The following is a 72,089-nucleotide window of genomic DNA, read 5'->3' as shown; positions in this document are numbered from 1 at the left end:
AAAAAAAATTAGTACTTTTTCCACCACTGATGTGTATATTCTTCACAGAATAGAATAGAATAGAATAGAATAGAACATGGCTAGGATCCTACCGGTCTAGTGGTTCGAGGTGGTTGGTCATATCACATTCTGTCTCTGATGTTTTGATACAGTGTGTATCCATCCAATCATCATCCGGCCTACAATATCACATAGTACAGTTAGTAATACAGTAACATTATTACATAATCGCCTACTCGCAATTATGTTTGCATAATCGTCAGAATGGTTTCCATTCATTATGTACAAATTAATCAGTTGAAAAATAGCAAAAATAGCAGATCTACAAGCTCACAACGTGTCGCTTGCAGATTGGCTATTTCTGATATTGTTCAAAGCTTTTGAAGGTACAAAATGATTTAATGCATGGCCTGTTCTGGCCTATTTTGATTATGGGACGGGTCATTGTCAGTCATTTCTGTGTATATGCAAGTTATTTGTCATATCTGCAAATTGTGTTTAGAAAGCCTAAAAGGCAAAATAAATAATTAGTAATAAACGTTACAATGTTCAAAGCCAAATAAGCAATTAAATCGTTAATCACAATTATTTACATGACAATGAATCGCCAACTAATGTTTCATGCTCATGACTGCACTAGTGTGTACGTGTGCTTGTTCATGTGTGTGTGTGTGTGTGTGTGTGTGTGTGTGTGTGTGTGTGTGTGTGTGTGTGTGTGTGTATGTGTGTATGTGTGTATGTGTGTATGTGTGTGTGTGTGTGTGTGTGTGTGTGTGTGTGTGTGTGCACGTGTCCATAATTGCTGTGTACTCACTCGACAGTAAACCGAACAGTGTATGTGACTTCGCTTGATGTCGGAGTCCAGGTGAGGAGGGTTTTAAAGTTGGAAGAGACCCAGCGCACATTGTCTGCTCTGCCATCAGAGTCCTCACCTTGGATAAAACAATTTAAAATACATTTTATCTAACATAACATACTGGATGTAGGCATACTGTATCTAGTATAGATTACAAATTATATTTGTCTTACAACTTCATGTGATTCATATCCAGTCATCCTGCTAAATGAAAATATGCCAGTAATTTAAAACACAGCTCAGGAGAATAACGCATGACTCAGTTGTGTAACTCTACTTCATGTACTGTTCTGTTCAACCTGACTCATCATTAAATGAGACCTTTATCTACTACAAAAAAAAGTTTTCTCTTCAGCAACATTCTCAGCATTCCAAACTAACAGTTCAGCACTTTGTCAGGGCATGTACAGTTTTTTAGACATAAGACCACATTGAGGTAACGGCCTTTCCTAAACAAAAGGTGTTTTCTTATGTATTATCTGTCCCCCATCATGGCGATGACCCATGCATGGATGGCACTGGCCTGATTAGATCCAGCTGTTTGCTGCCTGACTCTTTGTGTGTTGAGGTGTGTACTGTATATCTGAGAAATATCAAGTAGAGCTGCTCTCCAAATCACACAGCAATTTCTTTTGTAATATGTTATTTTCAATTTTAAAACAGACACCACTTAAAACAAAGTCCCATGAAGAAGAAAAAAAGGACAACAGGGTGGTCTGATACTTGTTAATATTCCATAAAGCATCAATAAGTATTCTGTGTTGGAGGCTATATGTTTTCATATGTTCAAAGGCTGCCATATCTGTCAAAGAATATGTTATTTTCTCTACAGGCACAGGCTACATTTCTTCATTCGGATATCTTTTTTGTAATTGAGAAGGGGGAAATCTGATTTCCATGTCAGTGAAATACATTTTCTCTCTACAGCAAGGGCAACCTCTGTCAAATTAATTAAATGTTATTTTATAACTATTTATTATGGCTAATTTAGGTAAAAAATGCCTAAAAGTCTAACTTTAGGGGATTGAAGTTCCTATCATCTTTGTCAATGTGTTACAAAAAGTCCCAACACACTCTCAGATGCAATGTAGGAAATAACAGTTATACCACATATATAAGAGAGTTGTAGTGAGTCAGGCTAAATCTGGAATTGATAGTAGATGGTTTCAGACTGTACACCATGAATAACATACTGTATAGTAATTGCCCCAAATCTGGCAAATTAAGTAAAGTAATTTGATCCCCCTGAGACTAGCTGAGACAGGCGTAAACTGTAAGTAACAGAAATAAAGTATATGTATACGGTAGGTATACTGTATATCCTTGCTTGTTCACAGGTGGTTCTATTTCATCGATAGCATAGCCTCCCTCACTCCCTTTTTAGCATGTTCTTTTTTGTTTTCTTTTGTTTACTGTATTGACTGTGTTGTTGTGTAGGTACCTGTTTTTATGTGGTTATTTTTGTTGTTTTGTTCTAGCCTCAACAACCTTGCAGTCTTATGCAAAGCCTAAAATGTCATTTAGATAGCATGTTATGTAGACAGATGCCAGGTCATTGTTGACCCGGCATCCTATCGTGTGTATAGTTTCAATGCGCAGATTATAGTTTTTTTTTATATTCTAATGTTAGACTGATAATAGGTTTTCTTGGTTTACAGTATGATCCTAGATTACTATTTCTATGCATTTGATGTATTACCTTGTGTTGTCCTTGCTTACTGTAAATCACTCTGGATTAAGAGCGTCTGCTAAATGCCTAATTGTATGTATATATATATATATATATATATATATATATATATATATATATATATATATATATATATATATATATATTATAGTCAAATATCATTGGGAGGAGTCTATTTCACACAAAAAGTAGCCTATTTATAAAATTAATAGTGAGAGGGGTTTTACTTTGTGATTACCCTGGGATTCCATTTTGTGAATTAAGTCACTGCCCACATCTTCACTGAGAGCATGCATTTCTATTTGTGTCCAAGAGGGGGCTGAATCATCTTCATGCAAGTACAACAAATCTCATCTGAACTTTCCAAAGTACATTTTAAAGCTGGGAAGGCTAAGGCCACAAATCTATAATAATTCCATATTTATTTGACTGTTTTCACCCTCAAGGTTTTCAGATTCCAGAACAAATGCTCTAACATTTCTCGCTAAAGTGTTTTAAAAAGCTCTAGTCTGGACTGGAAGAGCAATGTTTATTTGAATACATCAGTCTTTGTGTCCATACTTATGTTTAAGTCATCATCCATCTTGTGGATCAACCTAATTGACATCAGTGAACTATGTTTTTTAAAGATGTAAGAGTAGTGAGTTTGAAGAAATGTACAACATACAGCAAATATATGTATCAAGAAAGTGGCCATGTAGGCCTGCCTCTCAGTAAAGGTATAGTACATGGAAAGTAAGCTGAAAGTAGGGCACTTGACTAGTTAGCAAAATTCCAAGCAGTGAAAGCTTCATTAATTTGGTGGGTAGGGGTTTCAGTTCACTAAGCAGTGAATGGTTCACATTGTGCATTTAGTGTTCAGAAGTGGTGTTTTGGGGGCAAAGCACATTCCTTACATGAACCTCACACTGGGCATGGGCAACATGCAGTCTAGCCAGACTGATAACACTAGTATAGTAGGCTATTTGGCTATTATCAAAACGTTTTGGCCCTCATGTGTACAGTCACTGCAAGTTAATGAAAACCACTTTCAAAACAAAACCTTCAAACTGTTCAAATCCAATCTCCACACTAATATATAATCCTCCTATAGGGCCTAGTTATATTTTCTCTTCTGTGTTGTAATTACATATAAAGTAACCTTCTTCACATATTTTTCAAAAGGCCTGTACAATCTATAGCAAAAAAGAAAAAAGAGAGAGATTAATGGATGTCTTTCTATTTTCTTTATCTTTTTTCCTTGTTAAACTTGATGGTGCTGTTACTAAACTGCTTCTGCTGCTATATACTAGCCTGGTAAACCCCCCTCCCTCCGGAAATCTCATTTACTATCTATACTGCTTGATTGATTGATTGAATACTTTATTAACAGTTTACAAAGACAAGCACAGGGAAATACAGTTCAATAGTAGGCTTTGACTTTGACTTTTTACAGGGTCCAGTTCCGAATTGCAGCCACTGTAAGTGTGGTGCGGTTTGCTCTGCCGTGGACAAGATAATCCAATGAAAGTATATTGTATTAATACTAAATGCAAGTTATGATCTATCTATCTATCTATCTATCTATCTATCTATCTATCTATCTATCTATCTATCTATCTATCTATCTATCTATCTATCTATCTATCTATCTATCTGCAGTGCAGATTATGCACATTCAATTCTATTCAAAGGAGCCTTGTGGGCATGAGAAAACATACGTTTACATTGCCAAAGGCAAAGCAAGTGTCAAAATATAATAAAAACAGTTTAAGAAAATAGCACATAGCATTGTTAATGTAGGCTGATGTAGAATATGTATCCGATTCCTACCTGCAGTTGTCATCATTAAGGTTCCAAGATAAATCACAGTCTTGAGGAAATCCATATCAACAACGCTCTAAAACAGCTACTTAGTAAAAGAAAAAGAAAAACTGATCGAGACGTTGTAGTCTACTTTGCAGGTGAAATAACTTGTATTCTGTTTCCTACAAAAGTATTCCTTCCACGATGATCTTGTAGTTTAGTGTGGATTCTCTGGAAAGATCGGAGATATTTTACAGCAGATGAAAGTAGTGGAACGTCCTACAACCTGAGGAGACGGCTGGAATGTGGGGTGATGGGAGCATGGGAGCATGGGACCATGGAGTGTTCTCCTCATGTGGTCCCCCGCCCCGCCTACCGAGTTCATCATGGACACAGGACAACTGTACAACGATTTGTTCATTTTGAACCATTCAATCGTTTTACTCGGACTGACCTACTGGTCCAGTCAGATCATACAAAACGAGGACAAATCAGCCCTATAACGATATCTTTCTTGCATCCCGACATGGTTGAGTAGTGACGGTGCAGCATGATACCCCAGCGTTGGTGGTATAGTGGTGAGCATAGCTGCCTTCCAAGCAGTTGACCCGGGTTCGATTCCCGGCCAACGCAATTCATTTTCACTACATTGAAAAGTGTTCTTTTTTTGCGATCGCTTGCCATTTGTCCAACCTTATTATTTGTACCATGACGTGATTCGTATGTTTTTTTTCCGGAATCGCAGCTCCAATTTCCAGTTTTATTATTTAAAATGTCGGCTTGCGTTTTCTGCCATTTGCAGCAGCAGACGTCTATGAACAACACATTTCATTCGCACTAGAGAGCGCACACACCGCGGTGAAGTTGGTTTCGATATTTTTCTACGTATTCTATGCTATTGTATTTAATACTTGGTGAATGTGGAAACCTAATAATAGTAGTCTGTTATACCGTAGTTTGAAACCAACGAGGGAGTGAAAGAGAAAATAAGTTTTGCTTTTTTTTGCAGCGAGAACAAGGAGAGCATGTATCTCACAAACAGTTAAACCTCCCATCAAGTGAATCAGGTTTCATTATGCTGAAATAGTGTTATCCATATATGGTCATCCGGATGGATGCGCTGGCAACACCTGAAATGAGTAAAACATGAGCAATAGCTCATGAGAAGTGGGCTGTACCCTGTACCACACGTTTTTGAGATTATGAAAGTCTGTCTCATTGCTTAAAGTCACGTACTGTTACTAAAATATGTCTGATACAGTCTGATGACACATATTAGCAAAATGGTAAAGCCCAAAACTAGGCTTATATAGACTAATATAAATAAATCCTTAGGAAATGTGTTTAACACAGCAGTAATACAGACAACACAGATACAGGCAGTACAAGGACATATATATAGGCTAGGCTAGGCTACTAACTAGCCAAGTAGCCAGACATATTATTTGTTAGATTCTTATTTTGTGTTAGAAGTAACAAAACATAAGTAAGTAAATGATTACTTAATTTAATTACGTAAGTAAATCAAAATCAAAATAGAATAAAACATAAATGGATGATTTGTTCAAACTACTGGAAGGATGAGAGGGGACATACTATTTGAGCAATATTCTTTAACTAGAGATATTAAAGGGATATTTCACTTTCAAAAAAACTTTTGGTGATTGTATCGTCTACTCAGGCTTTTGTGAGCCCAGCAGACAGTTTTTAAGTTGCTTGATTCAATATTTACATATTAGATATTCATTTTATCAGACACGCCCCCTTCCTATACAAACCCATTGTAACTTCAAACTCCATTTTTAACATGTTAGATTCATCAAAAACACCCGTCCTTGGTTCACCCGTCTCCTACCGCCCCCCCTAATACGCGAGGGGGCCGTGTTTTTTCGATTACTTTTTTCATTTATTTTTTATATTTTTTTGGGAAAATGAAAAAAATTAAATACAATAAAAAAATAAATAATAATAAATGAAAAAAGATCTCGGAAAAACACGGCCCCCTCACGCATTAGGAGGGCAGGGTGAGTCACTAGAACCAAGGACGGGTATTTTTGATGAATCTAACCTGGTTAAAATGGAGTTTGAAGTTATAATGGGTTTGTATAGGAAGGGGGCGTGTCTGATAAAATGAAAATCAAATATCTAAATACTGAATCGAGCAACTTAAAAACGGTCTGGGGGGCTCACAAAGGCTTGAGTAGATGATAAAATCACCAAAAGTTTTTCTGAAAGTGAAATATCCCTTTAAGCTTGAACAAACTGACTGGAACCTACAGTAGGTGTTCTTAATTGTGGCTTGGGAACCTATAGTTTGTGTTGGCAATTTATGTATTAAGTCTGATTATGGCTAAATACAATAAATAACAGTCACTGTGTCAATGTCATGCAGTCAATAGAACCCCATATTCAATATAATATAATGTAAACATTATGAAAAGATTGTACTCAAAAGGTTTTTCGTTATTAGATTATTTATTGTTTTAAATCCACAGGTTTACTAGATTGAATCTGTTGACTTTAAGTGGGATAGTATAGGAAATAGTTGCATATACTGTACATAGGCCTTTTAGAAAATAAGATCTTAATAACATAATGGGAAAGGTTTTAGTCAGAAGATAAGCTGTTGTGCACATTGATGACAAATGGAGCTATATTCTATATTCTATTCTATTCTAATCATTAGGGCAGTGTTTCCCAACCGAGGGTGTGCCAAAGATCATGGGAGGGGGGTTGGGGGGTTAATCACTGTAACTTGCTAACTCCCACATGCATATCATTGTGAAGTACAGTAATATCATTGTTTAAATATGTACTTTTATGTCATTACATTGTCAAACATAGTCAACATTGTTTTCAAGCGTTCTCAAAAAGGTGAAAAAGATAGGGGTTAAGTGGTTAACATGTCTAAAAATGTGAGTGTATCCGTCCGTCCGTCCGTCCGTCCGTCCGTCCGTCCGTCCGTCCATCCATCCTTGTGTGTGTGTGTGTGTGTGTGTGTGTGTGTGTACGTGTGCTTTTGTCTGAAGTAAGAGGGGAGGGGTCTCCAAGGAAAAGGTTTGGGAACCACTGGAGGATCTGTGTATTTGTGTGTGTTTTTTTTTTTATATCATTGCTCTTTTATAAAATGCAAGTCATTTTCAATTATCATTACATTTAGTTGTAACATTTAGTTGGACATTATGATCTTTTTTCAGGACTAGAGTGTTGCAACATGATGACATTACCAGCGTTGCTCTCTGTCTGTCCCTAGAGACATGGGGAGAAGGGAGAGGGGCCAAAAATGGGTTAGAAGGAATCTCCCTGGTAGAGCTTCACAACTTATCGGAATCCCAGAAAAGGCATTCAGAACTCTCACAGGAACATACCAGCCATAGATGTCAATCTGTTTTTTTTTCTTTCTGACATTAAATTCTTGGAAAACGGTTCAATCATAGCTGAGCTGTGGGAACATCTCAGAAAACATTCTGGCAGAAATTATAAACCATCTGAGAAGTGTATTTAGTTTGACCTTGACTCATTAAATCGATATACTGTACAAACATTGTATTTGCACACACACACACACACACACGCGCACACACACACACACACACACACACACACACACACACACACACACACACACACACACACACACACACACACACACACACACACACACACACACACACACACACACTTTACTGTTACTGTTACTATTTCTCTAAGGACCAAAGAACAGACAGTCCTGGTTGGGAAACACTTTTTCTGATTTTCCACAAGATTCTGTGAATATAAAACACACACATATATACACTACATTTATTAGTTCTGTACTCTTATCGGAAGTAGCATCTTTAATTTAAGGGTACTTTGATTTAGGGGTCCATTCAGTCATTTGATTTAATTAAATAAATAAACCACATCTTGCTGTGGTCATCCAACTTTCGAGTCGCTTTGGTGCCATTAACTAATCCCTTTGGGTGTCAAACATCAATAAGGATAAAGCTTGACTGTCATAACAAAGTGATTTTAAGAATATTGGATGGAAAAAGCCAAAAGGTCATACTGGCATGGGAACGCAACAAAGCAACATTCATTCCCTTGGTTAGATCACTGCTGAAATGATACATTTAGGAAGGAACAGCTATTCCCTCATTGGAGAACTATGCCAGCAGAAAGTTATTCTCACTGCCATCAGGGGAAAAACTCAATATAATAACCACAAAGTTCTTTTTTAATAATTCAGAAAACTAGCCCTGGGTTTGTATTGGCCATTTGGGTCATGGCTACATAGAAGATACATAAGGACAATTTAAACGTTCAACAAAAATAAATAACTTAAAATGCCACTGATGAGTTTATCATGTCTATGTCTCTGGTCTCTGTAGATTGATCGAATATTTTATTAGACAGAGATATAAAACAGCACGAGTACAGTCAAACACTTGTCTTTCCATTGGGGTCCTAGGTATTCAATTCATCAACATATAAAAAAAACAAATGGAACTACGCATTTTTACCAAACATGAAGCGCCTTCACAGCATCAATCACAGTCTGCTGGCGACACAGTTAAACATCCTCAAAGACTGTTACAATAATCTAAGATGTTAGCTAGTGTGTGCTGTTGTCTAATCATTAATACATAGTTTAATGAAGTGACTTAAGAGTCAACACAGAAAACATTATATTTTTAGGAAAGGATGCGGGAGCTGTACTCTACCTACACGTTCCATGCCATTAGGACCCCGGCTATTTCTCCTGGGACATCTCAGGATAATTTAAGAAAGATAATAAGATGACCTTGGGCTTTCAGCCCTTATATAACATAATATCTGAGAGCAACCATGCAGTTCAGAGATTTTAAATCTATAGAGCTGAGTTAGGCAGAATTAATTACAGACAGATCTTACAACAAGTATGGTTAGCAACAGTGAAAGTTACAAAAGGCTACAGTAGAACTTAAGCAGGATTGTAACTAGCTAACTATAATTACAAGGGATATCACACACTAGTTCTGTGCCAACGGCTCGACTGGCTTTTCATGACCTTAAAGGGAAAATCACTCAGTCAAAAATAAATCACATAGAATCACGTAGATATAGGCCCACATGTTCACGAAGTGAAAAAGTCATGATCATTTGAGTAATGCAAGGGAATTTTACATTGTCATTGTGTCCCCACACAAAGCATAACGAAACCTCACTGGCAGCTGCTTCACATCAGTGAGGAATCCAACCCAGACTTTACTGCACGCTTATAAACAACATTTGGAGTAAAGTTTGCCAGTGACGCTGCCTACATGAGAGAGAGACACTGATGACAGTGTAAAAATCAGCAGCATGATTGATAATTCAGTGCCTTGTTTAGTTGTTCTCTGATATACTGAAATGTAAGCCAAAATTTGAGATAAATTCCCCCTTTTTACAATTTGTACTTTGACCTGAAAGTCATTGTGTGGTTTTACATTCTAAATATTAGGACTCTCAAGCTGAAACAAAATACTGTAGGGTGTTGTTGAGTGCTGAGCTCACTGTATACATTAACATTCCTGTTGGTATTTACAACTGGAAAATGTACCATCTTCTACACTGTATCCAAAAGCTGCTCGTTTTGTGACTTACAGTACATTAAATGCTAACAGCTGTTTGGGACCAGCAAGGAATCTCACAGCTGTTATAAAACTGTTCTCCATTGTGTTTCTATCAAAACTCTGCACACTGTTACATAAAGTACTATATTATCAAAAGGCATCAAGGGAGAAGGAACACTTTGCCCTCAGCACCAAATCTATCTTTCTTTTTTTTTCTTAAATCACGATTACGCAGTACTATCTTCAGACTATTGTACAGTGCAATTATTCTTGAGGTCGTATGGCAAATTCCCTTCAGTGTTGCCTACTGTTCTCACTCACTCTTCTCTCAATCTTTTCAAAGTTTCAACAACAATATGTTTTCATGCAAACCAGCTGATATTAATTAGAATTTCTTTATTGGAACAGGGACAATGTGCAAAGATAGTATAAAAACAAGGAGAGATGTTAAGTACCAGGTTTTAGCAAATTGCTATGTTCCACCTGTGCCTGGGCAGGAAAATACAAGCCACTTAAGGCCCTGCCAGTTCAGAGAGCATCAAAAAGAGCATAAAACACAATCATCCCCATTCCCAGATGCCAACACCACCAACAACAAGGAAGACAACACTCATTTACAAATGAGTGCAAGTTCACTGCGTGAGTATCCATTGTTTTGTAAGATGAGAAAATGTTTGAAAATGCGTTGTTATTACTTCTAAGCTTGCTAAGCATACTCAAGCACTTATGCACTGTGCCTATAAATGCCTTAACCCCCCCCCCCCTTTAGTAATTGTTCCCGATACTGTGTGCACGTATACATAGCTAATGCAGGCCAGGCAGGGTGGGGATAAATGCTCAAAGGATAGGAGCGTTAGAGGGGAAGCCCATTAAGACAACAACATGTTTTTAATTAACCTCACAGTAAGAAACAGTGGATGTCATGTTTGTAACCCAGTTGTTTGGGCTGAACACCCACCAGGGATCAGTAAATGCTGTTGGGTTGAGTTGAGTTGAAAGAGAAGACCTACAGTATAGGTTAAAAGTCAAATGCAGACCAAACTGTGATGCATGATAGTATGTGACCCCTGGAATTCTAGTCACGCCTCTGGTTCCATAGACAGAGAGTTCTTTAATGTAGTCTAGTTTTAGTTTTTGCTTGTTAAAGCCATAATAATCATATTAGATTATAGCATTAGGAGGTATTGAGGACTTGGAAGTTCCAATTGGATAACTGTGTTATTGTCCATATGTATTGGGAAAACCTTCCAAACTATGTAGTAGTACTAACATGTAGAACTGGCAATGGTAAAAGTCAGGTCAGCAACGGCATAATTGTAGCCTATCCGCTGCTGTAGTACTAATAATAGCATGCTAGTTATATTGTTAACAACCGCAATATAGCATTTGGTAATATTATAAATACTTGTGAGTCTGTAGGCTACTGTGGTACCTACAGGGAACCCTAATTTAATTGCAGCCAGGCATAATATGCCATATATACTCACAACAGACAAACTATTCAAACTATACAGAAAGAATATAGTAAAATGGCATATGGAGCAATAGGTATGGTAGTGGTCGTATAGTTAACTCTTTGTTTGGAAACATCTTGTAGAAATGTAAACCGTGATGAAACGGTAAAGAAAAACAGACTAAACAGTTTAGGATACCTAAAGTTGCGCCACTTACTGATGCTGTGCTAAGTGGAAGCATCACTACTCTACTAGTGGGATTGGAACAAAGAGTGTGTGACCACAGGGCCCCATGTTGCCTCAGCTGGGACTGTTATGTAATGGATGGTTAAATTCCAGGAAGCGTGAGAGAGAGAGCCTGGAGAAACTCAGACCTGACTTGAATAATTATTAACATATTTCACCCGAAAAGCTCCCTTTATCTTGAGGTGCCGAAAAGTATATCGCTATTTATGTTAGGAATGTTAGATTCCTTCCTGGGAGTGTGGTATACTGGGCAGAGAAAAATAAATAAACGCTCGCACACTGAGAGCTCCAATGCGACAGATGCTTTTTAGCACCACAAAAACAAGCTGTGACATTTCGTAGTAGTACAAGTAGTACAAGTACATGTACTCAAGTACTGTACTTAAGTACAATTTTGAGGTACTTTTACTTTACTGGAGTATTTCCAATTTTCTATACTTTTACTTAGAATCACTACTCCACTACATCTCACAGACAAATATTGTACTTTAGTTACTAGTTACTTTGTCGATTTTGATTATTATTAGAAAACATACATTAACTACTTCAGCCCTATTTAAATGTTGGCTATTTGAAAAAGCTCTAGAAATAATGATAACTTGTGAAACGGTTATCATTTAATGAGTACTTTTACTTTTGGTACTTTAAGTATATTTTGATGCCAATACTTTTGTTACTTTTACTCAAGTACATTTTTAACACTGGACTTTTACTTGTAACAGAGTGTTTCTACATTGCAGTATTAATACTTTTACTTAAGAGTACTTTTTCCACCACTGACGTTTCAAGCTCAAAGCTCTTCCTCAGACCCCTTTTTTCAGTGTGGTATACTAGGACAGACTCATTTCTTGTCCAAAAGGATGTGGCTTATTAAATGACCCAACTGTTAGCTGAAAGTCAAGTAACCACCCCACCCAAACGCTTGATGCCTTTTGCCCTTCACACATATTTCATAAAGGAGTCAGACGTTTTTTAATTATGTTTCAGTACTTGTTTACTCAAGGGATTTTCTGTAACGCTTTATTTGTTAATGGAACAGAATTACAGTTGCTGCAGTCTCATCATGTGTAATTTATTTCTCCTCCACCCTCCAATGTCTCTGTGACTTCATATACTCCACACACCCAGACTCTAATAGACTGAGTAAATTAGTAAATCAGCAGACTGACCTGATTTGTAAATTTTCCTGTAGTGTTGAAAGCTCCCGTCAGGCATGTTGTTAGCCAGCCGGGGTCCCGTCTAGACCTCCAAGGACAGTACACTAATAGGAAGTGACAGGCCTGTGACATCCATGACAGCCACTATCACGGAAACAGACTTTCAATCTGACACTCAGGGTCCTGACTTTTCCCTCAATGACACACACACTACATTGAAAATTCGGGCTTGCCCCTCAACTGTACTCCGAGTTGAAATAAAGGTTATGATGACACACAGATGGACTGAGTACATCCAACGCTAATCAATAATGGCAAGGATAGGAAGAATAAACCACCTACATCAGTATCATCAACTCTCCTATCGCTTCCTCCATCTTCTCCACTCGTTCTCCACTCCATTCCCCCTCTTTCTTCACCTGTTTGTTCCTCATACGTTCTCTAACTCTAACACACACACACACACACACACACACACACACACACACACACACACACACACACACACACACACACACACACACACACACACACACACACACACACACACACACACACACACACACACACACACACACACACACACACACACACACACACACACACACACACACACACACACACAAACTGTGAGATGTTGCCTCCCACCCCAACAAAGCTTCTGAAGCTGCTGCAACTAAAGCAATAGATGTTCAATTTGGAAATGAGCATCTGCCATAGATTACATCATGCGTGACCAGTCTCTCTGAACATGATGTCTAGTTAGACATAAACACGTCTAAAATGTTTGTTTTATCATATTCATTCGATTTTGTTAATCTATTGATCGATTCTGGTGCATTCCGTTGTTTTCTACTTTGTTCCATTCAGTTGTGTTCTGAGTGAATAAGAAGGAAATAGTGTGAGAGGAAAGAGCGAGAGAGAGAGAAATTAGAAACCATCTCATGACACTATCAAGCTGATATGACCTCACTCATGCATGCCTGTACTCTCCCTCACCGGCTCCAGCGTTCTGTCTCTATCTCTCCTCAGTGTGTTGTCAGAGAATTTGACACTGTGCGACTGGGCTGCTTAGATAGAATAGAGCTGTTGTATTTGGAACGAAGCAGACACACTCCCTACAAACTGCTCATTGTGGCCCATACAGTTCACTTAACATTCTTCACATTATCCTGGGCAGTCAGTCACTAACCTGTATGTAACCCAGACAAAAACTACAAGCAGGCTCATCTTTCTAGCTGGCTCTGATCCAGTAGGCCCACAGTACATCTTAGCCGACACAAAGGGGAAGCTGTAGCTTTCGGCTTCCGGTTCCCATGAGCAAGACACTGAAACCCTAACGGTTCCCGATGAGGGTGGTTCCTTTTTGATTGATTATTATTAGTCAGAAATGTAAACAGCACGTGGTGCAGTAAGACATTAAAGCTAAAAGGATAACACAACAAGGTCCTGGGGACTTGTTTCCATGGTGGTCCTATGTATTCAATTCATCAACTTTGCATGGTTGCCTGCTTGTGTATGTGAATGTGTGAATGTAACACACATTGTAAAGCACAACGTGTAAAGTGCAATAGAAATGCAGAGCATTTAGTTTCTTCGACCTTTCTTTATCCAGGTCTGAATCCTAATTTATACTTTGTCGTACGAAAATGACACCACCCAAACCGTCTGAATCATACAGCCCTGATATTGACCCCAGACAGACAGACTCCCAATATTCTCATCATTATTCTCCCTCTGGACCATTAGGCTGAATTTCCTTCCTGATAAAACAGTGCTACATAGGCCTATCCCAACCCCAAAATAAACATGTGTTCAGCATGTGTTTTCCATACCCCTAACTTTATTTGCCCCTAGGGTTCATTGCAGGAGAAACATGTCCCATTGCACTAATCCTCCATATATTAACTGGTTGTAATAACCTTATCTCCCAATGCAATTTATACACTGGGTAGGTATTTTAAAATGAGCAATCTGATGAGGCAATTATTAATTCAAAGGCTGTACATTTCCACAAGCAAAGTTGTGGTGTTTTATTCATATGTACTGTATGTGCACTACTTTCAAACATTTTCATACAGGAAAATATAGGTCATATTGATAAATCCTGCAAGCCATACAGTATGTGAGAATGTAATCTGTGTTTATGGGAATGTCATCGAACTATGTTGTAGACCAGGTGTTTTCAACTGGTGGTGCCTGGACCACTGGTGGTCTGTTAAGATAAGTTGCACTGCTGGCGTAGCGGTCCGGGCACCTAGGCTCCAAAGTAGCCTGACAGCGGGTTCGAGTCCCTATGGCCTTTGTTGCATCTCACTCCCCATTTCCTGTCAACCTACAATCCTATCAATAAAGGCATAAAGGCATAACATAGAAATACAAATAAATTTCATGTGGGCCCTGACACCATGCATTCAGGTCATTTACCCTTTTTTTCTTTTGGAGAAACTTAGACCACCAACTGTTGATATGTGTGTGATATGAGGACAGTGGCATTAAATACATTATAATTGTCAATGGTTATTTGAAGAGACTTCAATTGCTAAAGTACTTCAAACTCAAAGGAGTAGTTCACCCAAAATAAATCGTACTTTCTATCACACACCCCACGAAGCCTTGAATTCATGGAGATTTTGTTTTTGTCGCATTCCTAAGCCAATAATTTGATGACCGGGTCATCGGTCAGTAGGAGACTCTTTGAGTCTTGAGACTCTTTGAGCCTACCGGAGACTCCGCTGATCATCAAATTATTGGCTTAGGAAAAAATGAAAAAATCTCCATGAATTCAAGGCTTCATGGGGTGTGTAATTGATAAAAAATAAGTCCTTTTTTGGGTGACCTACTCCTTTAACTATGACAGAAGAGGATCAGCTCATTAAAGTGTCCACTTGTCAAGAGGCACATGAATGAAACACAGTCCCTGAATGAATGGTCAGGTAGAATTCCCAGAGCTAACAGTAAAAGCAAAGTGTTAACTACCTTTTGTAACTATGTACTGTATCTCTGTGAGAGGGTTTTTTCCCTGACATACCTGAAGAACAAGTACAGGGCTAGGTTGGAACCCGAAAATGACACAAGACTTTGTCCTTGTCCAAGTAGACAGACTATGGAACTGAAGATTTTATTTTATCTTAGCCCATATCACAACAGTGGTCCCCAGGTTGATTAGTCAGGGTGGTGATCCCTGGTTCACAATCAGTTGAAAGCCCCTGTTGTAGGCCTAAACTTAGCTGCATTGTTTGTTATTATACCCATCACTCTGCATTCAAGAATTAACTAAAAACACAAGTCACCAAAATTCTGTTGCAATCTAACCACAACGGCTCCAGAATCAACAACCTTCTTCTGGCTGAGAGTCCCTTTTCCCGTTAGGCCAACATGAATTGATTACATTCCGTTCCAATGCGTCTTAACAACAATTTACACAGACTGGAGAGTTAGCTGGTGCTGTTGTCCAGAGGGATTGTCAGTAACCGCTTATACTGTACGTAGGTTGCCGCCTACACATAAACAAACATACAGTATTGTGTGTTCATTCTAATATGGCATTCAAATGCATCCTACCTCAGTGTCTCCTCTGCTCTGCTGACGCTACACACAGACAGATGGTCGAAATTTAAGGACCTGTTCAAAAAAGAAAGATGATGAAAAAGGATCATTCTGTTTGACCTGTGTACAAACAAAATTAGTATTAGCCTATTATGGAACATTTGCAATTAAAGCCAAGTTAAAAGTCTCAGTCTACTACATTAAATGTTGTGTGTAGTTTGCATGTTCTCCCCGTGTCCCCTAGGGTAGGTAGTTAGGTACCCCCACAAAAAAACACGCAGTAATCCTTGTCTCTATACTGCCTCCCCCTGGTCAGCCGGAGCGCCTGATGGAGGGGAAAGGAACTGGTTGGAATAACGTGTTCCTTCCACGCGGTACGTCCTACCGGGGAAACTTCCCCCTGTCAGGTGATAAGCAGGCTTGCTAGCTCCTCATGCATTGAAGGAGGCATGAGCTCAGTTCTGGGCTCTCCCCAGGCTGGCAGAGGGAGAGTAGTGCCCGGGATTACATACTGTAGGCAATTGGCACTGGGTGAAAAAAATGGGTTACAAAATCATGGGATTTTTTTATTATTTTATTTTATACATTTACATATGTTTCACACTTCCATGTTGTTTCTAGGTCATCATCAAAGTTTGGTCTGGACTTGATCTTGCCCTGTTCTAAGTAATGAGTATTTCTATACTGTACTGTTTCAGCAATGGGTCTTGAACAAATGAGTGATTTTTATTGGCTTTTGAGGCAAAAATGTACTTTAAACATAAGTGTCAGAAATGTATTATGTTTATACATCCACATTAATTAATATAAACATTACTTAAGAAAAAGGTTTATGGGAGAGTAGGCCTATAGTGCTTATGGGAGAAAGGGGGCATGTAATAACAAACGACTGCCACAAGAGGGAGCCTTGGGACTTGTTTATAAAGCATGGTGCACCCAGACACCCAGAGAATATTCCAGTGCTGCTTACTTAAATGAGTTGCGTTAAATAACGTTTTATATATATATATATATATATATATATATATATATATATATATATATATATATATATATATATATATATATATATATATATATATATATATATATATGCATACATACATACATACATACATACATACATACATACATACATACATACATACATACATACATACATATATATGTGTGTGTTCGCAAAACTTTTCATTCTGTCATCTTTCAACTGGAGATATACTTCCCATAAATCTGTTTAGACACAACAAAACATTGTCTCAGGCTGTTAGGCACCATGGTGGGAGGTGGGTAGCCTACAGGTCAAGATTGTAATCCATCCAGATTAAAATCTTTTTTCAGGACCTGTTTCAGTTCCATCTTTCAATACAGTGGAAGTGACTAAAAAGGAAAACCTTAAAAAAACACAGATGGAAACGATTTTTCTAATTTTCAAGATTCATGGAATTTAAGTTAGGCTACAGACTGAAGAGATGGACCTGTAGCCTGTACATATTATTTTGCTGTGTTGCTGTGTTTTGCGGTGAAGCTGCTTGTTTTGCAGTGAACTTGTAAGGCTTAGGAGGAGTTCACTGCAGAATAACTAGCTCCACAGGCATTCAGGATGTTTACGACAGCTTCATGCTCCAGTAAACCTTTCTCAGTTCCAAGCCAAACACCCCATATGCTCCAAGTACGTAACATAATGTGGTCCAATGTTTACCTTCCCCTCCTCAGCCTGTTAGCAGGATAGGAAATATGTCACCCGATCCATCTGCTACGCATGCAATAAACCAAAATGTTGTTGCATTACTTAAAAGAGGGGTTAGACACTGGGACCAGAATTCTCCATTGGCCATAAAGTCAGCAACCATTCTACTAAATCACTCACTGGTTCTCAAACGTTTTAATCTCAAGGACCCCCAGTTTGCCCCAGCATTAGGCCACTGACTCCCATAACTCAGAAAGTGTACAAATGGACCCATAAAAGTTACAGACCTGTAAGGGTCCACTTGGTTCCTAACTATCAATCATTTAGCTGGAGACCCCCTGGATCCCCCTGAAGGAGCTCTAGGGGGTCTCCAGACCCCACTTTGAGAAACACTGTACTAAATCACTGAATATTCGTTATAGAACCCTAAAATGTCATTTTTTTTAATTTTCTGTAGATTCTACAGTGTAGAATATCTCACAAGCAACCTTTGTACACTTATCTCAACTATTACGTTCCATCCACAGTACCACGCTGTTTAAACAGTTGCATTCTGTGGTGGCTTGGTAACAACTTTAGGGACGGATGTTGAAGAAATTCTTATGAGACTTTGGGCCAAAACTAGGCAGATTCAAACTGGTAGGTAAAATGCCCTTTGGGGACTTGTATGTTATGTATGTAGGAAATAAAAATGACAGACACTCAGTAGTGTGTAGAGACTGTAGTATTAGGGAGGGTCACTTATTTCATCCATAGATGAGTCAATTCTAGGCCTTCCTTCACTTCAGTTAATGCTATACTGCCACCTACAGGAATCTGCAAGTAAGCAGTGTGAATTTACATCATATACGTACCACATTATGCCATTTTGACAACATATATTATCACTTTGGTCCCCCTAACTCCACATTGTCACTCCAGTCAGAGCTTGGTAGCTTATCATCTAATGTCAAGCATACAGCCCGCAACCTGGGTGTGATTTTTGACTCAGACCTTTCTTTTAACCCACAAGTCACACGCGTTGTTCAGACATGTTATTTCCAGCTACGAAACATTGCCAGAATTAAACCCTTTTTATCACCGGCAGACCTTGAAAAGGTAATTCACGCATTCATTTCATCACGTTTGGACTTCTGCAACTCTTTATACTCTGGCCTCTGCAAAAAAAACATTTCCCGCCTCCAACTGGTACAGAATTCAGCTGCAAGACTACTAACAAACACTAAGAAACGTGATCACATTACACCCATCCTAGCTGCACTTCACTGGTTACCTGTTAGATTCAGAATAGATTTTAAGATTTTACTGATAACTTTTAAAGCCCGGCAGGGATTGGCCCCCAGCTACATCAAAGACTTGCTGGCCCCCTATGTACCTGGGCGCCGCCTTAGATCCACAGGTAAGGCTCTCCTTACAGTCCCTAATTCTAATCTCGTCACCCGGGGCGATCGGGCTTTCGCATTCCGGGCGCCCACGCTTTGGAATGCCCTGCCCATAGAGCTGAGGCTAGCAAGATCCGTGTCTTCTTTTAAATCACTTCTAAAAACCTACCTTTATGTTAAGGCCTTTTCCTAGCTGTTTTGCCTTGTGCTTTGGGTTTCATATTATCAGCTTTTAAGTCATATTAATTGTTGTAATCATGTGACCTATTGATTATGTGTTGCTTCTATGTATGTTGTTTTAACCTGTGTGGTTATTATGCTGCCCTTTTATATGTAAAGCACTTTGTAACCTTGTTTGGAAAAGCACTATATAAATAAATTCATTATCATTATCACTTGTTATATTCACTTAATATGCAATCTGGAATATTCTCCTCCAATACAGTTTGTGCACAAATATATGTTAATTACTATCTATGAAGAGTTGAGTTAATCATAATCAATAATCACCCTAGGCCTAGAATAAAAATGTCTCCACTGCTGCTAGTTAAGTACATTTTTTGGGTGGTGGGGTCAAAAGGAAAATAAATATGTAACAAAAGCTCCTGGAATGCAGCAAAACATTTATTAAAGTTTTAAGCAGTGCAAAGTTCATCCGGCACATTAAAAGCAAGGAATACAAAAATGGCGTGTCAATATATAACACACAGGCACTTTATCAAATTAAAATATGTGTCACTGATTAGGCCTTTAAGAAAGTACACTCGAGAATTAATAGAAAATACAGCAAAAGTATAGGCAAGGTCAAAAGTTTTTGGTCAAACATAAATTTGACAGCAACACAAGTTGTGCATACTCACCCAATACTATACTGTATGTTTTCTAGCACTTCCAAATAGGGCTGCACAATTAATCAAAAGTAACAGAATATTGTGGTTTTAGGTTTCACAATGATATCATCTTGAAACATGGCAATTAAATCAAAACATCTTATTTTGTCAGCGGTTGCACCTTGCCCTCACCATTACACAAGGACTAATTAACCAGAACCATGTTCAACCCATCTCTCCATCCAGTCTCCCAAAGAAACAATAAAACCACAAAGACTTTGACACTCTTTGACCAAAGACATGACAATAATAAGCAAGCACAATGAGCAACAAAGGCATTACAAATATTATAAAATAAATGTATTTTCACCAAAAATCATCATCAGCAATAATTGTGAGTACAATAGTCAGTCAAATAATGAGGATTACCATTTTAGACTTAATCATACGTTCATACATCCAAACAGCACTCTTTGAACATTGCATCGACCCATCTAACTTTTACTGGTCCATAAACTCTATCCTCTGTCCCTCAGGTTAGGCAAGTCTCATAGTTACAGTTCACAGAGAAGCCGATTTATGTGCGCGGCCATGGGGGCTCAACTCGACCCCCACTGGCCCCGCCCGAATAATTTCGGGTGAGGGCTTATGCCCCGAGGCCCCCACGGTATCGGCGTCTATGCACAGAGGAGATTGTGTGCACATCTTGTACCTGCATTTAGGCCAGGTGCTGGACATCAAGGCAAGAGTGAAATAAAACAAGTTCCGGGAGCTTTAAACCAGTGTGCCGATGTTTTACCTTCTTCTCCAAGTCTCATAGTTACACCACCAACCAGTGGCGTACCCACTGTAGAGGCAGGGCAGGCGGTCGCCTGCCCAACTAAGATCTCGCCTCCCCTAAAAAAAACAAATAACCCCAAAAGTGTCATTGTGTGCTGAATGTCCTCTAAGTCACGCATCCAACAAGCTTTGAACTGAGCAGATTGGGCCTTCTGTTCCAGAGATAATGGCCAAAACATCTTGAAAACGGCCACTTTCGACGGTTAGCCGATTTTCGATTGAGTTGAGTTGGGGGGGTTGGTTGCCACCAACCAAGAGTTCTCCGAGTCTTTGGTCCTGACAATTACCCTGGTATGTCATGGGTCAGGGCTGCAGGGGAACCAGTTTTTTTCTAAAGATCTGTGGGAATCACATGATGAGAACAACCAGGTTCAAATGCTAGGTCAGTTAACAATGACTATAAAAAAAACTAGGTGTTGGACAAAAGGAAACAAAAAAACAAACTACATGTCAGAAGAAAAAAAAAAACTTATGGAAACAATATAGTATAAGTATAGCCTACTTAACCCACACCAGGAAAGCATCTTTGTCATTTTAGATTTTAGCGTTGGCTATTCAGAAATAGTAGTTATACAAGCTCGAGCTTGTACATCAGCTATTTTTGAAAAATCTGGAAAGTGTTTGAAAAATCTTGAATAATTTTAAATTACAAAAAAGTTTAAGAACTACTGATTTAGACTGCATTCATTTGCAGAATCGGCCTCAGGTCTTCTTAATGGGTTAAAATAAAAATACTGAAAATGTATTTTAGTTTTAGTCTGCATTTGGTCAAATGTGTCAACACAACTTGCACGAGGAGGCGTTGGCATTATTCTGACATTCTTAAATCTTACTCCTGTCAAATATCTTGCTCCTCCATATACAGTAGTACTAATAAGAATGAAAGTAATACAAAATAAACTAAACTGAAATGAGACAAGCCACTCTGGAAAAGAATGCTTAACTGAACAAAAGTCAGACACTAAACAAAAACTAATGAAAAATACAAAACTGGCCAGTTCAGGCTGTGTGTGTGGGGAAAGGGGGAACAGGGCCAGTCTTTCTTCTGAAGGTTCATTAACTTGTTACAACACAGGATGTGTAAGTCTGATCAGCCATAACAGTGGTGAGATCAAGTGACAATGATGCTCTCCTCTCCTCATCTCTCATGTCCTGGTGAGAGAGCCAGTGAAGGGTAAGGGTACGCGTGCGAGACATTCTGCTATCACACTGGAAGGGCCTGGTTTGTACTCCATAGTATAGTGATGGCACATGAGACATGTAGACCACATTGCAATGATGCCTCCTCTGGCAAGACCTTCGGTAGTGGAAAGCATTGTTGTGAGTGGCTTGTGGTTTGTGCGCAGGGTGAAGTGTATACTCCACAGGTTATCGTACCATCTCTCAGTCGCCAACACACAGGCAAAGACATGGCTTTCTGTCTTGGTGAACTTTTTCTCATTTGGATTCAAGGTGCAGGACGCAAATGCGACAGGCTTCTCTGTGTCTCCATGCAGCTGTGTCAGTACTGCGCCTATGCCATACTCACAAGTGTCTGTAGTGACAAAGGTCGGGAGAGTAGGGTCAAAAATGGAAAGATCTGGGCATGCAGCGATCAGTTCTTTAACCCAACTAAAGGCCTCTTGTGCAGCATCATTCCACTGAAAATTGTTGTTTTTCTTCAGCAGCGCAGAGAGCGGTTCAATGGTAGAAGTGTAGTTGGGGATGTATTTTGAGTACATCCCTGCGAGATCCAAGAATGATTGCAGAGCCGCAGCATTGCGGGGGGGAGCAGCCTCTGAGATGGCAGCGGTGTCTTCGGGGTCCGGGCGGACACCTGCCGCCGAAAACACATGGCCCAGGAAGGTGATCTGCTTCCTCACTAACTGGCACGTTCCTGTGCTCAACTTCAGACCACAGTCACCCAGGCGGCGCAGCACGGAATCAAGGCGTGTCAGATGGAGATCAAAGTTGTCTGAATGCACAACAATGTAATTCAGGTAACACAGCACCCCGTCCAGACTGGCCATCGCCTGTGCCACTATTGTCTGGAATGCAGCTGGTGCTGAGGCGAGACCATAGGGGACCTTGGTGTACCGGAAGAGGCCATCGTGAGTGATGAAAGCAGTGAGGTTTCTGCTCTCTGGGTGCAGTGGTACCTGGAGGTAGAGGTTCTGGAGGTCTATAGTAGAGAACCACCCTGCTCCTCTGAGCTCCTGGAAAACTTCCTCAACACTTGGCAGTGGGGCAGGGTTTACTATCACAGACTTGTTGGGTTCTCTCAGGTCTGCACGCAGCCTAACCCGGCCCGTCTTGTGTCGCACAGCAAACATGGGTGAAACCCACGTCGACGAAGCAACGCGTTCAATGATGCCGTCACTCTCTAGTTTCCGTAGTTCCCGGGAGACCGCAGAACGAAGACTTGCGTGAAAGCGGCACATGCCTTGCCGCACGGGAATCACCTCTGGTCTCAGTTCGGCCCTGTGGACAAAACAACCGGCCGTGCCCTTCTTCGTCATCGGTTTCTCCACAATGAGCTGCTTTAACAGAGTCGCCACCCTGGAGGGTTTAGGGGCAACGAGTTCACCATCACTGACCTCCAGACGCAGGGCTTTGAGGAGATCGAAACCCAGGATGGCTGGTCCCACTGGCACGATGTGAACGAGCTTGGTGGCAAAGTTTGAGTTAAAGATCACCTTCAGTTCCAAGCAGCCCAGCACGTCTATGGGGATCCTGGTGTAGGTGTACAGGTTCACGTTGGGTGTATCGAGCGTCACGTGACTGAAGTGTCTCTTGTACATGCCCATGGGGAGAATGGAGGCCCCCGAACCAGAGTCCACTGTGAGGCTGACGGTGATGGTGCAGCCGCACTTGGCCTCCAGAGTCACTTTGATCTTGGCTTTCTTCTTCAGCCGCGACACGGGGTCCTCGTCGCCACACGCGACGTCGTCCTGGTTCTCTTTGTTGGTCTCCTCCTCCTCGGTCGGACGCGTTATGCCCAGCATCTCCGCCGTGAGAGCCATCTTGAAACGCACGATAAGTTGCGTGTAATACAACAATAATGTTATGTTTAGTCGATAAAGACGGCAGGTGTGCAACGTTGGACGCTAGGCTAGCTGTATCTTCCTGACAGGCTGTCGCTCAACAAGCCTAGTTTAGTTTCTCTTGCCTTGTTTTACAACTCCGACTCGAGTCCGTGTGATCACTGATCAGTGTTGCCAGATTCTGCGAGAGAAATAAGCAACGTGGTGTATGAAAACAAGCCGAAAAGAAGGCCACATGAGCACTTTAATCATATGCATCGGCCACTTGAAAATAGCCAGTCTACAAGAGATCTGCTCTTTTCAAAAACTTGCAATAAAATGTGGATGAATATTTTTTTTTAAACATTTAATTTCCAACAACACAAATGCTCCCCGGCACAAAACATTTATGAAAATATTTGAGAACCACTGGTTGAAAGCAAGCCTAAATAAGCAAGTACACTTTAGAAACAAGCCCAAGAAACGCACCCCGCAACTACCAATATTTACAAGCAACTTTACAGAAAAATAAGCCCATAGTCGCTTATAATAAGCCGACATGGCAACACTGGCACACGTCAACCGGAAGAGCATTCATTCCTATGGGAACCAGTCCAGAAAAAATACTACCGGTATGTATTATTTTTCATTTACTGACCCCTAGTGGAGACTGTTATTAAAACAGCCTTTGATGCATTTATTTATTTTATTTTTTTCTTTTTTACATATAACTGTGATTTTTTTTTTACACCCACAGACTTGAAAGGTGTCCGCTCCTCGTGCCTCGGGTAGCCTATCGGTGTTATTTTCCATTTTTTATTCGTATTCCTCTATGATTCCTCCCTTCTTTTTCTTTTTTTGCCATGCACCCATAGCTGACGTCACAGGTCGCAGTGAATTGTGGGTAAGTGGTGTTTCCTAACAGCTCGACATTGGAGTGCAGACTGCAGATACAGCTGGTAAGACTGGCAACATTACTACTTAAAATATATGCTGTCAACATAACAAATACAGAATAGTCAATAGAATAGCTGATACTGAGTGATGGTAAGTAGTTAAAATATTTGTAGCATTGGTCAGTGTCGCATGAATGTCAATGGAAGCTGCTCCCCCCCTTCTCGACACGAAATGACCCAAAATAAAGGACAACACTCCACCTCAGAATCCCCATGTGTTTTTTTATAGATACTCATAAATAGCTACTAATTTTAATAAAGACTTGGGGCCCGTATTAGCTTTCTGCCTCGAGCACTGTGAAATGAGCTCAAGTGAAATGAGCATCACGATTATTTCAGACAGACTGGCTCTGTAATGATAAGTTTCATACAGAATATCATGTCAACTGTTGTCAACAGACATTATGTGTAGTCTTCTCTGTACAGTACTACAGTCAAAGGTTCAGGTTCTTGTTGAGCAGTCATTAAGTCTCTTAGATTGTCTCTCATTGCCTAAAACTGAGCACTTTGCATTTCATTTATATATATTTTGTTCTTAATTACTCATCATGGCAGGTTGGGTTGACTAGGTCACTTTTCCAGCAACACCCTGATTCACAGTCAGTGCTCAAGGGAACGCATTAGCAGATGTGGGTGGGTGTTGTCTGTAGTGGTTTTAGTGATGGAAAGTAGATAAATATTGTGAAAATAGCCGAACTACAAGTTCAGTAGTATTCAGCTTGTAGATCCGCTATTTTCCTTATGTTTCCCTCTTTCTTATGTAATATTTAATAATTTGGCCAATTTGGTATTAAAAAGGTCTTAAAAGTCATTCAATTGTAACTTTAGAAATGTGCAGATACCCTATCACTTATACTGTGTGTTGTTTTGTTTTTTTTACTGTTGAGTGAGAAAACAATGGTTGACATTAAGCCAATCACCTGGAGACCCCCCAAAATAATTTGGGGCCCAGTTTCGGAACCACAAGTTATGACGATAATGCAAAAATAATTGCCATTATCTCAAATAATTGCGATTATGTTATAATTGTGACAGGCCTATCTATCAGCCCTCCTCTCCAATCTTGTATACATTTATGTTGAATGACCACAGCTAGGCCTGTCATAATTGTTTACGAAGCCTAAAAGCCAAATAGAAATGAACATTTTATTCATATTCAATGTCAAAGACCCAATTAAATCATTAATCATTGAGGGCGGCTGTGGCTCAGGAGGTAGAGCAGGTCGTCCATTGATCCGTGGGTCGGCGGTTCGAATCCCAACTCCTCCTGTCCACATGTCGAAGTGTCCTTGGGCAAGACACTGAACCCTACATTGCCTCCAATGATTCGGTCGGCGCTAGCTTGCCACCATTGGTGTGTGAATGTGGGAAAAGTGGGGACGCTGGCGTCGACTGTTCGCCGCTCCACCTCCCAATGCCCCCCCCTGTATGAATGAATGAACCATTGTAAAGCGCTTTGAGTAAGTTTGAGTACTTAGAAAAGCGCCATATAAATGCAATTCATTATTATTATTAATCACAATTATTTGTATGACAATTAATTGTCAAGTAAAATGTCATGATCGTGTCGTCCTGTATACATTTGAATGACCACAGCTTTCTTCTACATTATGTGTTTTCCCCAGGCAGCATGGCAACCTCAGTTCACTCCACCGTAGCAGCTGAGAGCCTCATGACTCCTACTCAGGGATGTCCCATCATACACCAGGAGCCCAAACGCACCACCAGTATGGCAAATCTTCCTATTTCTTGTATATTATCTCTTCTTTGCTTGTTTATTTTCTAAAGTATCAAGATTTCAATACAAAATTGTTTTAAGAACATTTATGATTTCCTGTCACTTCTCCAAAAAGACAACATTAGATAAAACATCATTAATCCTTGAAGGAAATTTCAGGATGTCATAACGGCAACAGCAGCATGATAGAAACACAGGCAAGGCACACAGGTAATTGTAAGGGTCAAAAACAAACCAAGATTGAAATACAGAAAAAATAAATAAATAAAGCAAGCTTAGATTCTGGCAGTAAATATCTACAATTGGGTTCTGACTCCACCTGAGGTCTTGCAGATTTCCACCTCTCCCCGTAGCACTCCTCACTCCTTGTAATCATTGTTTCTTTGATAAATGCAGTTATACTATGCAGTTGCTGGTTACTTGTTTACATATGTTATGTTATTTAGACATATACTTTTACGTATATGTTTGCTTTTCCACAAATGCAATATGCTAATGTTATTTTTTAGATAACATGTTGTTTCTAATCCTAATCCCCCCCTTTTTTACATTTACTTCTATAGCTTTTAACCGTTTAACTCGTTTTTCCTAATAAAGTTGCATTCATCTTGTTGCTGTTTTGTAAAGCGACTTTGAGTACTCAGAAAAGCACTATATAAATTGTATGTATTATTATTATTATGGTTTAGACAGGCGGTAAGCTTTGTTGCACACAATTGTTTTTATTTGCACTCTATTTACATTTTACAAATCATTTTTAGGCATTTAGCAGATGCTCTCCAGAGTGACTTACAAGTGCGAGATCGGGTTAATGCCATTTACTCTGATCTTGCACCTGTAAGTAGCTTTCGACACTTTGGATAAGAGCATCTGCTAAATGATTAATTGCTGTTAATAGTAGTTGAGCTTGATGGCTGCAAGCCCAAAGGACTGGTCAAGTTGCTTCCTCTGCTAGGCATCAGTGTAAAGATCTGCTATGTGTAAAGGCAAATTAATGTGTTGCTGCACAATGAAAACAACTGCTTTACAAGCGAAAAACACGGTGCATATATTATAGATCAGGCTTAAGAAAGTTCCACTGATCTCACCTGTTTTTTGTTTGTTTTTTACCTGCCAGGCACTCCTCCTTCTGAATGCCCTATGCATCAATCAAAAGCAAAGGAATGCCCATGCCATAATGGGGCAACGGAATGCTCCATGCACCAGTCGACACCTCCCCCCCCTGTAAGTGCTTTCAAGCTCTTTATGCTGAAGAAGGTTGAGACAAGCACTTGAACAGTATTTTCTGAACTAGTTTTGCACTGGTACCCAAATTTTGTTTTCACCTCATACTCAGCAGCACCCACTAAGTTGATAATATTCCATTGTTTACGTTGGTGTTTGTCCGTAACCGTAACCTACTTAGTGTTTCTCAACCTTTGGGTCTCCTCAGGACACAGAGAAAGAACACAGTGATTAAACTGAGTGATAAGTTAACTGTACTATATTCTGTCTGTTGTAGTTCTTCATGTTCAAAGGACAGTTATCAAACAATTTTCTGGTTCCATAGACCATGAATCTTTCATTTTCACTTGAGACGTTTCTCCAGGCATTTGGTTTCACACAATTGCTTAGCACTATTTAACTCCACGTACAATCATATTGTATTTTTTCAGTCTCTTGCCTGCCTTATTTCACATATTTATTGTGGCCATGTCTGTTTTTTTAATTGGAAATTACTGTACTTCATCAGACTGACATCTTTTACTATAATATTTTGTCTTGATTATAGACCCCATCAGTCCCCGCTCACCAGGAGAGAGCTTATGAATTTGTTGAATCATCATGTCCCATGAAGGCTGCCAACGGAGACAAATACATCCCAACAGACATCAACCCTGCCAATATGGTACACACACACACACACACACACACACACACACACACACACACACACACACACACACACACACACACACACACACACACACACACACACACACACACACACACACACACACACACAGAGACAGAGTTAATAAATACTAACGTAACACACACAGCCATTGGCCAATAGCTAATTGCTATTGTTCTGTTACTCTAGATGCCTCCTCCCAATCAGCAGCCGTCTGCAGGCCAACCCTTCTCCCTGTCACGGAACAGAGAGGAGTCTGGGATACCAAGAGCTGGCTCCGGACAGAAATGGGTTTATCCCTCTGAACAGATGTTCTGGAATGCCATGTTGAAGAAAGGGTGAGGAAGACAACAACTGTCTGTCTGACTGCTTTACTCATACCAAAGTATGGAGACAATTTCGAAGGAAGGTAGACCACAGCTTATATGTGTCGCTCAAGGAAATGGGAACTGTCTCTGTCTACCTATGTACTGTATGCATCTGTCTTGTCTATTGAAATGTGTCTCTCTCCATGTTATCTGTTGCAGTACTTTGTGCTGATGAAAGGATTGGCCAAAGACAGTTGAGGAAAGCATGACAATGCATACAAACACATTCCTTTGACAGCTGTTGATAAATATAACCTTGTCTTTTCTCCTATCTTTGGTATCAGCCCAGATGTCAAATGAACATCTGTCATAACTGTGTGTGTGTGTGTGTGTGTGTGTGTGTGTGTGTGTGTGTGTGTGTGTGCGTGTGCGTGCTTGTATTTAGGTGGCGGTGGAATGAGGGAGACCTGGATGGGAAAGACATGAACAACATCATCCGAATCCATAACCACAACAATGAGGCTGCCTGGCAGGAGATATTGAATTGGGAATCTCTGCACAAACAGTACATAAATACACACGCAGACACAAACAAATGCAAACACAAAGTAGGGTTACAATATTATTGGCTGTAAAGGCCTCTGCACACCAAGTTTTCTTGGGCAATCGGGCCATCAAGGAGTGTCCGTGTCCGACAATCGGTCGTAGTTTGTGTGGTGTGTCCCACACCGTTAGCTAGTCAGGCATTACCATTGCCAACTACCGGTAAAAAACAGAATTTGGCTTGCGTGCTAATATTGCTTCAATGTTGCGCATCAGTTGAAGCCAACTTTGATTGTCTTCATAAATTGAATGAAAGTGATAGTGCCCCAGATTAGCACCACTTTGCTAACAACTACCAACAATAGAAAAGGGTCGATAGTGGGATCGATAAGGCATCTGATCAATAAGCAGTATCGATAAGGGGATCGAAATTTATAAAATTGAACGATCCCCATCTCTAGGTATAGCGTTATTCATTCACAATTCACATATTCGCCCAGAGTATGTTAAGGAGAGTCATTTCCTCTCATGCAGGCGCAGAACAGTGGCATCACCTGATCGTCAGCTGTAGTCTGTGTGGTGTGTTTGGAGCAAGGTTTAAACATGAGACGTCACCCAACGGCAGCACACAATCTTATCTCCCGACATAGTCGTAGTTAGTCAAGTTAAGAGGTAGACGTGTAGAGGCCAGATGTAAATAACACGTTTTCCTGTAGACATGACCCGACGCAAAGCGATTTGATCAGTCGCTGTAGTTAGTACTTACAAGTCTACTTGGTGTGTCAGGGCCTTAAGATTAAGAAATCAGTCAAAAAAGGAAACAAGGCTGTTTAGTTGGGTTCAGAGGAAAGGCCAACTGACTGAGCTGCAGTTCAGTATTTGGACAATATTCAGAATTGAGCTTTATTGGCCTAGTATGCTCACCCAAGACTCTGTCTACATTTTGAGCCCTCTCTCTCGAATGTATATGTCACAGGGAAATTGGCATTCCAGGGAAATTGAAAGAGGAGCGCTTGCTTTTAGGCGCGGGGCTTCAGCGCGAGGCGGAGCTTTTGGAGACAGGGTTTTTTTACGCGAGGCTCGCGAGGAGGCGCCGCCTCGTTTCAAAGCCCAGCTTCGCGAGGAGGCGCCGTCTCGTATCAAAGCCCCGCTTCGCGCCTCCTCCTCCTCCTCCTCCTCCTCGCGCCTCCTCCTGTCTGTCTGATATCTCTAGTCTCTCTCTCCGAGGAGGAGGAGGCGCGAGGCGGGGCTTTGATACGAGGCAGCGCGAGGAGGAGGAGGAGGCGCTAGGCAGGGCTTTGATACGAGGCGGAGTGAGGAGGAGGAGGCACGAGGTGGGGCTTTGATGCGACGCGGACCGCACGTGATAATAGTTAATGTCCATGACGGACCGAGTTGTAACCCGATAGGGGGAGAATAGATCTTTTTATGGGTTACTATCCACGAGGACACACGTGTGTGCGTGTGCATGTGTGTGTGTGCGCGCATGCACACACACACACGCACACGCGTGCGCGTGCACACACATGCGTGTGCATGTGTACACACACACACACACATGCATGTGCATGCGTGTGGCTTCATTGCCCTCTAACGTTGGTTCTACAGAATTGCCTGGGTGGGTGGTAAAAATAAGCGCTCCCCTTTCAATTTCCCTGGAATGCCAATTTCCCTGTAACATATATGCCTCAGCATGGTTTTGTATGGTTTACCAGAATACAAGAACGGTCACCCCAAAACACGCTCGCCCCCAGGCAAATCTGGCGACGTCAGAACGGTCGGACCCACGTATGTCTAGCCACCAAAGTCCACTCGCCCCAGTTAAATCCGGCTAGATCGGAACGGGTGGACCCACCAGGTATTTCTGGCCACTAGAACTTACTTGACCACATTTTACGTCTCGGGGGGGTATGAGACTATTGGGGGGTTAACCGTTACGGTTTACCACATACAGGGCCATGACCTTTTGCCTGACATCCTGTTAATAGACCTTGAATGCAGGCAGGGTGTGTTTGAGGGGTGGATGGGGCATTGCCTTTGCAAGGTGTGGGTGAGAACAGGTGGAGGTGACAGGCATTTGTATTTGTGCAGGGTATGCAGGTAGATGACCAAGTAAAGGTGTATACCCACCCATTCAGCTGTTATCAAAAAAGATAATGTATTGATTCAAAGGCGGCACAACAATGCCCCCAAATCTGTGTCTGTGCCTTTTTATACAGAACAGCGGGCGGAATGATGGGGCAACATTGAACGGGTTGTATAAAAGGGCTTACTGGCTATAAGTTCAAAGACTGTACAGTAGCTTGTCCTTGGCCGCCGCTGTCCACTTCTTCACCATGTTGTTGAGTAACATGCTTATGCTCCCAACCTAGAGGCAAATGTAACTTAGGTTTCTGCCTGAGGATTGGAGCAGGAAGTGATCAGAGAATCCCACAGCTTCACAGGGATTAGTGCAGTGGTTCTCAACCTTTTCTGGATTGAAAATCTCAAAAGCGTTCGCGGTCCACCCATCAGACCACTTAACCCATTTAGACATGAGGCCGATTAAAAAAAATAAGTTTTCTGAAAAATGTATATTGCTATATACTGTACATAGCAACAACTACCCCAAAAGGCGTTCCCGGATTGAAAGGTATAGTTACATAGGGGTTCCCGGTCTAAATGAGTTAACATGGCAGCCTATGGGGCTTTTCGTGTTAAGTGGTCAGATGGGTGGGTGGAACTAACGTAGTACACTTTTAAGTTCCTATTTAGAAAACTCATTTTTCAAGGTTCTAAAGAAAAGATACCATGACATTTTCTTTACATATATATATATATATATATATATCTTTTAATATGTATGTTATGTTATGATTGAAATCTCAGAGCCCATCAGTGGGCCCCGACCTACAGGATTAGTGGGTTCTTAATGTGTCTGTATTTAGCATTTTGTTTTCCTGTGTGTTCATGTGCAGGGAATGTCCATGTGGTCCCTCTCTGGTGCGTTTTGGAGGTAAAGCTAAAGATCTCACTCCCAGAGCCAGGATCAGAAACTTCATGGGGTCAGTAATGTTGTGTGTGTGTGTGCGCACACGTGTGCGTGTCATAGACTAAGCTTTATGCACTCATGACTGTAATAATAAAAATAAAATAAAAAAGTCTCTTCATTGGTCCTCACTGATGCTCATTACAAGTCTACTCGCTCTGCGTCTCATTGGAGGGCTATGGACAGTTCAGAATCCTGCCTACCAATGACATCATCGATGGGGATTCTAAGCTATTAAAATTGTGCCATCTTATAATGAACATTAATGAGGATCATTTATATGAAGATGAGGTTGTAAATGGGTGAAGTGCTCCTTTAAATGTACTGTGTGTGTGTGTGTGTGTGTGTGTGTGTGTGTGTGTGTGTGTGTGTGTGTGTGTGTGTGTGTATATATACAGTACGTTATATGCATGTAATAAGAGTTGTTTCTACCCTTGAACCCCTCCATGTCACAGACATGGAGGGGAGTATTAACTGTGTTTACATTTTTGTACTTTTTGTGTGTGTGTGCGTGTGTGTAGCTATGACCTGCCGTTTGACAGGCATGACTGGATTGTGGATCGCTGTGGTACAGAGGTGCGCTACGTCATCGACTATTACGACGCCGGCTCCATAGACCAACAGCAGAAGGGCAAGACCATTCTGGACGTCAGGCCCGCTCTGGACTCCCTCAATGCCGTCTGGGACCGTATGAGGGTGACATGGTGGAGGTGGACACATTGATGCTTAGCTTCTGTCTGTCTTTTTTCTTCTTTTTTTTCCAACCCTATTTTTCTAGTTGTTCCCAGATCTGTCTGGTATGTGAAGCTTTACGCTCAAAGAAGTGACAACATTTTTATCATAATTGATTGGCACGATGGCAGCAACTATAAAAATAGGTTGGGAAAAAAACGGTAGAAGAAAAAATAAATCCTTTTATCAACCCCTCATCCCAAACCTGACCCCTGGTTGATCCCTTGCTTAGACCCTAACAGGTTTGGCATGGTTTAGGTTGAACGGTTGCAAATCAGAAAAGGTGCCCATAATTTCTTTACCCATAACTTTTATTTTCTGCTTCATCTCTACAAAGTCTGTCTTCTTGTCATTAGTGGAGCAGCTTGAGGATTTGTATCTCAACACCGTCAAACGGTCAGTTCTCTTTCAATTCCAAAATGTATATAGAAAGTGCTACATGGACCCGTTCTCATTTGAGTGGTATTCCTACTCAGCCTTTAACCAGGCCTAAAGTGTATTCATGATGAATTTAATCCACATGTAAACAGAATCTGTGATTCATCTGTTTGTTCATTCTTAGTATTTTTCATAGGTTGAATATGACAAGCATGCTAAAAGGTTTTTTGTTTTGTTTCCATGGTAATACGTGAGCATTACTTGCACAAAGTATATCCAAGAAATCGAATTGAAATTACTGTAGGATTGAAATAGTTCCAGATCACTCAATGTGGGAGGTTTTTAGTTCTTGGGGTTACTCGGGTTGAGAGATGACCTGCTTGTAGATTCAGAATGTTCATTACTGTACAAATTTGCCATTGCTGCTATTATGCTAGTGTTGTGATGATATTTCTGCTATTAAAACATATTTATTTTCATGCCACTGGTGTCTGAGTGGTTTATTTTCCCAACCTAAAGCTCCGTAACTAAGTCTACCATGTCTTTGGTCAACACAGTGAAGACATGGACCAGAGAGGTCAAGGTTGAACTTCAAGCCTGCTTTGCCTGGACTGACTGCAGTGTTGTACTTGACGCTACTATAGCATTTGTATCCCCACCATATTAAATACAGCCATGTCAAACCTTGGTTCACTGATGAGCACAGCCTCGACATGCCTTCAGAAGTGGTGAGAAGACCCTTTTATAACCAGGCAAGCAGCAGGAAATCCAGCCAAGAAACTTGGAAAATTACTGTAAATCAAGTGAGGGGAAGCTAAAGTGGTTGGAAGAAATGTATTCTTGTATTACAGAGGATACAAGTCCAAATATAAATCTAACGTCAAAATGCTGGGGGGAGGGGGGATGTGGTGAGTTTAAATACAAGCTCAAGTCATATTTTGTTTTGTTTTCAAACTATTTGAAAATATACATTACATTACAGTCATTTAGCAGACGCTTTTATCCAAAGCGACTTACAATAAGTGTATTCAACATAGGTAGGGAACGAAAACTACTAATCACCAGAAGTCTTTAGTGCATTTTCTGCAAAAACAAGCAACCAAGAGTATACCTAGCGCTAAGGTAAAAGTGCAATATATCAGCTACCTATTTCCTTAAACAGATGAGACAAAATAGCTAAATCAAATGAGCATGAGCTAAAACAAATAAGTGTATCGACTAAACAAGATCCAATAAACAATACAACAATAGAAAACAAGCGTTCGTACAACTAGTTAACAACAAGTAGGTCAGGCAGAGAGGAAGGGTAGTGTTTCCTGAAGAGGTGGGTTTTCAGCCTGCGGCGAAATATGGGCAGTGACTCTGCTGTCCTAACATCAGTGGGAAGTTCATTCCACCACTGTGGGGCCAGAACAGAAAAGAGTCGTGACCGTGTGGATCGGCCAGAAGGACCCTTGAGTGACGAGGCCCGAGGTGGCAGACCGAAGTGGTCGGGCAGGGGTGTAGGCATCGACCATAGCCCGGAGGTAAGAAGGAGCTGTTCCTTTCACTGCCCTATAGGCTAGCACCAGGGTTTTGAACTGGATGCGAGCCGCTACGGGGAGCCAGTGTAGAGAACGGAGAAGGATGGTTGTGTGGGAGAACTTGGGGCGGTTGAACACCAGATGAGCCGCAGCTTTCTGAACAAGCTCCAGAGGTCTGATGGCAGATGCCGGAGCACCAGCAAGGAGGGAGTTGCAGTAGTCCAGGCGGGAGATGACGAGAGCCTGGATGAGCACCTGGGCTGCCTTCTTCGTGAGGAAGGGGCGAATCCTCCTGATGTTGTAGAGGAGGAATCTGCAGGACCTTGTCACTGATGCGATGTTTGCCGAGAACGTCAGTTGATCGTCCAGGGTCACACCCAGATTCTTCGCAGTCCGAGTTGAGGTCACCACAGCATTATCAATGGTGATGGCCATGTCTCGGTGCGGACAGCCCTTCCCCGGGAGGAACATCATGCATAATGCTAAATGAAACCACTTCCGGTGTGAGCTTTGATATGATTTCATTGATAAGTTGAGTTGAAGATTACTTGGAAAGAGTTTTAAGAATGTTATTTCGTTTTTTATGTGTGTGCACAGGTTGGTGGGTGGACGGAGTATCTGTTGATCAAAAAAAGCTGGTTTCCAAACTAACTGTGTTCTCCAATCAAGCCACTTATAATCATCTCCCTGTCCACATCAAGAGTATATAGCTCAGTCAACTTATTCAAGAGTAAGGTCAAAACTCAAAACATGCATCAGCCATTGACATAATCTAGTCTAAGCAGTACATTATTGTCAGTTATCTTCGTCTGCCTAAAGAAAGTTTGCTAAATTATGTCTGTTGTAACAATGCTTCTTTGCAATACCTTTTTATACCATTGAAAAGCCTATTTATTTCCATTTTTAATTGTGCCCCATTTGTAAGGAACATGCATTTGTGGGATGAGCAGAATAAGCGGTTTGGCATTGGCAGAGAAGATTTGCAATTTTTTCAAGGCCGCAGCCACATACTCAACTACAATAATTGATACAAGAAGATCATTAGCTGGTTGACAACCTGTTTTACAGCAGGTTTGAAAAGACAAGGGCCACTGCCCTAACCTGGCTGTACCTGCTCCATGTTACAACCCACCCTGCTGGTTCCCCACACCCACCCTGCTGGTCACCGTCTCAAGATCTTAGAAGATATTGGACCAGACTAGATGGACAGGCTGCTGTCTGCACAGATCTCCAACACCTATATGTAGTATTGGCTACATATACCACTTGTAGGTCACAGGTGGGATTCCGTCACACCCTTATTTTACATAGTTGCCGAGGTTATGGTTGTAAATCTGATTATTCTCAGGAGGAAGCGATAGTTCAGCAATAAAATATAAATCTATAATTTATTGTACACTAAAATACTCCAGAGCTACGTAGGTGGCGATAATGGTACGTAACTTTGGTTGTCCGTCGCCTAAAACTACAACGAAAAGAGGTGAGACAGTGGAACAAATATTTCCGTTCGCGACGCGTCCTCTATCGGACCTAGAAAGACGGTGCACCAGTGAAAATGGTGGCTTTTGAATTCGTTATATTTAAGTTGATTATAACCGTATGACATAAATATAACTTTTTTAAATAATACATAATGGATAGTTTAATATGAAGGCATAATGTCAGAAGCTGCCTTAGAAGAGGCCTCAGTTTTAGCCTCCATTTACTGCGGAGAGGGGGAGTACCAGCTCTTACAACAGTCCGGTGAGCTCATCGGTGCAGTGTTTACTCTAAAACTCATGTAACACACACACACACACACACACACACACACACACACACACACGTTTGTGACGAGTTTGTGTTAACACATAGTTTTTGTGACACTGAAAACACTGAGATTTAGTGTAAACACATAACATCAGTTCTCCAACTGACAGACAACTAGAATATTAAACTCCACTTTCTCTCATTGACCTAAAAACTACCTCCACTAACGGCCAGGTTTCACGTCAGTTTCGATGTGTTTGTTTATCAGCCGAAGACAGCCCGCGAGTGAATGTCACTATTGCAGGGGTCTTCAACGTTTTTCAGGCCAAGGACCCCCTAGCAGAGAGAGAGAGAGAGAGAGAGAGAGAGAGAGAGAGAGAGAGAGAGAGAGAGAGAGAGAGAGAGAGAGAGAGAGAGAGAGAGAGAGAGAGAGAGAGAGAGAGAGAGAGAGAGAGAGAGAGAGAGAGAGAGAGATGAAGAGAGAGAGAGGAGAGAGAGAGAGAGAGAGAGAGAGAGAGAGAGAGAGAGAGAGAGAGAGAGAGAGAGAGAGAGAGAGAGATGAAGCAGGGACTCCCAATACATATTGTATTGATGTTAAATGTGTGTTTTCAGACATTTAACCACTTAAACCTTCAATACTTTGTAAACCTGACCTCTGGCTCTGTACTTAAGCCTGCTCTTTTTCCCTCTACACCAAACATCTTTGCCGATCTACAAGCTCACAACCAAGGCCTCGCAGCGAGCTTGTAGATCTGCTATTTTGGGCTAATGTTCCCCTCAAAATAGGGATGATAGGGTTCAAGTGGTTAATGTAAAAAAACAAAAGTCTCTATCACAGATTTGGCGCCCCCCCTGTAGTTACTCTGAGGACCGCCTAGGGGTCCTGGACCCCCGTTGAAGACCCCTGCACTAGAGCTCAGCACTGTATTGATATTCAGAATCAGGGGCAACTATGCTGTTAATTAAAAATGCTAAAATAAAAGTGAATCATCTTGGCAGCTTCATTATACTGCATGCATGAGCAAAATTGCTGTATAATTTAAACAATTTAGGATGAATTTTCAGTAAAGGCGATCAGCATAGCTCAACGTCAACCTTACATATTTGTTGATTAAAGGGGCATAAGTGATAGTTTTTTCTTCATTTTTTTATTATTGTAAATGTTAAATAGCTCTATATCCATATAATAATCATTGCTTAGTATAGTGTTTGTTCAGTAAGGTCTCCCTGTCACTCTAGCTCTTAGGTAAACAGAAATTATATTTTCAAGTCAGGATACCAGGGAGAGAGCTCATACAAGATACTGGATAAACAGCAAGTGAAATTGTAAGTGATTAAACAAACAAAAAAGGAGAAGACAACATTGCCTGAAAATCTAGGTGTGAGGCCTGGGAAGATGTTAGGACTTATTGACTTTTATTGACTGTTGTGCTTTGATTCTTCTAGCTGAGGACGGGCTGGTGGTACAGATCAATATGACAGTTGGAGGAACAGAGAGAGAAGTGGAGTTGAGCCTGGTGTTCCGCATGCCCCCCCACTACCCTTCCTGCCCCCCTGACATCTCAGTGTCTTCTCCACTCCTGTCCAGGGGGCGCTGTCAACACATCAGACAGAAACTTCTGGAACAAGCCGCCACCTTACCTGAGGAGCCAATGGTCCATCAACTGGTTGACTGGTTACAGGTAAATAACTAACTACCATTAATGTTACACTAACAACTTATTATACTTTATCTACTTGCCCAGATGCAGGTAATTTAGTTAACACTGCATTGAGGTGATTTATCCTTTTGGCAATATTGTCCCACTAAGGTGGTTTGTGTCACAGCCCTTCAAGATATATCATTCATTTAACCCATTAAGACCTGAGGCCGATTCTACAAATGTCTTCTTACCCCAAAATGTATGTATTTGTCCGCGGATCTCACATCCACATACTTCTTCTCTCATTGACGATGGATCATCCCAGAGCTGTGTTACGGTGCCTAAAACAGCGTGCCTAATTTTTTTAATAGAACGCATTTATGCGATTTGGCGGACAAGTGCGCTATTTAATAGAACGCATTTATGCGCGATTGGCAGGAAATGAGTGAGGAGCCATTGAAGGAATGTGTGGATTGTGTCATGGGTTTTACGGTTGGTTTTGTATAGCAGCCTGGTTGCATAGTTTTTCTCAAGCTGCAGGCAGGACAGGGCTGCTTGGCTGAGACAGGAAAAAAGAGAATTGCAGTAGTCAAGGCATGACCAAATTATGGTATGGATTAGTAATAATAATAAAACATTTTATTTCAAATCTCAAATTGCTACAGAGTAAAAAACGATTGCATTAAAAACAGCATAAAACCCAACTAGGGGAGAAAAAAAAACTATTACTAATTTACTATCGTACAATCATTAATAACTAGAGTGGTTAGTGATGGAGATTTCAGCTATTTAAACAACAGAGAAATTGTTCAATGTAATAATTTGTTACCCTTCAGGATCACACTCTCCGCGCGTCCGTTGTATTGGTGAAATTAAGAGCGGACAAGACTGTTAAAATTACGTGTATTTATTAATTAAGCAGTAAGTTAAAAGTAGTACAGATTGGATATAGAAATGTACTTAACAACAGAGATCGCTGGGCTCCCACTCTAACTTTCCTTATCAGCAAACAGGTTGCATCGAGGTCAGTTCACGAAGTCAGAACCCTGCTAAAATGTCCCTGGAGCATTATAAATACATAAAATAATGGGTGGTTCTTGAAGTTGGGAGCGACACCTCCTTTGTCTGCCCGTCGCCATCTGACTCAGCATTCCTCTGCAAGCCGTTGTTGGGGCACTTCTATCGATTGATTGATCGATTTATTAGATCGACAGTTGATTATTCATATCCTATTTTTACATTGACACTCTTACTCCTTGAGCCACACACAAGGTACTTTCCAACTTCTGCCATTGTTCTAAAATGACCCTGTGTGGGCCCAAATGCACACCAGCTATGAAAACAATTAATATAGTTGCCTGTAATGATTTAATGGGTTAGTAATGTATTATTTTTTAGTCTTTATTAGGACAGCAATGAAACAATAGTAATTAAAGCAACCGCACAATCTTATATAATAACAACTGGTAATAACTAAAGCTTTAAAAGGATATCAATTGCCATCATTAGATTGATTGATTTCTACGCTCCACTCTTCTTGCTTCCCTTTTTGGAGATGCAGAATAAACGACCTGGTAGTATAGGAGCAATGGTTTCTATCTAGAACAGAAGCACACTGATCATTAAGCCAGGTTACAAGATCATTAACCATGGAGGACTCAGGTGGTCGACTGTATAAGAATCAGAAAAACAAGAGGAGAAAGTAGCTGCAGAGTGCACTGAGGAAGTGAGAGTGTAGTAGCAGAAGCAACGTGTCAAAAACAATGCACTTGTGGTCAGAGACCAAATGAAAAATAGAAAGCAAGTTCAAAGTCACTGTGGGGCTAAAAACAAGGTTAAGATTGTGACCATGGTCATGTGTAGAACCAGACACATGTTGAACAAAGTTTAAAGAGTTTTTAATATTTAAAAAGTTTCAAGTGAAGGTGAAAATGTATAAAGAAGAAGACACGATTCCAATAAAAAACATTTGTGGTTGTGAGTAATTTGATGAACAATAAATGTGATAAAGAAGCGCTATAGAACTCATCTGGAATATTATTATTATAATGTTGATTTAAAAAGGTTTGTAATAATTTGGGACTGCAAAATGCCAAATGTAAAGGACTACCAACTATTTGCTGACATATTGGAAAAACATACATTGAAAAACGTAGTCTTGCAGCACACCCTGGTGGCTCTACCAGTAAGTACATGTGCACAAGCGTATATAAGACATCATGGCTTCAAATCCAGCTCAGGATCTGTGAAACATCATCATCATAAAATCTCTACCGTCTCTTTCTGGTCACTTTACTGTACTAGCATGAACGCCTCTGAGGATAATTATTCTAACAAGGTGTGCTGATCTGGTCTGCTTGTAAACTTCTTCCCTTCACCCTTCTACAGCAGTCTGGGGAGGTGACAAAGGGATGTGTGGAGGAGGAGGAGTGCGTAAAGGAGAGAGGAGGCGAGGAGTGGACAACAGTATTGTCCCTGGACCACATGCGCTCTAGAGGACGCTACGTCAAACTGCTGGAACGCTGGAGTCAACAGCTGCAGCTGTCTGGGAGGTTGCTGCTGGGACGACATATACTTATCATAATACAGGGAGCCAGGCCTGACATCAAGGTACTGGCATTCAGTGTGCCTTAGACCAGTGGTGCACAAACTGCGGTCAGAGACCGGAAATAGTTCACGGGTGATATGTATTGGTTTGCAGAATCATGTACAGCAACATTAGAATGACAATGCAATTACAGTACATGAGCCAATTCGTGAAAAAATACTTTTGGTTAAATGATCACTTTAAAAAAGATACTGCATTGAGTCATTTCTGTGCTTTTAAACTTAATTCGTATGCATCATGCTGATGTTGTTTACTGGTACGTGACATGCATTTGTTTTGTTTTACTCTTGAGCGCAGGCTTTGGTGTGCCTTTCAAAACTTTATTCAGACATTAGTTTGACTGAAGAAGCCATTGTTTTTGGTCAAAATATGTTTGTCCTGAATGCCCTGGAAAAACAAAGAAAAAACTATCATTGTGGCATTTTGAGTGCGCAGACTGGCTTTTTCCTTTATTTTCCTTTGTGCCGTTGTGAATGTTGATTGTACTGCAGCAGCGATACTTTTATATTGGATATCCATCTAATTATTCCAATTTCACTGCTATGTCTCTGTGTAGGAGTTTTGCCACCTCTTGAAGACAGTGAAGGTTGATATAGATTCTTCAGGAAAGAAGTGTAAAGAGAGGATGATGAAGGTTCTCTGTGAAAGCCCCTCTTTCTCCCCCTGTAGACATGGGTATGTATTGTTTATTTTATTTTGTCTGCTCTGGCTGTGATTCAATTCATATTCTGAAACTATTTAATCAGAACTGAAAATCGCCACCTCCAAATGCCACATAATCCTTATCAGAATCACGATAATACTGGGGTTTTTAATGCATCTTTCTCTGCCTCTCTGTCAGTCCATCAGGTTTCATAGTGAAGGACTACCAGTCATTGTCAGAGTTGGCAGCAGTCTTCCAGGAACTCAACCTACCTGATGTCCAGCAACAGATCCTGTCATCACTAACTGACAACAGCCTGACATGACTGTTGTTTAATGTTAAATGAAACAACAGTCAGCGTGACACATTGTCAGCTTGTAGATGTGCTATTTTCGGTAAAGAGATTTGGTGTAGAGGGAAAACGGAGCAGACCCAGTACAGATCCAAGGGTCAAGTTTTGAGGGTTTTAGTGATTAAGTGCCTGAAAATACACTTTAACATAAATATATTAACAAACGATGAATTTACACAACACTGATCTAGTGTGGCAAACAAATCTATGAAGCTATCTATGACACCTATGAAATAGTTAAATCTGCAATACTATTTTATACAATATGCAGTGGAGGTCCCTGCTTCATCTCTCTCTCAGCTAAGAGGTCCTTGGCCTGAACGTTGAAGACCCCTGATATAACATATAACAAGGTTCGATCACATGACGAAGAAGAAGACTCAAAGCGTTGTTACGTTGTTACGTTGTTACGTAGCCTACTTTGCAGTTTGGCTCGGCACCAAGGAAAGGAATGTGCATAGGGCAGGCTAATGTGTATCACATGCACAATGCATCCCAAGTTGTTTCTATGATTTGGTCCTGGACCTTGAGTTGATGTTATAAATGATGTGTCTCTTACGTGTGTTTGTTGGTATTGTTTGTATGTTAAAAGTACTGTAAGCCATATTGTTTGTCAACTTTGTTAAAGGTAGAGTAAGTGATATATTTTGGTCAAAACAAAAAGTTCTTTGTGTGAAAAGATTAAAGCACTATATTCTGATAGCATGCATTGCTAAAGAGTGTGTGTTCAATAACAGGGGGCCCCCGTCTCTCCAGCTCTTTAATAAACAGAAGAAAATGTTCAGGTGGGTTGCACATTTTCAACCAATCAGGAGAGAGTACCCATTTATCAGCTCCAATTTTGTCTGCTAATTTCTTTGTGTCATCACTTCCAATTTCACTTGTTTATCCAGTATCCTGTATGAGTTCTCTCTCCTGATTGGATCAAATTGGTATATTGTGCAGGACATTATGTTCGCATGTGTCTGCCTGCAATGCTGCCTCTTTAATTTGGAATCAATTTCAAAGTCAAATGCTCCTCCTAATCTTGGTTTAAACAAGAAGAACATTTTAAAATTGACTATCTAGTTAATTGTATTGGTTTATTGTTTTTTTTGTTTTTCTTTATTGTCTGTCTTTCATGTTGATGTATCTGCTGGTTGATTACCTGATATGTTGCACAAAAAAGCTACAGGCCTACCTGTTGTCATTGTGTAGGGCAGGCTATACAAAACATACAATGATTATAGTTGCATATTATATTCTATGTTTGCAATAGGCTAGCTCTTTCTAAATAGACATGGGCTTAGCCTGACCGCCCTATACTTTGCATGCAGCCCAAAATGTAAACCCTATAGCTATACGCCCCTGAATTTGTTTGCACTCTATAGCCTATCCCATATCCCATGATTAGGACCCGTGACCTGTTTACACGAGTCTACCACCAGTGGTGGTAAAAGTACTAACATTGTTTACTTAAGTAAAAGTATCAATACTGCAATGTAGAAATACTGTTGCAAGTCCGGAATTCAAAATGTACTTGAGTAAAAGTACAAAAGTATTGGCATCAAAATGGACTTAAAGTACCAAAAGTTAAAGTACTCATTGTGCAGAATGTCCCATTTCACAAGTTCAAAATGTATAAAAAATATTTCGAAAATAATCTACAAAGTAACTAGTAGGCTAACTAAAGTTTTCATATAATTGTAGTGGAGTAAAAGTAGCCTACAATATTTTCCACTGAGATGTAGTGGAGTAGAAGTAAAAGTACTGAAAATTGGAAATACTCCAGTAAAGTAGGACAATACCTCAAAATTGCACTTGAGTAAATGTACTTAGTTACTTTACACCACTGCTTGTTTTCTTCCACCACACGTGGAATGTGCCTGTGCTCGCCCCACGCCACCAAGAGAACTTCGACCCGTTAACGCTCTTATCAGCTCGGTCTGATCTGGCCGCGTCTGAATCTGCATGCATGTGAACTATTTTCCTGGGGTCTTGCATCGTGCGAGAACAGTTACTAAACGTCGGGGAGGCTTAATAAGGACTGGTCCTTTGCCCTTCCTGGAACAGAGGAGTCCCGGACAGTGATTCGGACCTCTAATCCACAATCTTATCTGCGCCACTAAAGCTGACTGTCCTTTGGAACTTTTCACAACTCTTTACCCCAGTCAGTCAGAGACGACCACCACCATGCTGAGTAAAGACCTTCCTGACATCGAGGTAATTTTTTTTGGTGTATTTTCAAATAATACTGATCCATGCCTATATAGGCTATAGTTTCATAAAGTGTGCACAGAAATAACACTTAATTAAAGACGGCTATCCAAAATTGTGGCATGCATCTGCGCCTTTAGCCTTGGAGTAAAAGTCAGACTCGATGAAATACATGATCTATTTTCTATGATAGATACGAAAGTAAAAGTCAGACTCGATAAAATACATGATCTATGATAGATACGAAAGTAAAAGTCAGACTCGATAAAATCCATGATCTAGATACGAAAGTAAAAGTCAGATTCAATAAAATACATTTATGATCTACGAAAGTAAGTTAACTTTAGTCAACCCGATTCCTTGATCACAGAGAACAGACCCATGCAACAGATAAAGATAATAAATAATATGTTGACGTCACGTAGGCTAGACTATATTAATTTGACGAGGTAGCTATAGGCTAAAACGGATTTATTATAACTATGGCTACAACCCACTTTTCCACCAATGTTCAACTTCGCTTTAAGCTGCTACTCTGACATTTTGCTACCATGGAGACAGATAATATTTGGCATTATAACATTTACTATTTGCTTCATGTGAGTTGTAGATGTAGGCCTACAACACAGTTTACCAGATCACAGATCACCAAATTTAAAATGGACTGTTTTGTGCTTAATTGGGGCTCAGTCCTTTTCCAAAACCCACTTTGTGGATTGATGAAGGTCAATCAAGGGTCAAAACATTATTTACATTTTTGGAGAGTAGCCAGTGAGTGTTTCCAGCACCAGGGACAGCTCCTGGATGATAACACATGAACTGATTCATGGCTATACATCTAGCTCTCTAGACCAGGGGGTTTCAACTGTGAATGAGGGACCACCACCCTGACTAAGAATCAACCTGGGGACCACTGTTGTGTTGGGTGGGGATATGGGCTAAGATTAGTGCTTTGGTAACACTTGTTATGCATCCCATGTCTGTGCATTCCACTGTTTCTCAACCAATGGACCACAAGACTACTAGCGGTCCATGGCATAATTAGGCCTGCAGGTGGTCCATGGGGAAATGTTTTAAAATGTAAATACATGTTGAGAAGGAGGAGGCTGCACAACTCATAGCTAGATAAAATGTATTTAAAAGGTACAGGCAACCAACGTTTCGACAATGGTCTTCCTCAGGGTTTTAGGTTTTAATGTAAATACATGAATAAAATACCTTTGTTAAATGAATTAAAATATGTTTAAATAATGTTTCATAAGTCCATCAAATGTAAGAAAATATTTCAATTAATAGGCATGCTGTGGGAGAAAAAGCTTGAAATTAAATGATTACTGTTAAGGGTTTGATTTAATTTGTTACATGATACTACGCACACGCACACTACGCATAACAAAGTATATCAAGCCCTTAACAGTCATTATTTAACTGAGATATGCAGTGGTCCAGAGCTTTTAAAAAAAAGGTTGAGAACTACTGATCTATTCCTTATGCTGTTCTCTTACTTTATCCAGCCTTCTATTAAACTCATGTTAGCTGATATACTGATTTGTATCTTATGTATGGGTGGGCAGACACAGATCTGCCTGATAATGACGACTCAACCAGACAATTCGGTGCACTTCCCCTTCTTGAGATTCTAACTCTCTTTTTCTGTGGAATTTCTTGACCTCCTACTTCCCAGTAAATGGCCATTCACCAGGTCATTCAATTCACTGTTTCTCAACTAGTGGAAAAAAAACAAAAAAAAAAAACTACATTGCTAAATGCATGGTCAGGGACCACATGCAATCATTTCACGGACCTCCAGTGGTCCACAGACCACCTGTTACTAGTGCCCCTGTGCAACTTCTCTATTCTACCAGCTAATTGCTATTCATGTTATGTTGCTCCATTGAAGTGGAAATATTAGCCACTGCTCTAGTCTAGGCGATGTCTAAAGGGGGATTTCGACATTTTGACCAATATAAAGGTGCTACCAAGTACCAGCTGTCACTAAAATGTGAACATTCCTAACAGCAAAATGTAGTAAAAAAAAAGAATCAGTGTTAAAATTATTTTGCAAATAATAATCTGACTGACCGCATTTTAGCCTAGAGTATACCACAAAATAAAATCCAATTAAGTCCAAATAGTGAATCTACCCTGAAGAATGATTATTATACTTTTGTCCCAAATTTATAATTTACAATTTAGGCATTTAGCAGACGCTCTTAATCCAGAGCGATTTGCAGTAAGCAAGGAAAACACGAGGTAATACATCAAAGGCATAGAAATTGTAATCTAGGATCATAGGTAAACTAAGAACCTATCATCAGTTTAAACAGTATAATATCGAAAAATCTATAATCTGTACATACGAAACTATACACACTATAGAGCATCGCAGTTCCCGCCCACTTCCTGGTTCCACTTCAAAATACTCAATGCATTTTTCCCATTGACATTTCCAAAAAAAATTATATCAATTAATTTAAGCCTAGAATCAAGCCATCCAGGGTCCTGGTGAATCATGACCATAAAACATTTTTTTCTGTGATTTTTTATATTTTATATTTAATTATATGATATACTATATTTAATAAATACCCTTTGTTTTGCAGTTTTCAAAAAAGTTTTTTCACAGAATCAAACGTTTTATGGTCATGATTCACCAGGACCCTGGATGGCTTGATTCTAGGCTTAAATTAATTGATATAAATATTTTTGGAAATGTCAATGGGAAAAATGCATTGAGTATTTTGCAGTGGAACCCGGAAGGGGCGGGAACTGCGATGCTCTATAGGATGCCAGGTATACAAATGACCTGGCATCTGTCTACATAACATGCTATCTAAGTTACATTTTAGCCTTTGCATAAGATTGCAAGGTCGTCAAGGCTAGGGCAAGTGGTACGGCAAGTGCTACGAGCTAAGATTCAGTCTGAAGAGGTGTTTTCAGACTACGGTCAAAAGATTGGGAGTGAGTCTGCAGTTCTAACTGCAGACTGGCTAGGGAGTTCATTCCACCGTTCCAGAAAGGGATCCAGAAGGGAGAAGAGTCAGGGACGTGTGGAGCGTTGTTTTAGGGAAGGTTCTGACAGCTTCCCTGTGTAGCTGATCTGAGACTGAGTGAGTGGGAGGGGTTTAGAGTTGAGAGTGAATGACAGGCACATCAGGCCCAAGGCCAAACTTACTTGATGACTCCTGGTCGATGGTTTAAGCAACATTATTTATTTTATTGGACTGAACTTCTTTTTTTTTTAGAGCCGTAGTCCAGCTGAGGTAAAGGTGGATATGTCATCAGTAAAAACAGTGTCGTTATATAACATGATATCCCATCATCTGTGGAGGGGCACAGAGTGCCGCGCTATGAGCTTGTAGATCTACTATTTTTGATAAATCGTGAAAAAAAAATTGTTAGGATTTAGAAAACATTTTTTGAATTGGCCTTAGGCCTTAATGGGTTAATCCCATGGCAGAGATTCAGCTTCACCCAGCTTCATGGCTGCTTGGATGATCATGATGAGTGTTCTGGGGGGGGACCTGTTAGTATTATGTAAGTGATTACATAATGTTGGTAGTCACTGTATTTCCAGTACATACTTTTGAAAGGCATATGCAATTACATTTGTTTATCCTTTGATGCCCAGGTGTGGGAAAATATTAATGCACTTGTTAACAAGATGCCCGTGGACTGTATTTGATAAATACCAGAGTTTCCTCTGTTTTGTTGAAAAAATAGTATCATTTATTGTCCATCCATCCATCTTCAACCGCTTATCCGGAGTCGGATTCGACAACAGTTCCAGCAGAGAGCTCCAGCCTTCCCTCTCCTGAGCAACATTAGCCACTTCCTCCTTGGGGATCCCGAGGCGTTCCCAGGCCAGTATGGAGATGTAATCCCCCCATCTGGTCCTTGGTCTGCCCCCGGGGTCTCTTCCCAGTGGGACATGCAGCGAGGACCTCCCAAGGGAGACGCTCGGGAGGCATCCGTACTAGATGCCCAAACCACCTAAGTTGGCTCCTTTCCAAGCGAAGGAGCAGCGGCTCAATCATTTATTGTGATCTCTTTTTAAATCTCATTAACACACCATAGTTTTATGTCAAAAACAAGTGCTGGACACACACAATTAACACCACATTAGCAGCTCTAAACTTTATTAAACTCTAAAACTCTCAGCTCTAAACTGCATCAAATAGCAGCCGGTTGTTATTCATCCATGACCCTCTGACAGCCCACGTTTTGGTTTGGTTGTGAAACTCTGGGGTAGAAGTTCAGACCAATTGAAGTCCTTGTTGTCAAGTCTACTGTATTTTGAGGGAGGGCGATGGACAATGTCCTGTACTGTCAGTCCGTATTTGCAGATCAAATAACCAAAACATGTTATCTATATGACATAGGTTGGCTTAGCTGTTTACACACTATTTTATGTGACATGCGTGCTCATTATGTGACATGCGTGCTCGTGTGTGTGTGTGTGTGTGTGTGTGTGTGTGTGTGTGTGTGTGTGTGTGTGTGCGTGTAGTAGTTTTGTTTCCCTACCTATGTTGAATGCACTTATTGTAAGTCGCTTTGGATAAAAGCGTCTGCTAAATGACTGTAATGTAATGTAATGTAATGTAATGTGTGCGTGTGCGTGCATGCGTGAATCCAAAACATCTTCAAACACCATATTGTTATTTGTCGTTGACATAGCACTTTAATAGTTTTCTTGGCACTGTACTTGACCTGTTGTTGGTTGACCACTTTAGGGTGTGTCTTACTGTCTTACTTACTATAGTTGCTCTAGATTAAATGCATGTAATTGAAATGAGAGTCTTGTACTTGCATCAGAAATCTATATTTTTCAGTATAAAAGATCATGAAAGAAGCTCTGCCATTACAACTTGCATTTCTGCTGCCTATACACAGGATGTCTTGCTTTATATTATATTTATATTTTGACGTTTGATGAAATACACAGTTAGTTTTCCAACTAAAAAGCTAAAAGGTTTGACAAAAAAAAAGTCAAACCCAACACAGTAGTTGGGTGAATACATAGGACTTTAAATTACATTTGTCATAGTCAATGCAAAATGCAATGAACTTGTCCTGTAAGCCTTCTGGGTTGGATTGAGTTGAAATTGAATCGAACCCAACCTTGATCAACATATACCCTTACATTAGCTCCTACACTATAATTCATATGAAACATCTTACAGTGGAATATGCTTCCATGTAAAAAAAAAACCACCTAGTGCAAAAGTCTAACAATGCATCAATGGATCTCTTTTACAACTATATTTGCATTTAGGTGATAAGCATGAAAAACTAAAATATATACGTAATAGTAATAACAAAAATCTCTGGTACCGGTGGGAGTCAATAGGGGAGTAAGGGAAGAAGGGGAAAAAGGATTCTAGTAATACTTTGTAAATAAATCATATAACTCTGGCTCAATGACCTGTCAGCTAAATCATTATCTTATCCTCTCCACTTTAACCAATAACCTTCCTGGAATGTTCTTTCACCTTTTGCCAGCAGAAGTGTGTGTGTGTGTGTGTGTGTGTGTGTGTGTGTGTGTGTGTGTGTGTGTGTGTGTGTGTGTGTGTGTGTGTGTGTGTGTGTGTGTGTGTGTGTGTGTGTGTGTGTGTGTGTGTGTGTGTGTGTGTGTGTGTGTGTGTGTGTGTGTGTGTGTGTGTGTGTGTGTGTGTGTGTGTGTGTGTGTGTGTGTGTGTGTGTGTGTGTGTGTGTGTGTGTGTGTGTGTGTGTGTGTGTGTGTGTGTGCGTGCGTGCGTGCGTGCGTGCGTGCGTGCGTGCGTGCGTGCGTGCGTGCGTACTGTACGTGTGTGAAAGTGTTATCGAGAGATAAGGCAAGAGATAGGTACAAGTTACTCAATCACTAGCAATTTGTATTTCTTTGTAATTTCATAAGGTTAACGTTTTGAGGATGACACATGGTTTTTTAAAACTCGTTATATCTGACATTATTGCAGACACACGTGTGAGCTGGCTAGAGCGACCACAGTCACTGATTAGCCCCACAGGAGTAACTGAGGTTATGTTTGCCGTGCTCATGTGCACTTCTTGAGAAATCAAAGCTCATTCACATGCCCATAACCCTGGAATTTTCACCAACTGGTACAGGGACTTGAACCAGTAGTCTTTCATAAAAAAAACAACAACTGAAATCTCACTTTCTTAATTCTATCTCAAATATTCAAACAGACTGTAATAGAGGTAGAGGTACATCAGTGTGATGCCCATAACATAGACTGTATTATTACAATTGATTTTATCTTGAGATTCATAACAATACTAATCTCTCCAACAGTTATAAATTAGAAGAACAGCTTAGGGTTGGTTGGAATTGCTCTTAATCCTCCTTTGTGTTAATTTAACATAAAAATGTGTATCGTCAATTTGGGTCAAACTTTATACAAGAGTGTGTGTGCTCTGTTGCAGTATTTCATTTTGATTGTTGTTCTTATGTGTTGTCACAGAGCATTCTGTCTCTGAATCCCCGGGTGAAGACTCATGCCCAGACCTTCTCCACGACAACCAAGAAGAGAGAAAAGAAACACTGGAAGAGGAATATTGAGAAGTGCGCTGATGTGAGACATAACACACTCACATACACACACACACACACACACTCACTCACTCACTCACTCACTCGTGAAACACATCCGTGTATTTACCCATTTGTAACTCAAAGGCAAATGAACGTAACACTAAATCTTTACTGGGTACAATCTTTGACTGGTCTCTCTCTCTCAATCTCATTTACTTCCCTCTGTTTTGATTTCATGTTCTCCTCCTGAATGCTTGTCCTCTCTCTCCTTTAGGCCTGTGTGAAGTTGGAGAACAACTTTGATGACATAAAACACACAACGCTGAGTGAACGGGGAGCGCTGCGTGAGGCAATGAGGTGAGAGAGAATGCACGATGCATTATGGGTATTTTATGATCCAACTACTTGCTGGGTATTCTTGCATATCATCACTGCATGTGTACTACGCTGATGACTTTAGTGCACGGCAAAATGCCCACTACATACTGGCATTGGTTTCCTCAATAAGGTGAGACAAGTCCATCCAAACTTCAAGACACTTCTTTTTAATACACACAGACACACACGTACACGTACACGTACACGTACACGTACACGTACACCAATATTTCAGAGTTGCAAGTATAATCAATACATTTTGGAGGGAGACAAAAAAGCTACATGAAGCTGAATTAATTCTCACTGGATATAAATGCAGGTGACTCCATGGTTTAAAACAGAGTCTATGGTTTTGGTGTGTTTGAGGTCAATGGGTGAAGGCATTTTTTGTTGACTCACTGGGGGTGGGGGGGGGGGGGGGCTTTTATGCACAGACAGTAGACTGACAGGAAATAGGAAGAGAGATGGGGAGTGACATGCAGAAAAGGTCGTCGGGATCGGCCCGACGACCTGCAATGCTGCAATGCCAGCCCGACGACACGCTGTCAGGCTGGCATTGCAGCTTAGGGTGCCACGCCGCGGCCCAGGCCTGTTCAAATGTACTTTTACACAATATTTGAGTACCATTGGTGGCACAACAGGTTGTCAGGTTTATATCTTCCTTTTTGTGCTAATGCTGCTAACAAGCGTCCTTGTGCATTTCTTGGTTTCTCCTTTCTGCTTTGTTAGGAGATGGTTCCCCACCTCATACCTCAACATCCCCACAGAGGTATAGATTATATACAGAGCAGTCTGTCATTGTTTGAGCCAATAAGGTCGCTTTAGGCTTGGTCCTTGATTGTTTTGTAGTGATATTGCTCTTCCGTGAGACAAACTCCACAAACTCCCCTTCTGCAAACAAGGATTTGTACAGAACTGGGGTTAACAACCTTCCCTTGTCCCTTATCCTGAGCAGAAACTATATTCCACGTGCCTTTGCCCGTTGGCTACACAGACAGACAGACAAAGACAGTCAGCGCACGCACGCACGCACGCACGCACGCACGCACGCACGCACGCACGCACGCACGCACGCACACACACACACACACACACACACACTGAATGAATTGCATTCCTGTTAATCACGTTGAGTTTTGTCATGTATGTTATCTCAACTAGACTCTAGTCTAGTTGTCTTTTCATTTTTCTTTTCATTCAGTTATTGTGATTTAAATTGTGATTTAGCTGACTTCCATTGTTGTGTAGTATATTGTAATATTTCTGTGATGCAATTTTTGTGTTAAATGAAAAGATGAAATAATGACAATACATCTGTGTGTGTGTGTCTAGGTGTCTAAAATGTGCAGATGCCCCCTGTCAGAAGAGCTGTCCCACCAACCTGGACGTCAAGTCCTTTATCACAAGCATCTCCAATAAGGTACTGTATTAACGTTTGCATACATGCGTGCAGAGTGCTACATTATATTACTCATGACATGATATTAAAAGTGCGATGCAGAGATTATATATGCTACTCTGTAATGCAACTGTGTGTGTGTGTGTGTGTGTGTGTGTGTGTGTGTGTGTGTGTGTGTGTGTGTGTGTGTGTGTGTGTGTGTGTGTGTGTGTGTGTGTGTGTGTGTGTGTGTGTGTGTGTGTGTGTGTGTGAATCAGAACTACTATGGTTCAGCGAAGGCCATCTTCTCTGACAACCCCCTGGGTCTAACATGTGGAATGGTCTGTCCGACTTCAGAGCTGTGTGTGGGAGGCTGCAACCTCTTCGCCTCAGAGGAAGGACCCATCAATATAGGGGGGCTACAGCAGTTTGCCACAGAGGTACATTGTCTATCTGCCTGTAGTTAAACTCTTTTTATGCCTTATGTAAAGCATTTTTAATGTATTTGTGTTTGAAATGTGCTATACTAATAAACCATTGGTCCAAACACTGTTTGTGTAGAAAATCCTAACTCTACTAAGCCTACATTTATGACTCAGAAGCAGTCAATATCGCTCAACTCTACTCCATCCTTTTGTGTTTTGCCTGTGTATGTATGGGTGTGTTTCTCAGATCTTCGGTAAAATGGGTATCCCTCAAATCAGGAACCCTAACCTCCCACCGGCCAATGAGATGCCAGAGTCTTACCATTCCCCCATTGCGCTGATTGGCTGTGGCCCTGCGTCAATCAGCTGCGGTTCCTTCCTGGCCCGCCTTGGATATGATAACATCACCGTCTTTGAGAAGCAGAAGTACACTGGTGGCTTGAGGTAATGTCTGTCATGTGTCTGTCATGTGTCTGTACAGGGGTTAGCTGTTTCTGGGGAAAACAATGCTGTCAACTGAGCCAGTTAAGGCGTCTTGCTACTTTCAGAGCAGTGACATTCTGGGGCTTATTGATAGTTCAATGTATAAGACCAATGTATTTTAGTCCATTACCAAAAAGTTGGTAATGGACTAAAAAGGTGGGCCTAATGAAAAGGGATGACCCACTACAAAAGAACACCCCAAGAACACTGGCTTTTATGGCATTTTATTTAATGAACTTAGTCAAGTCTACATAGTTCTCCAAATAAAGGCGATTAAACTGTCATTAGTCAAACTTGTACATTGTCAGTGGAATACTACTGACACACGCACATCAAGAATGCACATTCACAGCGATGAAGGCTACAATACTATACTTAGGAATCTAGACTCTAGGCTTTGAAGAGATATTTTGGTGTAGTTATCGGCCAAGCATGCCAGTTTTCTGACCTCAAACCAGAGGCCAGTGTCTTAAGCACTCCTGCTCACTCTGTTCAATATTTAATTACAAAAACATTTTTCTTAGTCTTATTATCTTTATTAAGATGAAAAGGTGAAGAAAGAGAGAGAGCATAGTTAATGGCAAATGGGGACCACGGATGAACATTGCTGCTGCCCAGTACTGTAGCTCAGGAGATATTATTTATTTGTGAGGGGATATTGAGAGGATCTGCAGTCATCACTGCAAGTGCTATTTGTAACTCTGTGCGTTCTTTGGTTTCCTTGCAGCACGGCTGAGATCCCTCAGTTCCGTTTGCCCTTCGAGGTCGTCCAGTTTGAAATTGACCTCATGAAAGACCTGGGCGTCAAGGTAACACACACACACACACACACACACACACACACACACACACCACACACCACACACCGCACGCACGCACACACGCGTACGCACGCACACACGCACACACGCACACAGCCAGACAGCATTAGAAGCAAATTATGTTTGTATCCAGGTGGTGTGTGAGAAGGGGCTTGGCGTTAACGGGATGACTCTGACATCGCTGAAAGAGGAAGGATACAAAGCTGTCTTCATTGGAATTGGTCAGTACCTCATTGTCAACTAAATATTTCTATCCGTAGTACCATAAGCAGCCAAAGACAAATAAGCGGCCTGTAATGAGATATTGTGTGCAGAAAGGGCTGTTGTTTAGTTCTGTCATCATATAACATACATCTAATTGTTACATGTTGGATTCATTTGTGTTGTAGGTCTCCCTCAGGCCAACAGAGCAAGGATCTTTCACGGTCTCACCATGGAGCAAGGCTTCTTCACCTCCAAAGACTTTCTGCCCATGGTGGCTGCAGCCAGCAAAACAGGTAACACACACACACACACACACACACACACACACACACACACACACACACACACACACACACACACACACACACACACACACACACACACACACACACACACACACACGTGGCAGGGAGGTACAATGAGTAGAGAGCACACCCTCCAACCAGCGGACCTAGGGTAAATCCCACACCTGTCCTACCAAAGTGTCATTGAGCTAGGCATTACACTATTAGGCCTGTCCCCGACTAAGGATTTGTTTAGTCGAATTTTAGTTTTTTTTTTTTTTTTTGGGGGCAAAAAACATTTTATTTCAAAGGGCCTAGTCTACACAGTTTGTTTTGTGTCTCCAGCAGAGTTTCTAGTGTCTCTATCTCTCTCTGGAAGAGGTTGCACATGAACTCTGCAGCCGCACTGAGGCGCTCCAACACAAACAATACCAATACAAAGACGAGGAATAAGAAGAATAAAGTGGAAGTTACGTGTGGTTGCAGGTGTACACTTGGCCAAAAAACAATTAAAATTTTTTTGGCCCTTTAAAAAAAAAAAAAAAAAAAAAAGGATTCGACTAAGAGACACGCAGTCGACTCGGACCCCCCGCGACTAACCAGTCGACTATTCGACTTAGTCGAGGTCAGGCCTATACTCTATTAACAAAAGCTAAACCGAATGTATACAAGCAAATAACCATTGTGTGTGTGTGTGTGTGTGTGTAGGGATGTGTAGCTGTCGTGCGTCCCTGCCAGAGCTTCGTGGAGTGGTCATCGTGTTAGGTGCTGGAGACACAGCGTTTGACTGTGCCACCTCCGCCCTTCGATGTGGAGCCAAGAGAGTGTTTGTCTGCTTCCGAAAGGGATTCACCAACATCAGAGCTGTACCCGAGGAGGTAGGAAGGGACCGAGGGAAGGATGGATGGGTGGATAGATGAATGGATCCTCTTATCACTCCTCTTTTTTCATATTTTCTAATCCTTGCCGCTCTCCTCTCCTCTCCTCTCCTCTCCTCTCCGCTCCTCTCCTCTCCTCTCCTCTCCTCTCCTCTCCTCTCCTCTCCCAGATGGAGCTGGCCAAGGAGGAGAAGTGTGAGTTCCTGCCCTTCCTGTCTCCACGCGAGGTCACCATGAAGAACGGCCAGGTCTCTGGGCTCCAGTTCTGCCGCACGGAGCAGACGGAAGATGGAGATTGGATCGAGGACGAGGACCAGATTGTCAAGCTGAAGGCTGATTACATCATCAGCGCCTTCGGCTCCATGCTCAGTGACTCGCAAGGTAGTTAACCCCATCAATTTAGTACTGGTAAAATCAGCTTTGGGGATTTGGGTGTTTGAGTTTGAATTTAAATTCATAATAACTCTACTTTGTCGCTGTCAGGCAGAAACTTTGTAAGTCCAAAACAGTTACTTTTCAGGAAATGTTCCAACGGGTCCAATGTAGTCACAAGCTCTTGTTAATACTTTTCATTGGTTAAATGCTTGTAAAACCCACAGACAGACTTAAGCACTTTCAATCTGGCATCCCTATGAATTAAAATGGCTTCATCTCAACAATTGTGCAAATGTCAGATCTACAAGATGAGCTCACAACATTTTGCAACATGTTGGCTATTGTCACTAGTCTAAAAAATGGCATACATTTATGAAGAAATAGACAGACAGCGACTATTTGCCAATGACAGCGGTTACTTTTCCTAAACTGTTTCTTAGTACTATGACAACATTCTAATGCCAAACAGGCATTTGAAAAGAGCAAATCCCCTCTCAGTCCTAATATATCTTCTGACTTCTACACCGTAACAACAGTTGTTACTGTGACACTGTCCCCTCAGGGTATTAACAAGGACATTACATAAATTATCTAGAGAAACAGCTGTGGGGCTGGCTCCACCTGCTGGGCATACGCCTGGCTGTAATAATAGACATAATATAGTAGAATGAATGCCTGTTGCACCATATTGGCATGGTGCTACATCTGGGTGTGAATCCTATGTCAACATCAGTATAGTGTAGGTCCTGTACAGGGGGGTATTTATTAATATTTTTTTTAAAAGTAGGCCTAATAGGGTCTAATTTATAGATTCTGCAGCCTGTGGACATCAAACACATTGAGCAATCACACTAACACTCTAGATATGGAGATAATGCCCAGCTCATTATGCCCTCAGAAGTGGCAGTTCATTGTTTAATGCTGGGTGCTCTGCTGGGCAAAAGATACCAACAGGTCACAGGCCAGACACGCAATCTGGACCTTCAAAAGATTGTTGGGAGGAGAAGCTTGAACTTGAGAAGTGATTCAATGCGTTAGCAACGCATCGTAACAGAACACATCACCTTGAATGTGACCGCGAAGCTTGTAGATTCGCTACTTTTGATACTAAAACACAAAAAGTTAGAATATGGAGAGAGGTTCCTGGCCGACAGCAACGTTATGTTGTAAATTATAACTCTATGAAACTAGATACTAGATTCCCTATATCCTACTCTAAATTAACCTATATTTTACCTGTGTATAAATCCCTAGTGGCTGAAGCCATGGCTCCCATAAAGCTGAATCGCTGGGGAACCCCGGAGTTGGACCCAGACACCATGCAGAGCAGTGAACCCTGGGTGTTTGCAGGAGGAGACATTGCTGGTCTGGCCAACACCAGTGTAGAGTCAGTTAATGACGGCAAACAGGCCTCCTGGCACGTTCACAAATATCTTCAGGTAAATATTTCATATTTAACTATTTAATCCGGGAACGCATCTGTGTCATTTTAGATTAATTTGGCTATTCTAAAATAGCAGATATACAAGCTCGTGAGCTTGTAAGATCTGCTATTTTTGAAAAATCTAGCACATTTGTGCAAATCTTTGAATATGTATTTTTAAAGCGATCATTTGTAACTCAAATCTTTGCTTCTGGGGGGTCCCTGGAACAAAAACATTTGAGATGGGGGTCCGCGGCCAAATACATATCAAAACATGTTTTTTGATATAGCAACAGTATGTTGCTACTGTATATCAGTGGTGCTCCAACTTTTCCATGTCAAGGACCCCCAAAATGATATGTATTTGGCCGCGGACCCTCATCTCAAAATATGTTGTTCCAGAGACTCCCAGAAACACAGATCGGAGTTAAACATTCATATATTCGTATATATTCAAAGATTTGCAGAAATTGTCCACGATAAAAAGAAAAAAATGCTATTTTTGGAATTGCTAAAGAAATCTTAAAACGACAGATGCGTTCCCGGTCTTAATGGATTAAGCAAATATGGTATATTCACACATACTGTATACTGTATAGGTAAATATTTTGTATTCACAAATATATGCAGTTAAATATGTACTGTAGGTTTATAGCCACATATATAGTGTAAAACAAGTATTCACAAATTACGTACTGCATACAAATCCATACTGTACTCCTCTCCTCTCCAGTCTCTGTACGGGCATACGGTAGACTCTGTCCCCAGGCTGCCTCTGTTCTACAGTGCCATAGACGCTGTGGACATCAGTGTGGACTTGTGTGGGATACATTTTCCCAACCCTTTTGGCCTGGCCTCGGCACCCCCCACCACCAGCACCGCTATGATCAGGAGGGCGTTTGAACAAGGGTGGGGCTTTGCTCTGACCAAGACATTTGGACTGGACAAGGTAGACCCTCATAAAAACAGGAATATTCACCTCTACACCACACACACACACCCCAAACCTCACACTAACCTAACGCTTGTCGGGTGTTTATTGGGGGCGTCGGAATAATGGGAGGCCGGAATTGCGAGCGGTGGGATTCCCTGTAGAATTATTTTAATGTATTATTCTTCCCGTTTTATTTGATGGTTTCGATGGTGCGCTTTGGTAGTATTATTTGTGTAGCATTCATGTTTAGTAAAGTCCTCCTTTGTCCTCTTTATGTCTCTCTGACCCCGATGCGTCTCTCTGCCTTTCTGTCTTGCCTGTCTTCCAGGACCTGGTGACCAACGTGTCTCCTCGTATCGTGCGTGGTACAACATCGGGCCATATGTTTGGGCCCGGGCAGGGCTCCTTCCTCAACATTGAGCTCATCAGTGAGAAGACAGCAGCCTACTGGTGTCAGGGTGTAACTGAACTGAAGAGAGACTTCCCTGAAAAGGTAACTTCTTCACCTGTTCTGTTCTGTTTTTGCTTTTGTTTGGCTGTCAGTCAGTCTCTATCCTCTCCATTCAAGTTAAGTCAGCAATATGTATCATTTGTGGGGTGAAAAGTGGGGTGAAAGTGAATATGAATGCTTCTACTTCTGTCTCTATGTCCTGTCTGTCTGCCTGTCTCTCTCTCAGGTGGTGATTTCAAGTATAATGTGTAGTTACAACAAATCTGATTGGACTATTCTGGCAAAGATGGCTGAGGTGAGAATATGTTTTTGTAACCCTAACAATTAATTACAGCTTCAGAACAAGCATTGATCAGTCAAATGATTAATCAGGCGGGACGCAGAAATTAGAATATTTATTTTCCCTGAGTAGGCCTAACAATAGATTTATTTTTGGGTAGCACCTCCCCTAAAATGAGCTTAACATGAAAATGTAATGATGGCTACTATTTCTCTCTCTCTCTCTCTCTCTGTGTGTGTGTGTGTGTGTGTGTGTGTGTGTGTGTGTGTGTGTGTGTGTGTGTGTGTGTGTGTGTGTGTGTGTGTGTGTGTGTGTGTGTGTGTGTGTGTGTGTGTGTGTGTGTGTGTGTGTGTGTGTGTGTGTGTGTGTGTGTGTGTGTGTGTGTGTGTGTGTGTGCAGGAATCAGGCGCAGATGCTTTGGAGCTCAATCTGTCTTGTCCTCATGGGATGGGAGAGAAAGGAATGGGACTGGCCTGTGGACAGGTATACACACACACACACACACACACACACACACACACACACACACACACACACACACACACACACACACACACACACACACACACACACACACACACACACAGGTCCAGCGCATAATAGCAAGGACTACACAAATCTGTCGCACAGCTCAGGAATTTTAAGATGACATTTGTTGTTAAAGGAGAATTCCGGACAAATTAAGTGTTATCTTTCATGTCTCGTTACTCACCTAGCGACGTAAAAAGTGGCGTTCTTTTTTTCCATATATTCCCCTGTCGTCATTTTTTAAACACCCTCCGTTGTTATAATGGGAGCGCGAGGGTTAGTGAAGTTCGTCTATTATAACCGATGCAATGTTATTTTTTTCTCTACTACGATTCATTGTAGAGTCTCATGATAGTCAAACATGCGCTGAAAATTCCTGCGAGCCTGCCGTTAATGGCGAACGATTTAACACTGGATGCTTGTTTCTTTCCAGAACCTGGCAACTCGTGTTGCCAGATTCTGGAAACAAGCAACCAGTGTTAAATCGTTCGCCATTAACGGCAGGCTCGCAGGAATTTTCAGCGCATGTTTGACTATCATGAGACAATACAATGAATCGTAGTAGAGAAAAAAATAACATTGCATCGGTTATAATAGACGAACTTCACTAACCCTCGCGCTCCCATTATAACAACGGAGGGTGTTTAAAAAATGACGACAGGGGAATATATGGAAAAAAAGAACGCCACTTTTTACGTCGCTAGGTGAGTAACGAGACATGAAAGATAACACTTAATTTGTCCGGAATTCTCCTTTAAGCTAGATGATGAAGGTGGTGTCAGGTTTCACCTGTACACTTCTGAAGGCATTGAGGTCCAGCAATGTGAGAGTCAACTCCAGAGGGTGGAGAGGAGGGGTAGATGTGCTTGTCTCTGTCTCCAGTTCCTTCCAGTTCCTTCCAGTCTCAACACACACAAACTCAGTGTTCATTTCACTCCAGACAATGTAAAAATGAGCCCAAATGGACCTTTGCATTTAAATACCTGTCTCTCCTGGAGATGGAGTCAAGCGTCTAAAGTCATCGTTGAACCAGAGTTTCTTGTTTTCGTTTCTGACTACTCCTTTGGTCGGTATGCAGAGGTAGTAATTGACTGTTTCTGCTCTTTATGTATATGTACTGTGTGTGTGTGTGTGTGTGTGTGTGTGTGTGTGTGTGTGTGTGTGTGTGTGTGTGTGTGTGTGTGTGTGTGTGTGTGTGTGTGTGTGTGTGTGTGTGTGTGTGTGTGTGTGTGTGTGTGTGTGTGTGTGTGTGTGTGTGTGTGTGTGTGTGTGTGCGTGCATTTAGGACACAGAGTTGGTGCGTAACATTTGTCGCTGGGTACGTGCAGCCACTACCATCCCATTTTTTGCCAAACTGACACCCAATGTCACCAACATTGTTGACATCGCCAAAGCCGCCCATGAAGGTAGACCGTCATCAACGACTATACACCATCTCTCCCATCATCTTTCCACATATATTTAATGTTTGTTGTCTCGCTTTGTAGGTGGTGCAGATGGAGTCACAGCCACCAACACTGTCTCTGGCATGATGGGATTGAAGGCGGATGGGTCCCCTTGGCCTGGCATTGGAAAGGGAAAACGCACCACATATGGAGGAGTGTCTGGTCAGTGTGTACACACACACACACACACACACACACACACACACACACACACACACACACACACACACACACACACACACACACACACACACACACACACACACACACACTTGGCCGCACGACTGACACAAGTTGGGTTGGAAACTATTAAGTTGATTAATTTGTTCACTCATCCAGGTCATGCTATCAGACCCATAGCTTTGAGAACAGAGTATTCATTCATTCATTCATTCATCCAGGTAATGCTATCAGACCTATAGCTCTGAGAGCAGTGTCAGCTATTGGCAGAGCGATACCTGGTTTTCCAATTCTGGCCACTGGAGGCATCGACTCAGCAGATTCCGGACTGCAGTTCCTTCATGCTGGAGCCTCAGTACTACAGGTACTAACAAGTTCTACTACTAGTACTACTATGCTGATACTACCACACTGTAACCCCAGTACTACTGCCTCAGTACTACATGTACATGTACTATTACTACTGCTATTAGTAATACTATACTGTTAATTCTGCCACACTAGGTCCTCAGTACTACAGGTATAATTATACATCTTTCTTACCACTGCTACTGTTACTACGCCTTCCACTAGTCCTTTATACAGATGAAGTCTGGGGTGTATTTGTACACGTACTGTACAGTGCTCCTCACCACACAAACACAAGCCACTGGAATGAAAAGGCTGGGATTATGTTTGAATTATTTATATTCATTTCACACACAAGCAGTTGGATTACTTGGATATTAAAATCTTTTTGTGTTTGTCATCACTCAGCGACAGCATTGACTGACAAACTCACCTATTCTTCCTGTCTGTCTGTCTGTCTATCTATCTGTCCATCCAGGTGTGTAGTGCAGTTCAGAACCAGGACTTCACAGTGATTGAGGACTACTGTACGGGTGAGTAGTATCAGCCTGTGGTATCAATGACTACAGGATGCATGTCTTTATTACCCTGGTCATGTCTCTTTAATGAACAAGCTCACTTATATCTGTGTTAATACTCTCTATAATTCATATTTCTGTCAATTGATTCATGCTTTTACCCCTAGCATCCTGTACAGTATGTTGACATGTCTGATATCTGTTGGGGTACACTAGTGTAAGGCCCTCAAGGGCACAGTACTAAATTATTATTAAACTACTCTATACATATATGTTTCCCCTAAACGAGCCTGTTTAACCACAACTTGAAGGTTTTCTCAGAGTGGGATGGTTCCCCAACTTCCTACCTACCAAATAATCAATCGCTACCCACCTACTTCTTTCCGCTTCTTACTGTACCTACCTTCCTCTCTTACTTACCCAACTACATAACTACCTACTTCCCTGCCTATGTATTTACCTACCTATCTATCAACCTACATTTCTTCCTGACGGATTGAGGAACCATGTCTAAAACACACAGGGGAGTATTGCTGGATAGAAATGGGTAATAATGTAATATGTATAATGTAATTATAATCATGTGTGTGTCCAGGTCTGAAGACCTTGTTGTATTTAAAGAGTCTGGAGGAGTTGAGAGACTGGGATGGACAGTCCCCTCCTACAGTGAAACACCAGAAAGGCAAACCAGTCCCCAGAGTGGAAGAGCTGGTGGGAAAGGTAAGTCTATACTCCTGCTAGGCCTACTACTACTACTACTGATATAACTACTACTACTACTACTACTACTACTACTACTACTAAAACATTTAACTACAACATAATATAACTGTCTGAAGTTAACATTTGTGATAACTTCAGTTTGAAAGGTAAAATACTTTAATAATGGTTTTAAGTGTGCATACATGTATGACTGTCTGTGTGTGTGTGTGTGTGTGTGTGTGTGTGTGTGTGTGTGTGTGTGTGTGTGTGTGTGTGTGTTTACTTGCATGTGCATAGAGCCTGCCTAGCTTCGGTCAGTACCTGCATGAGAAGACGGAAGCGATCGCTGATTACAAGAAACGACTGAGAGACAGCAATGACAATGAAGTCACTGAAACCAACGTGGCCCGTGTCAACCTGCCTAAGAAACCTGTGCCTGCAGTCAAGGTGTGCCTCACACACACAAGCATACACTCATACTCTATCCTATATTACAATTGCCTAGAGGGTGGGTAGGCGGGTGGGTGGTTGGGCATCACAAACGTAACATGCGGACCTGGAAGGCGCACCGTTGCTCCGATCCGCACCGAACTTGGCACCAACACTCGCCCATCACAAAATCACACCAGGGACCACACCATTGCTCTGCCCCCTCTGTGACTGTGTTCCTATTGGCTGGGGTTTAAACAGCCATATCTCCAGTTATGAACATGTACACACTAATACATGGACACAGACACACATGCATTACACATACTGTATACTCACTAATACATGGACACAAACACAGATCTTGCTAACTCAATGCTTTAATGTGGTGTGTGTGTGTGTGTGTGTGTGTGTGTGTGTGTGTGTGTGTGTGTGTGTGTGTGTGTGTGTGTGTGTGTGTGTGTGTGTGTGTGTGTGTGTGTGTGTGTGTGTGTGTGTGTGTGTGTGTGTGTGTGTGCTTGATAGGATGTGATAGCCAGAGCGCTACGTCACATTGGTGCGTACCAGGAACTCGACAACCAAGAGCAGGTACAAATGTGTTTTATTCATAATTTTCGTTATTGTTCTTGGGGCAGGGAAGCCTCAAGGAGAGAGAGGCTGTCCTATGATGGCAAGATCATGGGTTTGAATCCTACGTACTGCTGAAAGAATTTTTATATTTACAGTCACTGTCCTATTATCTCCAATCTTACCAGCTGACGCTATCTACCACATGAGTAGAATGTGGGAGTGGAATGATATGGGTTATTTTCAGTACCAAGCCAATCCCAAATGATCAAGGTCAAAGATAATAGATTTATGTCCTATTCCGATGGAGAGAGATAATTGCAACTGTAACACCCGAGATTTGAACCCGGATCTCCTGCATGGGAAACCAGACATCAACCAGTCATCAAAGAATATTGCAGCTTTAAGATACAATCCCATGAATACATTAATGTAACCAACTCTGTGTTTGCAGGTCCTGGCTCTGATAGATGAGGACATGTGCATCAACTGTGGGAAATGTTACATGACCTGTAATGACTCTGGATACCAGGTACTTCTGTCTGTCTGTCTGTCTGTCTCTGTGTCCATACCTAAAAGTATAATAACATGTAGTCATGGCTTTCTACTTTGTAGCCATCTGAGGATTGTGGACAGCTAAATTAGAATGGCAATAGCTGTATTTGCATCTTGCAGCTCTGTCTCTCTTCCACGAAAAGCAAACAGGCTAAGAAACAGAACTAATTGATCTAAGTTAGTTCTACGACTACGGAATTTCATACACGGTATATAAAATATTATGTAATCTAGGCAGTTCCTGGTTTTTCACCCTCTGTCTGCGGCCTCTAATGGCAAACGGTTCCTACTAGGCATATGTCTAGAACGCCTGTGTGTACATCCGGCCCTGTACTTTTAAGGGAAGGCTATGGTGTACCTTAAAAAACTTTACAAGAACATTTTTGGTAAAATATCTAACAAACAACAATTTAGCTTTTTAGTGCACAAACACTGTATCCCTTTCAGTAGCTTTTGATTTTTTAAAATGGCTTTCAGTCAAACATACTTTGCATGCAGTCACAAGTTAAAGGGATAGTTCACCCCCAAAATGACTTTTTTTAGTCACCCCATGGAGACTTGAATCCATGGATATTTTTGGGGTTTTTGTCGCATTCCTAAGCCAATAATTTGATGACCGGCAGCGGTTCCGGCAGTGTTTCCTACGGGAACCGCTGCTTACCAGTCCGCTGGTCATCAAATTATTGGCTTAGGAATGCGACAAAAACTAAAAACAATCTCCATAGGGTGACTAATCTATAGAAAAAAGGTACGGTAAGTATTTTTGGGGTGAACTATCCCTTTAAGCGTGGATCAATGTTCTTGATCAATATTTCATTGCTGAAAAAGTTTGTGCAACACATTCTAAAGGATCAATTCTCTATATGGGTCCCTCTATGCTATGTTTTCTTATTTGTTATCAACAAAACGGTCTTTCTGCCTCACTGTGTGAGTCTCTTCTTCAACTACTGTCTACATGCTGTATGTGTTTCTCTCTGAATACAGAGATACTTCTCAGGCATCTAATGTGACTCAATTCTCTCTCTCTCTCTCTCTCTCTCTCTCTCTCAAGGCTATAACATTTGATCCAGAGACCCACATGCCTTTTGTGACCGACAGCTGCACTGGCTGTACGCTCTGCTTCAGCGTCTGTCCAATCATAGACTGCATCAAGATGGTAACCAGGACAACGCCTTATGTACCCAAGAGAGGCGTGCCCGTCAACCCTGTGTGCTAGACGCTGTTTAGAGGATGATCATTCTGTCTCCAGAATGTTTTTTTTTGTGATCCATTTCATTCAAACATAATTGAGTCAAAGCTCAGATGTAGGAAAAATCTTTATGATGGTTGTGTCACTTTTTACACTTCACTGCACCAGCCACTCTGCTACTAGTTACCTTTTCTTTTGTTTTAAATAGTGAACAGAATTTGAGGACATGTGAGGGGTCCCTGTTTAGGGGTCCCTGTTTAGTTCTTAATTTTTGCCAATACTGAGCACATACATTTATCTGATGGCTTGTTTAGAAAATGAGTGTCACTGTATAATAAAAATACTGTCATGCTTGTATAATTCAGAACTAATTTGTTTATGGGAAGACAGGCACCAAGATAGAGAAAAGACATGTTACTACCTATAAATACTGTATATTTATATGTATACTCTGAATTGATATTTAACAATGGGCTTTTATGAACCTAAAGGAGATTCATGTAATTATTTGGGATCCAGGCTTCTCGCTTTAACTTTCTATGCACACGCTTGATTGTATTATACAAATAGTGTTACTAATGTTGTTAACAATAATATGGATGTAAAAACGACATTATGGAGGAATTACAGTACAATCCCCTAGTGTTAATTCAACTCCCAAGTTTGTACAAATGGAATCATGGATCATTCCATTTGTAGACTCGTGTTTAATTAGAAATTGAGATTTTTCTGTGAATGAGACACTCGCAGAAGCTGAGAGCAGTTTGTTCAGGTGAAAGCTTAAGCAGCCGAAAAACTGCTACAGATTGCAGTAATTGTTGTGTTTTCTCTCTGAGGGATGTATGTGCTTATCTGTACCTGATTGGGATTCTGATTATGGATTCTACTTTGTTCTGTTATTAAATATGATCTATATGACAAATAAATTAGTCTAGTGTCCACTGATGCAGCATGTCCTGAGTTGGCTCTGTACTTATTTCCCTCTTTAGTGCGTGCATGCAATCTATATTGTCAGAAACTAGTGGGATGTAGAACATGGCCACAATTAACTTGCAAGTTGCAAGTTTACCCTGCTCTTACATTTCAAGCAGGGACTATATAAACATCCCTGTTACAATTTCAGCATACAGTAACATGCAAAGAAGTAAGAAGTGTGATATCAGATATAGTTAATCTTTTTTTTTTTAACAAGCAGGTTAAGCTAGTAAACCAGCTGTGTAAAAACCTCAACTAGTTGGTTTGGATATAATCTACATTCTTTGAAATAACCTTAACTGGGGCCTATTTCGCGAAAGCAGAATTAGGGGTTAAGCCTGGATTTATCACCTCTCCTGGCTTAATTTAGCCAGGATTAGTGATGAATCGGTTTCATGAAAGCTGAATTATCTTGCCAGATTAGTTTAGCCAGAGCACCCTGGATAAATGTATCCATGACTCGATTTCACGAAAGAAAATTTACGCAATCCAGTGCCTTGTTCTTCAAGTTTTTCCACAGCTAATTCAACACATGTGTTTGTATATGGACTAATTTAAATGACCCTGCATTCAAATACAATGAAATAAATACAATAAGATATAATCAATTTAAGTATATTACTGAAATAGAGTGTGACAATGACTCATGTGATATGTCATTGTCACTCTGTTAACACTATAGTTCATATTGTTGTTAGATGTTTGATAATATATTACAGATTTTTACCGCCACCGGGACCCCCGTTATACCGCCGCCCCCGTTACCGCCACCGGGACCCCCGTGGACAGCACTGCAGATATATAAATAGATGGATTCCATGTAATCTCTACATTGCATGCATACCTGCCAACCTCAGACCGTCCGATAACAGGATATTTTTTTTCCAGGGGGGGGGGGGGGCTCTTGACCACGCTGGGGGTCCCCCCCCCAGGAATTTTTTAACAGAGTCGATGTAATTTCCAGTATTCTGGTGGATTTTGGGAGTTTGACACTTTTATCAGGCTTTACTTACATAGGATCCATTAAAAAGTTAAAAGAAGCAATAAAAGAGCCATATTTAATCATATTTTGCTGGGGACCCCCTGGAACCCCCCCAAGGACCCCTGGGGGTCCCCGGACCCCACATTGAGAACCAATGCTTAACGCTTTTTAGGAGACCGGAAGCAGGTTGGCGTCCGCCCACTTCACGCAGATAGCTACGCGAGACTATGCAGATACGGGAAGTAAACCGGAGATGGTGTCTTGCCAAATTATGTTGCACGAGTCTTGTTTTTTTTGTCGATCTGCCGTTTTTGCTATTTTAGAATATTTATGCTGAAAAGTAACAGTTTTGGCCATAATGAGGTTTCCGTCCGACAGACAATATATTAATATTTATCGACCGAGCTATCCATAGCTCACTCTTGACTTCAGACCACAAGATCATGGGATCGAATCCCAGCACAGGAACCTTGGCATCTGAGCAATCTGGCTCCCACGGGTCTACTATATTTTTTCGCCTTTATCATAAAGGTTGCTGGACAATATATAGAGGATGAAATGCATAATTTATTAAATAATATAAAGGTAATATCAAATACATTGTAAAAAAAATTGAGACATGACGCTTTATTAGCAAGACAGTCTTTTATTATATTATTCCTCATTTTGCTGGTTTCCCCGGCAGAGTAGAACTGCCTTAAAATCTCTGCTGATGATGTGGCCATAGCTGAATGGTTAGAGAGCCTGCCTGGCAAGCCATAAATAAAGCAATGTGTCAAAGTGTCCTTGAACAAGATACTTAAAAGAATAGTTCACCCAAAAAATACTTATTTTCTATCAATTACACACTCCATGAAGCCTTGAATTCATGGAGATCACATTCGTGAGCACAGACTCAGACATATTGATTGGATGCATGGCACATTGTAGATTAGGCGATAATTCCAATATTCACTATACACTCCTTATGTTTAAGCCTAACTGAATTATATATTTATGGACTTGTATATAAATTGTATATATTTTTGGACGACTTGTGCATTTAATTTGTCGGCAATACTTTGCCACCCTTCACCCTTGTGCCAGGGACCCCCAGAAGCAAAGATTTGAGTTAAAGGGTCTACACCATGAAAATCACTTTTTTCTTGTTTTTTTGTATTTTTTGGGGTCCCCAGTGTCTCTTGTACCCCAAAAAATGTTTTTTTTTTTAAATTCAGTCATTCCTTCTCATTTCATGGATTTCCAGAATGGGCGTGTCTGAACAGGCGATCTCAGAATGGAAATGTTTATGATGTCATAAACATTAATGATGGCAAACCCAATGTTAAATGAAAAGTGCCCGAATCGCTCCGAAACTTTTTCTACCCCCCCTAAGTGGGGGTCTACGAACAAATACTTCGGGCTCGGATTTTGGCTCCACCCCCCGGAAGTGGGTGAAACAGGCACCTCAAACACTTGGTGGAATTGTTCAAAAGTGTTTTTTTTTTAGATGCTTCTTTTTATGCAGAATTTTTCCATTTTTTTCTTTTTTTTTAAATAATTTTTTTTAATATTTTTTTTTATTAACAGACAGAATTGCTCAGTAGCCCCCCCCCTGCACAAGAGGACGTTTTGGTATTGCAGCTGAAAGTGCTGTATAAGCCAGAGACAATTGACTTGGGGTGAGTATATCTGAGTGATGATTTAGGCTCAAACCTTTTGAAAAAGGTTTGAGGGACATACACCATATGATATTAAATATCAAATATTTTTTTTAAATTCATGGTGTAGCTCCTTTAAAAATGTTCGCTTTAAAAATGTATTTATAAGATATGCACACATTTCAAGATTTTTCAAAAATAGCAGATCTACAAGCTCATAGCGCGGCACTCGCTATTGATTGATTTTTGATTGAATATTTTATTAGGCAAAAAATGTAAAACAGCACAGTTACATTTAAAATACTTTGTCTAACAGGTCCGTTCATAAAAGTCCTTGCGGACTTGTTTCCAATGAGGGCCTTGGTATTTAATTCATAGGCATATATAGTGGCACCACAGTTCAAATATCATTACAAAATAAACAGCCAAAAACAATATATAACACTATGTACAACAAAAAAAATAAAAAAGAGGGGAAAAAAATATGTACAAGAACAGGGGGGGGGGGGGTCTGCTGTCTAACGGGAAAATGGTACTACCTCCACCTTTGGCCTCCTGAAAGGTGATTTTTTAAGGCTCTCTTAAATGAGCCCAGCGAACTGCATTTTTTGAGGGATGGAGTTAGACTATTCCAATCCTGGGTGGCAGTGCTGTAGAAGGAGAATTTGCCCATGTTTGATTTATGGGTGGGTGGTACCAAATTGTTGTTAACGCTCCCTCTGGTATTGTGACTGTGGGTGTCGCTAACCTTTTGGAGGTATTTACTCAGATATGCGGGAATTGGGGGCATATCGGGCAAATTTGCATTTACGATTTTGAAGGCCAGTCCCATTTTTAGTTGTTTAACCCTGTCTTCCACCCTGAGCCAGCCTAGGCTGGCAAAATGGGTGGGAGAAAGGTGGGTCATGGGCCCCAATCCGAGGAGTAGCCGAATCAGTTTGTTTTGGGAGGTTTGAAGCTTAGTCTTCAGTGACACTGAGGTGCTGGAGTACCAGGAGGTGCAAGCATAGTCAAAAAGTGGTTGAATCAGGGCCCCAGAGAGGGTCCTGAGGGCCTGAGGGTTGACAAAAGAGGAAACTCTGCCCATAAATTTGGTTCTCTGGTTTACTCTTTTGACCACCTTTGTAGCCATGCTTTCACCTGTCAGGTATTTGTCAAGTACACAACCCAAATAGGTAATCTCTTCTTTGCTAGAGATAATTGTGTCATCGACTTTGACCTTGAAATCATTTACATCCATCTGTCTGAGGGAATGTTTGGTCCCAAAGAGAATGGATTCAGTTTTCCCAAGGTGTAGTGACAGTTTGTTATCGGTAAGCCAAGTACGGATTTTTGAGAGTTCGGAGCTGAGCGCCTCCTCAACTTGCAACTTGTCCTCTCCCGAGATCAGGAGTGCCGAGTCATCAGCGAACAGGAACAATTTGCAGTTACAGGCAGCACTCATGTCGTTAATGTATAGAAGAAACAGTAACGGCCCTAGAATGCTGCCCTGAGGAACCCCACAGCTCACCGGGAGGGATGAGGACATGGTTCCGTTGATGTCAACCACTTGTTCTCTTCCCTCCAGGTAAGATCTCATCCAGTTTAGTGATGTGCAGTCAAAACCAATCGCCCTCAGCTTATCAAGTAAAATTGAGTGGTTTACAGTGTCGAACGCTTTTTGGAGGTCCAACATGACCATGCCGCAGTATTTGCCCGCGTCTACCTCACGTTTGATGTAGTCGGTCAGATACAGTAGGCATGTGTCAGTGGAATGGGAGGTTCTGAAGCCCGATTGGAATTCAAACAACAGTTTATGCTCGCTGAGGTAGCTGTTGATTTGTTCTTGAATTAATCGCTCTACAACCTTTGAGATGGAACAAAGGATGGAAACAGGCCTATAGTTGCCAGGTTCTAATTTGCTTCCTTTTTTATGCAGAGGGATTACTCTTGCCAACTTGAAATCCTGTGGGACGTGACACTGGCTGATGGATAGGTTTGTGATTTGGGCTACTATGGGGGCAATAGCAGTAGCTGCGTCTCTGAGGAATCTGGTGGGGATATTGTCAAGGCCGGTGGCCTTGTTTGGCTGGAGGGCGAGTAGTTTTTTCTGTACATCATCAGCATTTACTGGTTTGAATGAAAAGGAGTCTTTTTTAGCCCCTAGTTTAACATAGTGAGCATGGATGTGGTCAGAGCCGTACAAACCTGAATGCTGAGGAAGTTTGCTTACCAACTGGGTTGCATGAGCTATGAGCTATGAGCTTGTAGCTGCTATTTTTATCTTTATCTTTGTCTTCATGGGGTACCAGGAGTGCCAGGGGTGGGGGTCTGGGCCATCACATGTACTCACCTGGCATTAAAGGGGCTCTGAGAGCAGCTTGAGCCATTCATTACTAAATACTACAACATGAAGAGACCACCGCTGAAGAATTGATTGATTGATTATACTTGCATATTGTTTTTATTAACGTTTTTCAGTTTTGTAGTCAGTGTGTGTAGTGTTGTTAACTTGTTTCCCCCGAGATTTTTCCCCGAGTAGGGGGGGGAATCTCGCCTGCCCTAAATGTAATTCCTGGGAACACCACTGTTCCATGCGCTGCTGCAGTGCTGCTGTTCAGCCACAGAGAAGAACGCCGCTCTGGTTTTGGGCTCCATGATAGGTCAAGTTCAAGGATCGACTTTCATGGTCTTTTATAGGAATACGTGAAGCCTGGCTTTACCATCCAAACCTGGATTTGACTTAAATCCAGGCTTATTTAATTCTCCATTCGTGTAATAGTCCCCCGGTTAGTTTAGTTAACATGCTTTCAAACTGAGCAAAGTTAACTATTACCTAGCCTTAGATCAAGACTATC

General features: G+C 41.1%; 4 protein-coding genes across 7 annotated transcripts in view; 3 read left to right on the top strand and 1 right to left on the bottom strand.

The window, feature by feature from the left end:
- The window catches only part of LOC308093218 (tissue factor-like), an 8,978-nt gene extending 4,356 nt beyond the window's left edge, over positions 1-4,622 (bottom strand). The window contains exons 1-3 of the mRNA XM_080439474.1: positions 4,359-4,622; positions 815-932; positions 93-179 (exon numbers count right to left, since the gene is read on the bottom strand). Coding sequence (XP_080295600.1) covers positions 93-179; positions 815-932; positions 4,359-4,413 — 260 coding nt within the window. The 5' untranslated portion in view covers positions 4,414-4,622. The remainder of the gene's footprint in view (positions 1-92; positions 180-814; positions 933-4,358) is intronic.
- Positions 4,623-24,732: 20,110 nt separating this feature from the next.
- LOC308093197 (holocytochrome c-type synthase-like) lies at positions 24,733-34,115 on the top strand. Of its 2 annotated transcripts, none has more exons than XM_080439442.1 (8): positions 24,733-25,013; positions 26,640-26,737; positions 27,866-27,972; positions 28,520-28,636; positions 28,832-28,980; positions 29,396-29,515; positions 32,451-32,537; positions 33,043-34,115. In XM_080439442.1, exons 2-8 carry the CDS (start codon positions 26,641-26,643, stop codon positions 33,242-33,244), a joined length of 879 nt encoding a protein of 292 aa, XP_080295568.1. In that variant the 5' UTR covers positions 24,733-25,013; position 26,640; the 3' UTR covers positions 33,245-34,115. The 2 variants fall into 2 exon arrangements, with proteins under 2 accessions (XP_080295568.1, XP_080295567.1); XM_080439441.1 differs by having other exon boundaries at positions 24,734-25,013; positions 26,636-26,737.
- A 2,570-nt stretch (positions 34,116-36,685) lies between these two features.
- Positions 36,686-43,100, top strand: rwdd3 (RWD domain containing 3). 2 transcript variants are annotated; one of them, XM_080440068.1, is made up of 5 exons: positions 36,686-36,897; positions 38,350-38,585; positions 40,935-41,156; positions 41,711-41,829; positions 42,004-43,100. In XM_080440068.1, the coding sequence occupies exons 1-5, from the start codon at positions 36,813-36,815 to the stop codon at positions 42,071-42,073; spliced, it is 732 nt and encodes a 243-aa protein (XP_080296194.1). In that variant the 5' UTR covers positions 36,686-36,812; the 3' UTR covers positions 42,074-43,100. The 2 variants fall into 2 exon arrangements, with proteins under 2 accessions (XP_080296194.1, XP_080296193.1); XM_080440067.1 differs by having other exon boundaries at positions 41,996-43,100.
- Positions 43,101-44,109: 1,009 nt separating this feature from the next.
- dpydb (dihydropyrimidine dehydrogenase b) lies at positions 44,110-66,505 on the top strand. 2 transcript variants are annotated; one of them, XM_080440088.1, is made up of 25 exons: positions 44,110-44,351; positions 50,810-50,920; positions 51,155-51,237; positions 52,591-52,678; positions 52,915-53,076; positions 53,309-53,505; positions 54,272-54,353; positions 54,499-54,586; positions 54,755-54,862; positions 55,562-55,731; positions 55,902-56,112; positions 57,361-57,545; positions 58,263-58,478; positions 58,792-58,956; positions 59,141-59,209; positions 59,594-59,677; positions 61,008-61,128; positions 61,210-61,329; positions 61,569-61,711; positions 62,174-62,228; positions 62,809-62,933; positions 63,213-63,362; positions 63,870-63,932; positions 64,366-64,443; positions 65,518-66,505. In XM_080440088.1, the coding sequence occupies exons 1-25, from the start codon at positions 44,322-44,324 to the stop codon at positions 65,680-65,682; spliced, it is 3,069 nt and encodes a 1,022-aa protein (XP_080296214.1). In that variant the 5' UTR covers positions 44,110-44,321; the 3' UTR covers positions 65,683-66,505. The 2 variants fall into 2 exon arrangements, with proteins under 2 accessions (XP_080296214.1, XP_080296215.1); XM_080440089.1 differs by lacking the exon at positions 58,263-58,478.
- Positions 66,506-72,089: the final 5,584 nt, after the last annotated feature.

The sequence above is a fragment of the Gymnoscopelus braueri genome, assembly GCF_963280865.1.
Source record: "Gymnoscopelus braueri genome assembly, chromosome: 10".
In the NCBI taxonomy this organism is placed as follows: Eukaryota; Metazoa; Chordata; class Actinopteri; order Myctophiformes; family Myctophidae; genus Gymnoscopelus; species Gymnoscopelus braueri.
The sequence above is the reverse complement of the archived record's forward strand: the minus strand, read 5'-3'. Positions and strand labels throughout refer to the sequence as shown.

Coding starts and splice junctions, on each gene's coding strand:
- LOC308093197 (XM_080439442.1), top strand. CDS start 26,641: ATGGCAACCTCAGTTCACTCCACCGTAGCAGCTGAGAGCCTCATGACT. Junction 27,973..28,519: donor AGTCGACACCTCCCCCCCCT/GTAAGTGCTTTC, acceptor TCTTGATTATAG/ACCCCATCAGTCCCCGCTCA. Junction 32,538..33,042: donor AGGATCAGAAACTTCATGGG/GTCAGTAATGTT, acceptor GCGTGTGTGTAG/CTATGACCTGCCGTTTGACA.
- rwdd3 (XM_080440067.1), top strand. CDS start 36,813: ATGTCAGAAGCTGCCTTAGAAGAGGCCTCAGTTTTAGCCTCCATTTAC. Junction 38,586..40,934: donor AACTGGTTGACTGGTTACAG/GTAAATAACTAA, acceptor ACCCTTCTACAG/CAGTCTGGGGAGGTGACAAA. Junction 41,157..41,710: donor GAGCCAGGCCTGACATCAAG/GTACTGGCATTC, acceptor GTCTCTGTGTAG/GAGTTTTGCCACCTCTTGAA.
- dpydb (XM_080440088.1), top strand. CDS start 44,322: ATGCTGAGTAAAGACCTTCCTGACATCGAG. Junction 61,129..61,209: donor CGCCAAAGCCGCCCATGAAG/GTAGACCGTCAT, acceptor CTCGCTTTGTAG/GTGGTGCAGATGGAGTCACA. Junction 61,712..62,173: donor CTGGAGCCTCAGTACTACAG/GTACTAACAAGT, acceptor CTGTCCATCCAG/GTGTGTAGTGCAGTTCAGAA.